The following is a 71,375-nucleotide window of genomic DNA, read 5'->3' as shown; positions in this document are numbered from 1 at the left end:
TTCAAGTTAAACTTGAACCCTCTTTAACTAGTCCTAATTACCCTGTCGGGTAGGTTGGTTAGGGTTACCCTGTCGGGTAGGTTAGTTTTGGAGGTGCCAGCTATTCTGGAACCTCCCCCTGAATTATTGGCCATTAATTTAGTTTTTTGTTCTGGGTTTATTATAGTTAAGTTTTGGTTAAAATCTAATGTTTAATTTGTAATTTAGATTCAAGTTTTTAATTTTGAATTAATTAAATTAGTCAAATTATCTTTCTTTAAGAGAATGTATTTAATATTTAAATTTTCTTTCAATTTCACTTTTATTAGGTTAATTGAATTATCTTTCTTTAATAGCTTATTTTTAAAGTTTAAGTTTTTATTCATTTTTAACTTTGAATTAATTAAATTGTTTGAATTATGTTTCCTTAAAGGTTTATCTTTTAACCTTTTATTAATTGTTAATTTTGAAATTTCTAGATTATTTTTGTTTAATATGTTATCTTTAACATTTAATTTTAAGTTTGTTAAATTCCGTTTTGATTTTATCAAAGTGTTTGATTTTATCCTTATATTTTCTTTATTTTTTAAGTTGATATAATTAGTGGAATTTATTAGATTATTCTTATCGTTAAAATTTAATTTTTTATTAATTAAATTATCTTGGGTTTGGATAGGATTTTCTAGATTAATATTGTCTAGATTATTAAATAATTTATTAATTTTATCTAGATCAATATTGACCTTGTCATCTCTATCATTTGAGTTTTCAGATTTGTTTGGGTTCAAGTTTGAATTTTTTAAATTAATTGGATTTGTTTTATCAGATAATATCCTAGGGGTATTTTTGTAATTATTGTCAACTACATTATTTTCACATATATTTTCATAAATAACCATATCAATGCTCATATTTTTTAAACTACTATTAGCAGGGGTATTTTGGTAAATATCACTAACCTTGAGCGCAACCCCTAATTCAGTAGGCTTTTCGATTGGATCTAACCCGAGTACGGATTCAATTTTTACTTGATCCTCGAGCTCCATCGGCTCCTTGTGAAGTTTGATCAATTGGGTCCAAAGCTCATGTGCATCTTTGTACTTTTCTAGTCTGCATAAAACATTGTTAGGTAAAACATTACAAATAATGTTACTTACCTTTTTGTTCAGTTCTGAGTTTTGAGAAGGTTTCCTCAAAATTAGCATATAATCGATGTCTACGCTTCCTAAGAAGCATTCCATTAATCGCTTCCAGTAGTTGAAGTCTTCATGATCGTATGGTGGTGGTTCGCAGGGGTTCCGTCCTTCTAGAAGAGTCATAATTTCTTGCACACAGAGAAACAAACAAAAGATCCCAAGACTTGGTCTTGGATTAGCAGTGCTAAAAAAAATAATATTTCACTATTTTCAGAAAAAATAATAAAATATTATTAAAATATTAATAAAATATTTGAAAAAAATATTTTTTCAAAATTTTGAAAATGTAATATTTTTTAAATACTAAACAATGGTGAAAAGATGACGATGTATTTTTCAAAAACCGTTTTGGAGGGAAAAAACGAAAGACAAACGATATCTAATTTTTCTTTCAAAAAGTCCCCCCTTTGCCTGATTGGTGGTTGCACCAAATCATAGCGGTACCTGCTCTGATACCACTTGTAGGACCGTTAGATTCGATAGAGGGGGGGGTGAATATCGATTCGAAAAAGACGAGTAAAAATACGCAGCGGAAAAGTAAATGAACACAGTTGTTTTTACTTCGTTCGGAGCCTGTGACGACTCCTACTCGAAGGCCCGTGGTTCTTGACCACTTTCGTTGGGCAATCACTATCAATTCGAATATTACAAAGTTAAGTACAAGAATTGACAGATAAAGAAAATACCGACAATAGAATTAAAACAAAATCAGCACTGAGTCGGAGAGCTTTTCGTGGCGTCGCAAGAGCACAGAGCAGCAGATCTTGGATTCTAAGTTCCTATTGAAGCTCCACCCTTGCCCCTTCTTTTATATGAAGCTCAGGGCGCCCCGGATCCCTTCCAGGCGCCCTGGTGGGACGTGGCAGGTCCAACCAGTGAGCTCCACGTGGCGACGCGCAATCGGGATAAAACTTGCCTCCCGGGCGCCCGGATCCCTTCCGGGCGCCCGGATCCCCTCCGGGCGCCTGGACCCCTCTTCTCCAGAAAGTCCTTCTCCTGCAAGAAAAGGTTAGTCCGAGGCAAATGTACCCTGCAGCAAAGATTGTTAGCACAGTTTTATAGATAAGCAAAGTATGACTTAGATTCCGTCTTTCCGAGACCGGAATCTAGTCACGATCTCGACTTAGATATCCGAAATGGATCTAAGCCGGATTGACGCCTAATGTTCCCTTCCCGAACGCCCTCGCACTCCCTCCGGACTTACCTTACTTACCGCCAGACGTCCGGCCGCCCTTCGACCTGGACTTCTCGCCACTATCCGGCCACCGACCTAGCGGACTTCTCGCCCGTCCGGTCGACCCGCTTGGACTCTCGCCACTATCCGGCCCCGACCTAGTGGACTTCTCGCCAGCGTCCGGTCACCGTCGACCCGCTTGACTTCTCGCCAGCCGTCGACCTAGCTGGACTTCTCGCCAAGCGTCCGGTCAGCCCGTCGACCCGCTTGGAATTCTTGCCAGCTATCCGGTCAGCCCGTCGACCTAGCTGGACTTCTCCTGCACACTCGATCAAAGTGTCAGACAACAACAAAACTAACTTAACCTATTTGTCATTCATCAAAATATGGGTTAAATCGTTAGTGCTAACCGCACCAACACATGATTGTATTAAAATACAGCAGGAGCTGTATTTAGTTTTATTAGGATTTTATTTTTGATCTAGATACATGTACATTCCTTTTATGGAATATAGGATCAAAATGTAAAATTCTATTTATGTCGCGGATCGAATCTTGCAAAGCGTGGAACCTTCTAAGGACCAGAGGCGCAGCGGAACTAGGAGCAAGATGGATGCGACAGCTAGACCCGGTGGCGGTGGCCAAATATGGCAGCAGCTTGGGATGACAACACACGGAGGACGACTAGAGATAAAAGCCATAATAGTTGAAAATTAGATTTTCTATTTATTGCTTTTATATTGTGCTGTGTGTGCATGTTAGTATACATGACTAGTAGGCTAGCATAGTTAAAATTCCTCGTTTATAAATAACTAAGTGGGAGAGGGATTTTTAAATAAATCCCATGGTCTCCATTACTGGTTTGTAAGTGATGCAAACAAGCTTGCGCGTTGGCTCTGAGTGCCTTCCTCCATAACGGATGAGCTTGTTTGTGGATCACTAGAACAGACTTCCATTTTTGGATGACTATAGGAAGTTAATTAAGAGCGTGTGATCTTCCCCAACGGAAGGGGCATAATCTTATTAATGGACTTAGTGTCAAGTAATGGTATACACTTAGACACATCTAATAGTATCCTCCCCATCGGAGTCACTGCTATTATTTGTGTGACCAAAAGACACCAACTATTAATTTTACTTGTCAAAAAGTTAGGTTGACAAGATAATAAAATTAATGGGTTAAGACCCTCCTTTTACAAATGTTGAATTTGTATACGTCCACACTAACGTGGCATACAAAATTCACGGTGTTTTGAGGTGTTGGTTAATTTAAAATAGTATTGTTTGAGGAATCAATATTATTCTAAATTTAGAGTTCTGACCAAAAATTATTTGTGATTCTTAGGATGACTTTCAACCCACTGTCCATCATACTTCAACAAAATAGACTTACTGGACCTAATTACATAGATCGGAAAAGGAACCTGGACATTGTTCTGACTGCTGAAAGTTGTAAATTTGTACTGACTGAGCAGTGCCCTGAAGCACCTACTGGTGAATCTACCCAAGAGGAGATTGAATATCATAGGAAATGGGTAAAAGCAGATGAGATGGCACGGTGTTACATTTTGGCTTCAATGTCAAATGTGTTGCAACATCAGCATCAAGATTTACCAACAACCTATGATATTATGAACAATCTCAAGGAACTCTTTGGTCATCAGGATAGGGCTTCTAGGCAAGAAGCCATGAGAAAGATAATGACAGCCACCATGCAAGAGGGTACTCCTGTAAGGGATCATATCCTAAAGATGATGGCTTATCTGAACGAGATACAGATCCTTGGAGGAGAAATTGATGGGGAAACCCAGATCGATATGATCCTCCAAGCGCTACCTAGAAGTTTTGAGCCCGAACTATAATATGAATAAGAGGATTTATTCATTAGCGGAACTACTATGTCAAGCAGCAGAAGGATTATTTCGTCACAATGCTCAAATTCACTATGCTGAAAATGATTCTACTTCTAAACCGAGAGGAAAGAAGAAGAAGAAACAAGTTGGTTCAGCAAAGAAAGTGAATAAATCTCAGAGTACAAGATTTAAAGCTGGAGTGAAGAAGCCGAAGGGCAAGTGCTTCATCTGCAAGCAGGCAGGACATTGGAAGGCGGATTGTCCTCGTAGGAACCAAAACAAAGGTATATCTCATGCTCTAGTTGTTGAAACATGTTTAGCGGTGTTATCTACCAGCACCTGGTGTGTAGATACGGGAGCCACTGATCATGTCTGCAATTCCTTGCAGGGGTTCCAGGAAACCCGACGACTATCTGAAGGAGAAATTACCGTCTACATGGGCAATGCTACTAAGGTGGCAACTGTTGCAGTGGGAGACGTCTACTTATCTTTTAGTAGAAATAGAAATTTGGTTTTAAGAAATTGTCTTTATGTACCCAGTTTTAGAAAGAATTTAATTTCAGTTTCTAAACTGTTTTTAGATGGATATTCTGTTTCTTTCAGTAACGATGTAGTTATTAAAAGAAATAATGTGATTATCTGTTCTGGTGCATTGGTTGGCAATTTGTATACTTTAAATCCAATTTCTTCCACAAAGTAAAACATGGAAATTTATAACTCATCTTCTAATTCTAATAAGAGAAAAGAACCTTCGGAAATGAACCAAGCATATCTTTGGCATCTAAGGCTTGGTCATATTAACTTAAGTAGGACTCAGAGGCTTATAGCCGATGGACTTTTGGGTTCATTAGAGTTGGAAAATTTTCCAACTTGTGAATCCTGCTTGGAAGGTAAAATGACCAAGAGGCCGTTCAAGGCCAAGGGGTATAGAGCCAAAGAAGTGTTAGAGTTGGTTCACTCTGATTTGTGTGGTCCTATGTCTGTCCAGGCAAGAGGAGGTTTTGAATATTTTGTCTCTTTCATAGACGATTATTCAAGATATGGATACATTTACCTAATGCGCCGCAAGTCCGAGTACTTTGATAAGTTCAAAGAGTACAAGGCTGATGTGGAGAAAAGACTAGGTAAAAGTATCAAGACACTACGATCTGATCGTGGTGGCGAATACCTCTTAGGAGAGTTTAGGAATTACTTATCAGAGGCTGGGATTCAATCCCAATTGTCTAACACCCCAACAGAATGGTGTGGCGAACGAAGGAATAGGACTCTTATGGAAATGGTTAGATCGATGATGAGTTATTCAGAATTACCAAATTGTTTTGGGGATATCAGCAGTGTATGTTCTGAACTTAGTACCTTCTAAATCAGTTTCTTCTACTCCCATAGAATTGTGGAATGGGCGAAAACCCAGTCTAAGACATATTCGGATTTGGGGTAGTCCAGAACATGTGCTGAAACCATATGCTGATAAGTTAGAATCTTGTACAGAAGTTCGAGTGTTTGTGGGATATCCCAAAGGAACGAAAGGAGGTTTATTTTATAGTCCTAAAGACCAGAAGGTCATTGTTAGCACCAATGCCCAGTTTTTAGAAGAAGACTATATAATGGATCACAAGCCCAGTAGTAAAGTTGTTTTAGAAGAACTAAGAGAGGACACGTCTACTTCAGTACCAACAGTACAAGATGAAGTACCACAAGAGACTGTAACACGTGTCACACATGATACACAACCACAGACAGTGCCTCGTCGTAGTGGGAGGGTTGTAAGTGTTGGTTGCTACTCGGAAAACCTATAGGTTCCACTGTACAAAAATTTTGTACAAAGGTCTGAACCTTTTCCTAGCTACCATGTGTTCTTTTAAATTAAATTTTGGATCGCCTGCGGAACTTAACACGTTTGATCCAAAACTTAATCTATTTGTTCTTTTAGGTTTTGACTTGGATCTCCTGTGAAACTTAACACGTTCGACCCAAGTCTCCTTAAGTTATTAATTCCATTAAATATTAATTTCCATAATTGGTTTCCAGTACTGACGTGGCGAGACACATGACCTTCTTGGATATGGGAGCAACCACCACCGACTAGACAAAACCTTTTATAGAAATCTAATATTTAATTTCCTAAAATAACTTTAGGTTAACCGAAGAGAACAATCAAATCACAAGGAAAAGAAAAAACAAAAGAACACAACATCGAAAAACATATTCGAAATTCTAGAACGTAAGCCTCTTGTATTTGGTATTATTTCCATAAATAACTAGTATGATGCGGAAAGAAAAATTACTAGTTATACCTTGTAGAAAAACCTCTTGATCTTCTACCGTATTCCTCTTCTAACCTCGAACGTTGTGTGGGCAACGATCTTCCGAGATGAGAAACCACCAACCACCTTCTCCTCCTTGCTAGGTTCGGCCACAAAGGAAAAACTTCACCAAGGAAGAAAATCAAAACACTAACCAAGCTCCAAGAGATACTAGCTTTCTCTCCTTCTTCTTCTTCTTCTTCGAGTAGTATCCGGCCGCCACAAGAACTCCAATAGAAGAGGGAGATTCGGCCACCACAAGAGAAAGAGAAGGAGATGATGGCCGGTCACACCAAGGAACAAAAGAGGGAGAGAAAATAATAGAGGTAGTCTCTCATGAAGGCACCCTCACCCCTTCTTTTATATTCCTTGGCCTAGGTAAATTAGGAAATTTAATTACAATAAAATTTCCTTAATTTCCTTGACATGATTTAATTGAGAAAAATAAAATAAAATTTCCCAATTAAATCTACATTGGTCGGCCACATCATTGGAGAACAAATTGGACAAGTTTCAATCAACAATTAAAACTTCCTAATTTGTTTCCAGAAATTTTAAAAATTAAAATTTCTCTTTAAAAATCTCTACATGGTTAATAAAAGAAATTTCTATAATTTTAATTTTATCAACATGTGAATAATTTTTAAAGAGAAAATAAAATATCTCACCAATCTACAAATAAGGAAAGAGATCTAATCTCTTCCTTTAATCTTTTGTAAATCTTACAAGAGAGATAATTTAATTTTAATTTTCTTTAAAAAATTATTTCTTCCACATAATAAAAATTAAAATTAAAATTTTTTTTAATTTATTTTGGCCGGCCCCACTAGCTTGGGTTCAAGCTAGGGCCGACCACCCAATCTTATACCTAGGCCGGCCCTAGCTTGTTTCCCAAGCTAGCTTGGTCGGCCCCTATTGGGTGGGTATAGAAGGTGGGTATAGAACTCTACAAATAAGAGGCTACGATAGGGACCGAGAGGAGGAATTGGTTTTGGTCTCCCGATAAAATTAAGCATCCCGTGTTCGCCCCGAACACACAACTTAATTTTATCAATGATAATTCATTCCACTAGAGAACTATCATTGAACTACCGCACCAATCCCAAATTATATTTTTGGGCTCCTTCTTATTATGAGTGTGTTAGTCTCCCTGTGTTTAAGATATCGAATGTACACTAATTAAGTGAGTTACTGAGCACATTCCCGGGCCACCTCCTGCTCCTCCTGGTTCTGCCGCCGGCCCTTCTCAACCTTCCTCCTCCGCCCGCTATCGTTACAAAACCACTATCCCTTCTGAAGCTGGTTTAGTTCGGCGACATGACGTCCCCATGAGCCTTCTGATGATGAAAGGCTGTCTTGGCAGCTTGTGGGCAGAGAGCATGAGTAAAATGGATAGTGCGCCGCCATTAGTCCAGATGGATAAGTTCTCGAAGTCCTGGGCTAAAGTAAGTACCCCTTACTTTACACTTGCTATTAGTTTATCTTAACTGAAGGTTATATCTTCCATCCAGACTCATGCTGAATCTTTAGTTCTGAACCAATCTTTCCACAACCTCCATCATGAAAGCAAAGAACTCCGAGAGAGAGTCTCCGAATTAGAGCTGCAACTGAATGACCCAGCCCAAGCTAGTTATGCATTGCGGGCCGAAATCCAAGCCTTAACCAATCAGACCAACCGGCAGAAAAGGTCCCTGGTACAGGTCAGAGATGAGCTCCAAGCTTTGATGGAGGAGAGAGCTGCATCTGAGGCAGGGTATCAGCAACAACTAGCCCACCAGGCTCAGGAAATACAGTCCCAAGATACCCTTCTGCAGGAGAGGAACAAGAAATTGGAGGTTCAGGCAGCTCAACTGGAAACTCAAGTAGCTGAACTAAGGGCTCTGAAAGCAGAATTATCCCAGTCTCGAGCGGCTTTGACGGGAGTATCCACTGCCTTGGCGATTTATCGGGAAGGAGAGAGTGATCGTTGTCTTCAAAGTCGACTGTCATATCTGAGCTCTCCTGAATTTTTATCCCAGGCCGGGGCACACTTTTCTGCAACCGTACCCTACACGGCGGCTGGAGTTATCCGACAACTTTACACACAGAGCTTCTTGAACTCCATCCCTCCCGCAGACTTCTTGGATCAAGACAAGATCATTCAAGGCTTTCCGGATGAGATTTTTGCTCCTTTTAAATGATCTGTACCAACTGCTCGAACTGATGAGATTTTTACATGTACATTCGTATCTTTGAGTTTTTACTTGACTATCCTACTGTATCCAGGCCCTTCGCCTGACCTGGCTCCCTCCAACAGAGTTAGCACCTCTCAAACTCGATAGGGCCGTAGGTAGGTAGCACTCCAAGGTCGGTCTAGCTTCCTTCCTTGAGCATCCTGCAAATAATAGGCCCCCGATGCCAATTTCTTGATAAGTTTGTATGGTCCGTCCCATTGAGGCGCCAACTTTGTCACTTCCCCTAAGGGCTTCACCTGCTTCCATACTAGGTCTCCTTCTTCGAAGAATCAGGGGATCACCCTTCTATTATAGTTCTGTCTCATCCTTTGTCTATAGGCTTCCAGCCTGGCAGTTGTTTGTTCGCGAATTTCGCTGATGAAATCTAGTTCGGCCAACCATCGCTCTGTGTTTCCTTCGTCGTACATCGTTCTTCTGACGGATGGTATCCCGACCTCCAGAGGCACTACTGCTTCATTGCCATATACCAAATGGAAAGGTGTCAGACTTGTACTTTCTCGGGGTATCGTACGGTAAGCCCACAACATGCTCGGCAGCTCGTCCACCCAATTGCCTCCCGTGTGATCCAGCTTGACTTTGAGCCCTCGTACTATTTCTCGATTGACCACCTCTGTCTGACCATTGCTATGAGGATGAGCCACCGAAGTAAAGGCCTGAGTTATGCCGAACCCCTTGCACCAATTTTGTATCTTTCGTCCCTGGAATTGTCTGTCATTGTCCGACACCAACTTATGAGGTAAGCCGAACTTGCAAAAGATATCCTTCCACAAGAACTGGATCATCGCATCTTCGGTGATTCTGGCCAGAGCTTCCGCCTCTACCCACTTAGAGAAGTAATCTACTGCTACCAACAAAAAACGTCTCTGCCCTGTAGCCATCGGGAAAGGTCCCACAATATCCATACCCCATTGGTCAAAGGGACAAGACACTATAGAAGTTCTCAGCAGTTCTGTGGGTTGGTGCGTCAAGTTCTGATACTTCTGACTTGGCAAACAAGTATTCACCAGCTTCTGTGCATCCTTTTGCAGGGTAGGCCAGAAATACCCGGCCAGTAGTACTTTCCGAGCCAGCGTTCTTCCGCCTGCATGATTGCCACAGCACCCCAAATGTATCTCTCGCAAGGCCTGATATGCTTCTTCCATACTCAAGCACTTGAGCAGAAGTCTGGAGAAAGACCTTTTGTACAGTTGATCTCCAATCATGACATAAGAATGTGCTTATCTCCTGAGCATATGCGCCTCTTCTAAGTTGGTTGGTACAACTCCTTGCTGGAGGAAATTTATGAGGGGCGCCCTCCAATCAATTACTCCTCCCAGGTTATTCTGTAGATCTATTTGAGCTATAAGGAAGGTCTGTGCTATAGATCTGTCGAGTACCCAAGTGGTCAGGGAGCTGGCCATTTTAGCTAATTCATCCGCTCTTTCATTTTCATCCTTGAAAATCTTAGTGGTTGTGACCTCTTTAAAATCTTTCCTCATCTTCTCATAGGCTTCCTTGTAAACTTGCATCTTTTTGTTGTTTGCCTCAAAATGTCCAGTCACCTGTTGAGTTACTAGCTGTGAATCTGAATATAATATGACTCGGCTCGCCCCCACATGTCGGGCTGCTTGTAGACCTGCCAATAGGGCTTCATATTCTACCTCATTGTTGGTAGCTTTGAAATTTAGCCGTACAGCCAGCTGCATAATGTCTCCTTGCGGAGATATCAGAAGTGCACCTACACCACTTCCACGATGGGTAGCCGATCCGTCTACATAAACTTTCCAAACCTCCTCCGAATCCGCTTGATAAACCTCTGTCAAGAAATTCGCCAGAGCCTGTGCCTTGATTGCGGTTCGGGGCTGATACTGTATATCATATTCCCCTAGCTCGGTTGCCCATTTGATAAGCCGACCTGCCACCTCCACCTTGGTGAGAGCTCGCCCCATCGTACTGTTTGTCAGGACGGTAATAGGATGCGCCAAAAAATACGGTCGGAGGCGCCGAGCCATGAGAACAAGTCCGTAAACCAACTTCTCCAGGGCTGTGTATCGAGACTCAGCCCCCTTCAATAGATGACTGAAAAAATACACCGGCCGTTGTACATTGTCCTGCTCTTTAACTAGCACGACCCCCACGGCCTCGGGGGTGGCTGATAAATAGACCCAAAGGGGTTCTCCAACAACAGGTTTGAACAGCGATGGTAAAGATTCCAAGTATTGCTTCAGCTCCTCAAAGGCCCGTGTGCACTCTTCCGTCCACTGAAACTTAGCTGCTTTCCTGAGCACTTTAAAGAAAGGCGCGGCTCGATCTGCAGATCTGGAGATGAATCTGGACAGCGCCGTTATCCTGCCTACTAACTTCTGCGTTTCCTTCAGATTCTGAGGGATCTGCATGTTTCAGAATGCTTGAACCTTCTCAGGATTGACTTCTATCCCTCGTTCAGTCACCATATATCCCAGAAACTTCTCTCCTTTGGTCCCGAACAGACATTTCAGAGGATTAAGCTTTACACCATATTGTCTCAGAGTCCCACAGGTTTCTTCTACATCTTTTATTAGATTGGACGCCAGGGGGGACTTGATTAGGATGCCATCAACATAGACTTCAACGTTCCTCCCGATCTGACTCCGAAAGATTTTGTCCATCATCCTTTGATAGGTGGCCCCCGCATTCCTAAGTCCAAATGGCATGACCGTATAGCAGAAAGTACCATCAGCCGTTATGAAGCTAACCTTCTCCTGATCCTCCCTAGCTAAGGGTATCTGATGATATCCTTGATAAGCGTCCATCATGCATATCCTCTCACAGCCAGCAGTTGAATCCACCATCTAATCGATCCGCGAGAGAGGGTAACAATCTTTGGGGGTGGCTCTATTGAGGTCGCGGAAGTCTATGCATACCCTCCACTTGTTGTTAGACTTCTTTACCAATACGACATTAGATAGCCAGGACGGGAATTGTACCTCCCGAATATGTCCTGCTTTCTTGAGCTGATCCACTTCGGCTCGGATAATTTTATTTTGGTCAGCAGAGAAATTTCTCTTCTTCTGGCTTCAGGTATCAGATGCAGCTTGTGCTCAGCTATCTCTGGTTTGATTCCGGGCAGTTCTTCCGGGGACCAAGCGGTGGTAAGTCACTGGCTATGCGAGTGATGCTCTCTGCTCTGTCAGTGTGCAGCTGAATCTCTTCCCAAGGGATAGGCTCCTCGGTAATAGGCAGAGGCTCCTCTTGGATAGCGTGCACACCACCATCCTGAGTCTTCCTGCTCTTACGTGCCTCCACCCGGACCATATCGATGTAGCAGCTTCAGGACACCTTCTGCTCTCCCTTGACTTCTCCGACCCGCTCGCTGACCGGGAACTTAATCTTCTGGTGGAAAGTGGAGACAGCATCCCTGAACTCATGCAGAGCCGGCCTTCCCAGGATGACATTATAGGAGGAAGGAGAATCTACCACTATAAAGGTGCTCCTCCTGGTGCGCACCAGTGGCTCAGTGCCCATGGATATGGCCAGCTTAATCTGACCCATGGGTTTGACTTCGTTACCTGTGAACCCGCATAAAGAAGTGGTTACAGGTTGGAGCTCAGCAGCATCAATCTGCATCTCCTCGAACGCAGCTCTAAACAAAATATTGACCGAGCTCCCGGTATCCACAAAGACCCGAGCCACTCGGCTGTTAGCAATAACGGCCTTGATTATGAGGGCATCGTCGTGGGGTAGTTCCAGGCCCTCCAAGTCTTGTGGCCCAAAGCTAATAACAGGGCCAGACGTCTGCTCGTGGCTGCACCCCAAGCTCCCCACATATAACCGCCGACCGTGTGACTTACGGGCTCGGCCTGAGTCCCCATCAGTGGGCCCTCCTGAAATCATGTCGATCTCTCGTACAGCAGCGTTACCCCGGTTTTCCAGCTCCCCGATATCTCTTCGGTCTTCCACGGGACCATCTTGGTTAGAAGGACCGGCTAGGTCGGGCCAGGTCTGACGAGCATGTCTCGCTGCGGCCCGTTCTTCCTCCATTCTCTGTATTTGGGGCGCTAACTTCAGGGGAGGCAATCCCTGCTCTGCAGCTCGCCTGGAGTCACGGGCGAATTGGAAGCAGTTACTGAGATCGTGCGTCCTGGACCGATGATATGTGCAATATGGTGCTCCCCTTGGTCCAGGCCTGGGTGCGTGTGTGGCAGCAACTCGCGGAGCTGGTCTGACTCCCTGAGCGGGCTGAGGGGCAGGCCTGGGTTGAATGCGTTGGAGAGGCTGAGCTGGTTGTGGTGCTCTCCTCTCAGGTCGGTTGCCAGGAACCACTGTCTTTTCGGCCTTCCTCCTAGCTGCCTGAGCTTCCTCCACTTTGATGTAGCAAGAAGCTTTCTCCACCATGTCATCAAAACTTCGGGCGGGGTTTTTGATGAAATCCCGGAAGAATTCCCCTTCTAGCAATCCGTGGGAGAAAGCGCTCATCAATATTTCTGAGGTGGCGGAGGGGACGTCATTGGCCACCTGACTGAACCGATTGATATATCTTCGCAGAGGCTCGGTCGGACCCTGTTTAAGAGCGAAAAGACAGTGGTCGGTTTTTTGATACTTACGACTGCTGGCGAAACGACGCAAGAAGACCGTTTTGAAATCCAAGAAGCGATTGATGGACTCTGGGGACAGTCCATCGAACCACTTCTACGCCGAACCCGACAGGGTGTGTAGGAATACTCGGCACTTGACAGCATCGCTGTATTGATACAACATAGCCGCGTTCTTGAACTTTCGCAGATGCTCTTCTGGATCCTTGCTTCCATCGTATTCTCCGATGTTCGGGGCTCAATAACCTCTTGGTAGGTTTTCCCTCAAGATTTGAGTCGAGAAGGGTACCTTGTCATCCGGATCTTCGGGCAGATCTTTGGCAGAGATTATAGCTTTTCCCTTTCCTGACTCCCGGGGCGGATGCAGAGAGCTTTCCGCCACCGACGCCTGCGGCTCTTCTTTCTTCGGACTATGCTCGCGAGGTCCAGGTTGATGATAGTTGCGGCGAGGCTCTCGGAATGAAGTACGAGGGGGTTCTTCCTGCTGCTTCCTCTTTGAGCCCCTGTCGGAGACAGGAGCTGGTTCTTTGGACGCTTCAGGCGCTATGCGAGGTCATGAAACTGTTCCTTGTTTTTCAGAGGCGGCTTGCTTTCTGACCTCCTTGAAGAGCTCGTACTCCCCCGCAGTCATGGTAACATTAATCCTCCTGCTGGAACTTCGACCAGAGTCCTCCATCTTCAAGCTTCGGATCAGGCTGTTGTGCTTCCCACAGACGACGCCAAATTTGATCCTGTCCGAAAGCTGAGTCGGACGAAGGCTGGACGCGACGGCCTGGTTGTTAACGGAAAGTCGTGGGTGATCTGGCTCCCACGGGCGGCTGACGATGCTGCACGCCCCTGCACACACTCAAACGATCTCCCCCCCTCACGTTAGAGACCAGAACTCAGGGAAAAAGTCCCCGGATCAGGCCCTCCGACGCTCAAGTCAGGTACTTTTTCCCCAGAAAACGCAAAGAGAAGGAAAAAAACTGACTGAAAGTGAAAAGTTGTGGAGAAAAAGTGACGAGAGAGCGTACCCGCGTCCGAAGAAGCCTCTCCTTTTTATGCCCCCGCCTCGCTTCTAGAACCTGCAACTATGTCAGAAAGCGTTAGACGTCGGGCTTTGTCGTGTAGTCCCGGACACCTGTCGTGCTGCTATTGGTTGTGAAGGCATCTTCTTGTTTAGGAACCTCCGCCTTTACACATGAGTTTTGTCTTGTAATGAAGGCCATCTGTCAGGCTGCTATTGGCTGTGAAAGCATCTTCTCGTTTAGAAGCCTCCGCCTTCGCCCATATCGCTGGTATGTAATGATTACCCCTTGACGGACGATTGTGATTCTTCGACTTCCGCACGGCTTAGCTTATCCGATCTATTGTGGCCTGCATCTGCCTTGCGTCCTCCAATCAGATCCAACCTCTAAGCATCGCCTGCCATTCGAGCTGACTCTGAACGGCTCAGTCGGTCCCGGCCTGTACCCTGCGCTTTGTGTTTCCTGGCCCTCGACCGTAGGCCTGTAGATCGAGCTGTCTCTAAACAGCTCTGTCGATCCCGACCTGAACCCTGCGTTTTGTATTTCCTGGCCCTCGACCGTAGGCCTGTAGATCGAGCTGTCTCTAAACAACTCTGCCGATCCTGACCTGAACCCTGCGTTTTGTATTTCCTGGCCCTCGACCATAGGCCTGTAGATCGAGCTGTCTCTAAACAGCTCTGCCGATCTCGACCTGAACCCTGCGTTTTGTCTGTCGCCTCCTTTTGTCTTTCAACTATTTGCCCCCTTGATTGACAAGTCTGCCTGACCTCTGACTTCCACATGTGCTTGACTTTGACTGCCCAGTCAGCTTGACTATTGACTGCCAAGTCACCTTGACTTTTGACCGCTGTAGGGCCTTGACCCTTCGCACTCTTTCCTTTTGGGCCCCTCCATTGCCAGCCGTATCAATTTAGATGTGTTGTTACATCAATTCTCTACTCCTCCATTCTGCCTAAATAGAAACTTATAACTTGTATAACAGAGAATGCCTAATAGCTAAGAATTAGATAGTCCAATTCCTTGAAAAATTGTGTATCTGGAATCTAGTAGGTTCACATACAAAACATAGAGTAAAATGAGTTTACTAATATCTTAATGTGATTGGCAAGGTTAGCTTTGTTAGCTAGGCGATTTGGCCATTGGAATTTGATTTGTCTAAGTAGAAGAAGACCAGAAGCTGTTTGATTTGAAACTTCATAAGTTGTTTGACTTGAAACTTCTTGGAGTTTGTAAGATTTCTATGCCAACCTTGATTTTATGTCGACTTTTCGTAATGCAATGGTTTTTAAAAGAATGATCTTCTGATATGTTGGACAATATTTTTTGTTAGCTAGATGGATGCAATAGGAAAGATGTTTCTCATAGTATAATTGATCCATTCATGTATTCAAATGAAATTCCTAAACAACCTTGTTCCTTCATTATTTATTTATCACAAAATTACTTGATTTACCTTGTCCCTTCATTTTTTGTTAGTAAAATTATCTTATGGTTATATTACTTGACACAATTTGTTTGTAAATTTAGATTGCTAGTGGTGATATTGATAGCAGTATTGGGAATGATGTTGGTAGCGATAGTCGTGGAAGCTACTTCATTAATACATTGATGGAGTTGTTGCAGAAGGTCAAATTGCATTCATATATCCAAAAGTAAAAGTGCATCACGTTCTTCTTGGTAGATCTTGTTGAAAAGTTTGGGTTGATAGAGTTTTTGTGGAGAAGGTGGACCTAATTTGACTAAATAATGAAATACTTTTTCTCGATGATGCAATAGGAAGTACAGTTGCTTCGTTATCTAAGTTTATAGTTTTATATGACTGATATAGATTTTACTAATTTTAAAGTCATATACTCATTCAGGAAAGAAATTATGTTACTAAATAATTTTTTTGTTGCTAGTTTGTATTGTTTTACTTAAATGATGTTTATGGTTGAATGTGATATTATAATTGTTTAAAATTTGATTTTATAATTGTATGTATGTTGTATTATAATTTATGTGTGGTATTATAATTGTATGTGGTATATGTATATAGTATTATAATTTGTGTGGTATCTAAATGTGATATTTAAATGATCGTAATCGCAATGCGCGTCACATGCTGCAATTAAAAGCATTCACAACGTGCAGGATGCGCTATGAATGCTGTCGATTGCTCTTAACCGCAGTGTGTGTCGTGTGCTGCGAATGCTCTTAATCATGACATGCAACGTGCGCTGCGAATGTTCTTAATCACAACGCAAGATGCGTGCTACGAATACTCTTAATCGCAGTGTGTGTCGCGAGTTGTGATTGCTCTTAACCGTAGCGTGTGACGTGCGTTGTCGATGTTTTATGACTTTTAATAGTTTGTAGTTGTGCAACGTGCAATGCACGCTGCAGAAAGTCATATTTGTTATAATATTAGGTGAAGAAGTTTTTGATGAAATTGACAGTTATGGATTTCTACTAGTATATCAGGATGGTTCTGATGATGTAAATAAATACATTGTTAGAGTGAACAAGTGTGTTTGGAAGAAAAGAAACATATTTTGAGAACTGCCATATTAGAAATATTTACTCATTCAACATAATTTAAATGTGATGCATGTTGAGAAAAATTTATTCGATAATATCTTTAATATTGTAATGAATATTCATAGGAAAAGTAAAGATATAGCACAATTATATGAGGAATTAAAATAAATAGTAAACAGACTTAAGTTGTATCAGGACGAAACAACTTGTAAATATCCGAAAGCTCTATTTGAGGACGATGAGATATTATCAACGAGAGTGATGTCAAAAGGGATGCCTAAGTCTAGTCAAACAAGTGGGAGTGATATGTCAAGTCATGAGCTGACTTCTTAATAGCCCATCTTACGAAGAAGTGTTCGTAAAATTAAACATAAGAAGAGGTTGATTTTGAGAATGAGGCATTGATAATACTTCCAGTTAACAATAATGAACCTTAATCCATTGAGGAAGCATTGGGATGTAGAGTTAGAGAAAAGTGGAAAGTTGCAATGGATGAAGAGATGGAGTCAAGGAATCAGAATCATGTTTGGGACTTAGTTGATCTTTCTCAGGGCCAAAAGGCTATTGGGAATTAGTGGATTCTCAAAATAAAGAGGAAAGTTGATGGATCAATTAACAGATACAAAATTTATTTAGTTGCAAAAGGATATACCCAAATAGAGGGTATTGACTTTGAAGAGATATTTTCTCCCGTAGTAAAATTTATATCAATACGAGTTATTTTGGCCTTTGTGACACATTTTGACTTTGAATTACATCAAATGAATGTATAAATTACTTTCCTTAATGGTGAGCTTGACGAGAAAATCTATATGGTTCAGCCAGAAGGTTTTATTGTTGAAGGCCAACAGGAGAAAGTATATAGACTTAAAAAGTTTATATATGAGCTAAAGCAAGCGTCAAAACAATGTAACATAAGATTTAACGAAGTCGTTTTATCTTATGGTTTCGAAATGATCAATGAGGATCATTGCGTTTTCTTAAAAAGAGAAAAAAAGAAAATATGACATTTTATCATTATATGTTGTTGATATGCCGATAGCTGGAAATGACATTAGGTATGTGAATAAAGTCAAGAAGTGACTGTCATCATAATTTGATACAACAAATATGGGAGAAGCTGAGAACATCTTAAGAGCAAAGATCATTAGAGATCGTCCTAAAAGACTTTTGGGTTTGTCACAAGAGTCTTATATAAATAAGATGTTACATCATTTCAGCATGTCTAATTGCAACATAGAACATATACTTATTGCGAAAGGTATTATTTTGAGAAGAGTATGTGTCCCAAAACTCCAGAGGAAATAGCTGAAATGAATAAAAAAAATCATATGCTAGTGCTATGGTAGTTTGATGTATACTATGTTGTGTACTCGTCTTGATATCAGCTATGCTGTTGACTTAGTCAGTCGCTTTCAGTCAAACTCAGGACCGAGATACTAAAAGGTAGTAAAAATGATATTCAGATATTTGAAGATGGCAACAGATTATTTTCTTTGTTTTCAAGGATCAGATATGAGTCTGAAAGGTTATTCAGATGCAGATTGGGCTGGGGACCTGGACGATAGAAAATCCACATCAGGCTATGCATTCTTGCTGAATGGTGGCGTCATCTCTAGAATAACAAGAAACAAGCTTGTGTAGCTTTGTCGACTATGGAAGCTGAATATGTGGCATGTTCAGTGGTCGTGCAAGAAGCAGTTTGGTTGAGAAGGCTCCTAAAGCATCTGAAGATTGCTGAGGACAGTGGGAGTCCAGTAACTATCTACTATGATAGTCAAGCTGCAATAGTTTTTTCCAAGGATCCCAAATATCACAGCAAAGATAAACATATAACTATAAAATATAACTTTATGAGGGATATTGTGGCTAAAAGAAAAGTAATTCTTGCGCATGTCCCTACCCGTGCTATGCTTATAGATCCTTTTACTAAGCCAATGACAAAAGAGTCATTTAAAGAATATGTAAAGTCTTTGGGACTTTGTAGAATGTAATAATATTGAAATAATAATCGGACTTTGTGATTTGATTATGTGACTTGCCATAATTTATTCAGTGTATATATTGTTTTTGTTATATTCATATAAAATCTCGGTGAGTATGTGACAAGTAGCGATTGATCCACTCACATGGACAATCATCTATATTTGTTGAGTACAAATCGAGGTAAGACCGTTACTTATGAGACAACTTACATAGTTGAGAACAGAGACAGATCCATAAGTTAAGGTCACCTTGATAATTGTATCAAGTTGAGATCATTTATGTGTTAATAATGATCAAAGTAAATGAACTCACCACTTACTGAACCTGTTGAAAGCCAGATTATAATTCATATGATGAATTCAGGGTTATACATTAGGTATGTCTAGATTGAAATTTGAACGATGTTAAATTTGAAGACAACATGCGCTCTTTTTAATAAAGAGAATAACATCGTAGCATGTGATTCATACCACATATGCTATTGCGACAATAAAGGTAGTAGGAGAATGAATCTCAGTTTCTCTACTATGTGAGACATTTGAGATTATAAGTTAATCTCAGTTTTTGCCCTTAGTAACTATTTAACTGTTTACTTGAAGTTTTAATTGGTGTCTGCTACTTTACCATGTATCCTATGACTATGTATGATTCGATCTATAGAACATAACTAGGAAAGCGATTGATTAAAATGAATAGATTCTAGCTAAAAAGGAAAATTAAATATATTTATATTTTTTGATGTTATTCACTAGTCGACTCATTTATGTTATGTATAGAAATGATAGTGAATATTTGAATGTGGGACATGCTCTTGACATAATCTGGGTGAATAGCAAGACATGAATATCTCCAAGATAATGACTATGTGCCATAGGGAGATTGGATGAATCCTGGATAAAGGTTATGTGCCACCAAGAGAGAGAGGCTACGTGCCATGAAGAGTGTGTCTCTAATGTATTTGGAAGAGTAGCTAAGTAAAGTATAACAACTTTATTAGCATTGATCGCTCAAAGAGCAACTATATAAGGCGTAATAATCTTCTTAGCAACTATCGTTCAGTATGCTTGCTGTCGCACGAACCGTTTTCTCTAAGTATGGATTGGATGTTCTAATATGATCTTTGTGACTAAACTCTCAAATAGTCAATGTGACTTATTAGGTCTTTGTGACTAATTGATTTTAGTGACTAACCTAGATGAACTGGTCTTAGTGACTTACCTTGGACGAGTGGGAGATGTAGGAAATGAGAATGTGGGAGAAACCCACGCTGCCCACTTTTTAGGGGTAAATTGTCCTTTATACCCTTGAGTAATTTTCTTTTTATAAGGGGTGTGTCCAAGAATCATTCATGGAGGAGAAAGAGACAACGAGAGAGGAAAAAGAACATCTGAGGCGGTGAGATTTGGTTCATAGAATTATGAAGAGCTTTTCGATTTTGTGATCGTTCTTCCGATAGTAAATCCTGCCGTCGTCGATTGTAAATATGTGGGAGATCGCTATAAGTATTTAATTATTTTGTATAATTAATAGATAATTCCTACAATATTTTCATGGAGTAAATCATCGCACAGCTAAGAGATGTATCAACCCTGCCCTCCCAAATCTAAAATTTTAGATCCGCTCTTGCTTATATTTAAATTTGATAGTATAAATTGATAATAGTGAATCTGAATTAGCTGAATAAAAATTTAAGGATGTGCTCTTAATTTACACAATCTAATTTAAATTCGATGGTATAAATATATTAAAAAGATTTTTAAAAATATAAATAATTGAGAGTTTTTTTTTGTCAATCTGTCAGTCAATTTCGAAATTGGTTGATAGATTTAGATGGAAAAAGTTGAGGTATTTTGGAAAAGATCCTACATAATTTGAATATGACGAACGCTGGATGAAATAGGGAAACGTCCCGCGCTATTTAGTAAAATATAGTATTTTTTTTTCTAAAAATACTCTTGTCTTTAGCGTTGTTGTACCTAAACCCTATCACACGTCAATTCAACTTGATTTATAGAATATTTTTAATATGAATAACTCTTTATTAAATTGATTAAAAATATTTAAATTTAATTAAAATCATTTTAATACGTTGAAAATGATCATAATATTATTATTAAAACGTATAAAAACTAAGGACCAATAATTGATTGCGTAGCATCATTTAAACACTTAAATAACTGCTACAATAATATTATAATAATTTTGATTATGCTAAAATAATTTTTATTAAGTTTAAATAATTTTAACTGAATTAATACTTTTTTATATAAAAATATTATATATATTTAAATTAAATTAAATTAAATTAATGTTTTTTTACATATTATAGTAATTATTTTCGTAGATGTTCTAATAATATTGAAATAAAGTTATATTTGATAGAAAAATATAATAGAGCTTGACTTTTTTTTTCTTTTTTTTAAAAGCGCCTTTTGAAGATTCTCATAATTAAAGCACCTTTTGATTTTTCTTTTATGTTTTATATTATTCATCTTCGAATAAATCTAAAAGGTGTCAGGGAAAAATATATTTTTATTTTTAAAGGTAAATTTTAAAATGACTAAAGTAAACAAATATTTTAATATATAATTTTTAAAAAAAAATTAATCGCTATTTTTTATACTTTAACATTTTTAATAGATTTATCATATTCTTTTAAAAATAAAAAAATATTGACGGCCGAGATTGATTACCAGAGCAATTATTGATGGCGAAATGGGAGGAGTAGATTTTGTGTCCTGATCAGCTCTTGGCCCGAGACAGGAGACAGTATTATAATTGAGAGAAGTGGAACGTCAGTCCGCCGATTGTTCGTTCGCTCGACTCCTCGGAGCTAGCGAGGGTGCGACGGCTCTGCTATCGACTATGGAAGCCGGGAGCTGTAGCGCTCGGGGAGCAGCACAACTAGCAGAGTCGAACGGCACCGACCCGCCGCCTGACCCCGAGACTTTCGCCCGCAGGTTCCCGTTTCTCCTGCCTTCTCCATCTTCCTCTGTTTTGTTGTGTCCTGGAGTCATCCGTCTGTTCCTGTGATCACCGCAGCTATCAGCTGGAGGCGCTGGAGAAAGCGAAGAAGGAGAACACGATCGTCTTCCTGGAGACCGGTTCCGGGAAGACGCTCATCGCCGTCATGTTACTTCGTTCCTACGCCTTCGCGATTCGGAAACCCTCGCGGCACATCGCCGTCTTCCTCGTCCCGACGGTCGTTTTGGTCACCCAAGTACGTGCTCCTCGTATTCTTTCCTTGGCTATCTTTGTTCTCTTTTGCTTGGTTATATTAGTTGCGTTTTCAAATTTTTTTTTGCTACGGCAGCAAGCCAAAGTCATTGAGATGCACACTGCTCTTAAAGTTGGTAAATTCTGGGGTGAGATGGGTGTCGATTTTTGGGACGCAGACACATGGAAGGAGAACCTGGAGATGTTTGAGGTTCACTTTCCTTTTGCTGTTATGACGCTATCCGGTCTTGCTGTCCTATGTTTCTTATTCTTTCGTGTTAGTATGTATGTATGTCTGATGGATTAATCTCAACTCAACGACATTAGAAAGAACATGAAATTTTGGGTTCAATTGATTCTTCCTTTTTCCCAGAGTACTTTACTATTTATAAAATGGATTTTTTTACTACATTCCCCTCAAGATTGTGCAGAAGTAATCTTTAATACCGTCTTGCTAACGAGAGAAGAAAATTTTCATTATCCAGCCCCTTAGTAAGTATTTCAACTTATTATTTAGACAGTTAGAAGAAATAAAATTTACTTTTTTGCTAGCTTCTCTTTTGTGGAATTTTGATCTATCCTAAGTTCTTCACCTGGTCAGGTTGAATTATGTTATTAGCAATCTATGCCATAGCTATATTAGCACTTAGGACAGAAAGGTTTCCTGGCTACAAATATAATAAGGACAAGAAGAACTTCATCCATAAAGATTCACAAAATTCTGGATCCACTACTCTTATTCAGCTTGTATACTAGGTCAAGCGATAATATTTTTTCTTTCCTTTTTTACTCCTTCAATGACTATATTAACACCGATACACGTGCAATAGCCGATAGCAAATCAACACCCGCCAAAGAACTAACCCAATTTGCATTGGTGTGACATTCTACTTTTGGTCATAATATTCAGTGGCAAGTAAACCTCGACTATGTGATCATTGTCTAATGCGGCTTCTGGATATCATCCATGCTATTGGATGCTACATACAAAATAATTGCATATTTGATGTACCAAATTATTTCCAATTAGCTCACACTTCAAATGTTGTAGTTTTATGGGATATTGCATTTTTTAACTGATTTGATGACTGTGTTCTTTCCCACACACAAATTGTTGCCTTCATGGTTTTTCTCTGATGAACTTGTTTCCCAGGTATTTGTGATGACACCTCAAATTTTGCTTGATAACTTGCGACATACCTTCTTCAAATTGTCTGATATTAAGCTAATAATTTTTGATGAATGTCATCATGCCCGAGGACGACATCCTTATGCTTGCATAATGATGGTAATCTTTTTACCCTTTTTTTAAAATTTTATTTTACATCTAGTGCATAACTAGCATTTTGTGTGAAAATATCTTATTAGTTCTGCTCAGTGTTAGAATGTGTTATGGTAGCATTTTCATGGTCATAACTTTAGAAGAAAGGCCTCCAATATGTGACTTTGCATTTGGCCTTACAGTGTTTGTTGGATAAGTTTTATGATATTGCCAAGCTTAAAGTATCGTGCTTTGATTTGAATATGCCACTGGGCTAAATTGAACTCAATGAAGAACCATTTGATTCATATGTTTGAGATCGTTGCAAAATGCCAAATGGCTGTGGATATTATGTAATTTCAAGTCCATCTATGCCAGTTGCTAATTGCCAATAACATGCTGCACAAATAAGACAACAGTAGTGCAGGGCGATCAACCTAACATGTCATGACATTTTCTTTGGAAAATGGTAGTGTTAGTTGCTTATTCTTAATATAAACTGCCTGGAATTCAGATTGTTTCATGAGGAAATTGGCATGATAACCTCAATAGATCTCTCTCTTCGACCCATTTGGAAAGTTAACTGAGAGAACTATTCTTGCTGAATTATTGGATCATGCTGGGAATGGCTCTCTAAATTACTTTTGGAAGGATTGCTGGCTAAATTATCAATTATTTTATTTTTTTTTCAGCATAGTTTGTTATGTTATGAACTAGAATCAACTGGCATCCTAACTTACCAGCTAGTGATTGGAGCATGCATTTACTGGATACATTATTTCTCATTCATGTCTGTAGGAACTACTAATGGCCTTTAACCTTTAGCTAACAGATGAAGCATAGAAAAATGTGATGGAATTCTCCTGGCATACACAGGGTCACCACTGCTAGTTAAATTATCAAATCCTATGGTATTAAGAGATAGAAGCATCATGTCTATCTATGCACATCATTCCCAAATTGACTGTCTAGAAACTTGACTCTGATTGTAATGGTATTGCTTTTGCTAGGACATTGGCCCACCATCCAATTTGGGTCTTGTTATTGATGTGGGTGAGCATCACCTGATTCGCCTGCAGGATTAGAAATATATGATTTCTTAGGGAGAATAATTTTGTGGGCACCTGCTTTAATCTTTTATTTCTTCCTATGTAAATGACAAAGAGTTAAAATGAGTCTTTAAGTTTGGTGGTTTGTTCTTTTTCCATTGGTCCTATTTTGGCTTTCAGTGGTCTTTCTTGGACTCCCAATCTAGAAATTATTTTGCAAATATGAGCAACCACATGTTTATGTGCCCACTGTGCAAAGCATTATAATCTTGATAACTTCCTGTGTTCTTTGATTGGTATGCTACGTGCTCATCATTTCTATACAGAATTAACTGTTTTGTTTGTAGGAGTTCTACCATCGACATTTAGAAAGTTTATCTTGTGAGCTTCCTAGAATATTTGGCATGACTGCATCACTTGTGTATTCCAATGGTAGGCCATGCTGGTTGACCTGGAGCGGCTAGGATTCTAACATTAACATCTATGATTGACTGTTATGTTTTCTGTAGGTTCAAATTCACATGTCGTCTATAGACGTCAGATTCAGGAACTTGAGAATCTTATGAAATCCAAGGTAGGTAATAAGAATTATTCTCACAAATACAATCAGAAAACTATATATAACACAAGATTATACAATTTTGGATCACTCTTCTTTTAACAATCTAGTTGTCCTTTGAAACAATAATTATTTTTTTAGGAAAGCTGACCTTGTGCAATCATTGTATTGAAGGTGTACACTGTTGAGAGTGAATCAATATTATCTGCGTACATCTCATTTCCTACTCCAAAGATCAAGCAATATGAACATATAGACTCAGCACATCAACAATTTATTCCTGTGGTGGAGCGTTTGAAAATTTTGAAGGCCAAGGTACTTGATTCCTCCTTACACTATCATCTTCATGTGTTCATAAAATGTTTGTCCTAGAGCTTGTAAAATTTTAGTTGGATTGGAATTTACATGGATCAAATGCCTTGTGCTAATAACTATCAGAGCAAGAGTACTCCAATTGTAAAAAAGGGTTATATATATATATATATATTAAAATTTGCATACAACTATTAAGTTGCAAGCGATCTAGTTGGTCATCTTGTCAGTGTGGCTACATTTGAAATGTAGCTCAAATAGAGTTCAAAAACATTCCTAAAATTGGCCTTAAATATGATGCATTACTCTCATGAATGTTTTCTGGGGATATATGCTAGCTCAATTAACATGACCAGCCATTCCCATTATCCTTTGTATAAATCAATTACATTATCAGAGCTTCTAAACCTAATCTAATCATGCCTTTACCAAATCCTACCATCAGGTTTAAGACACCATTAAGTTTAGGTTTGAAAAGACTATTATTAACGGACATATTTCTTCATGCATGTTTCACAAACTACATTTTTCATGCACCATCTTCCTTAGGAGTCAATAAGATCAATAACATTAAGATTTGATTCTTGGATGATGCCCTTTTTAAGAGCCCTTCAACTTGTCATTTTAATTCAATCCATATGTTTAAGCATGCAATTCAATGTTTGAAAATGAATGTCTTTTTTTTCTCCTATCATAATACCATAAAGATGGCAAAACTGGTCTCCTCGGGGCGGTGCGATGGTTAAGGCATGGGGTGTTGCCACATGAGGTCTTGGGGTTGAAACTCGGCGTGACCGAGCATAACCTCCCCCATGTCTTGGCCATTTGCACTAATGGCTAGTAGCCACCCGTGATTTACCTCCTCCGTGTTGGCCTAGGGACGGGTTGGCGGGGGCGCTGGGGGCGAGCGAATCGCCTTTTGCCACATAAAGATGGCAAAACTGAATCTTATTGAAGATGAAATATTCAAAGTCAGAAGAATGATGGGAAATAGCACACTCACAATGGAAAAAAGATGTCACAAATTTACCTTCAGTTGGTTTTAAGGCGATTCCTCTTTATCATTCTGAAGAAGAAACAGAATTCCCTGTGTCAAAGTGCATATCTTTTCATACACTGATGACATTTCCATTCAGTGTTCAGATGGCAAGTGACTTGCTGCATGTGAACATTTCATTAGTTATCATCATATATATTAATTAAACATTAAGAGCCGTATTGGGTTTTTCTTGTTACTACAATGGAGATACATGTATTGAGATTCAGTTATTTATAAACATTTTTGTATGTTCAAGGCGTGATTTCATCTTCTTGGAGGTAGCAGATAGCAATCCCTGGTTACTGGTGATAAACCAGTTAGTTTGATGCAGACACACGTGTTTAACAAATTGTGTAAAAAAGATAATACAAAACCCAAGCATGACAAGTCTAACATGCAGGTGTCAACTTTTTGTTTAGATAATATATAATGAAAACCCACAAACCCTTAAGTCTAATATGCAAGTGACAAGACTTGACTAATCTGTTTAATACACCAGTCAGTTCATGTTAAATAATCATATTTTTTTAATTGAACTTTGAGTATAGACCTAGGTCTTATGAGAAAGTATGGTAAAGATAAAAGATACACAAGTCATGCGGGTCAACCTAAATAACAAAATTCAGCCTGCTTATTTATTATGATCATAAAGCAGATGTCACACCTGTATCTTCAAATACAATGGTTCTCTTGAATAACTAATTTTACTATTAATTTTTTCCCTACATGCTTCTGTTAGCACATAGGAGCTATCATCGATAAGCAAGATTCAGTAACAAAGACAAGCATGGCTAAAAAGATTTCAAAGTTGCATGCAACTTTTGTATATTGCTTAAAGGAGCTTGGAGCATGGCTAGCATTGAAGGTACAGGCTTCCATATTATTTTTTCTTGTTCATAGCATTCTTTTAAAGATCATGGCTATTTGGTACAGGCAGCAAAATCATTAACATGCAGTCAAAACTATCTATTCTTTTGGGGTCAAAATGTAGATGAGGCTGGTGAGAATGCAATAAAAGCCTTTATTCAAGAGGTGTTTCAGGTCCTTTCATCCTACCTACCACAAGGTTTAAATTTTAATGTAATATTCCTAGTTGCATCTTTGATATTTTTACAATAAACCACCCTCATCAGTCATTTCTCATTTTCTCTTGACCTGGAATCTCCACTTCGTTTTTTCTTTTTAATCATTTAATCAACACTAAATTCTAGGGATGAAGATAGGGTGGAGGATCACAATTTATCCCTTCCTCACTCATGCTTTTTCTTGCCCGCATGCCTTACCCTATCTTGCTACTAGCTTTTGCAAATAAAATTTTTTGATTGGAAAAAGTTTTTAGCTATTAATTTTATCAATCTAATCCAACCGAGTGAATTAGATTCGTCAAACCATTCATATGTAAAATTGACTTGATCTAGGTTTTCTTTGAGTTTATATCTTTTAAATAATGATTAGGAGATAATCTTTGATTTTTTGAAATTGTATTTGGTAGGTTCAATTTCTCAATCCCATGCTAAGGTTTGATTGCTTGTTTGGAATGAGATGGTGTTGGTGTTGCATTGGTGTGCCAATTGGTGGTTCAAATAAGACTGTAGGTGGACAAAGAAATTGAGAAGAAGAGTAGGAGATGGTGGTAGGTTACCTGCAGGTGCTGGAGGAAACTCATTAGATGAGCTAGCTTGTATCTCTGTGGAGCTGGAACATTAAGAAAAGCTGGAGAAGCTCAAGAAGGAATCCCTCGTCTTCTTCCCCTAACACATATCAATGAAGTTCTTGAGGAAGATGTTAAAGATTGTTTTGTGTTTCACCACGTTCCGTGGGCCAGTCATCTTGAGGATGTGCTTTGACCATGCTGAGCACATGATATTTTAAACTGTGATCTAATAGCACCTATGACTAAAATTTAACTACTAAAGTAATTTAGATAATTAAATTTATCTATGCATAAAACTGTTTCTTAAAAGTGTGGGGCAGAGCTGGATGGAGCAACCGTCATTCTTAGGTTAATGCCAGTTTGCTTGCTGGGTATTATTTATATATCCATCTTTATGAGATAGAGGCTGGTATAAACCACTACATGATGGCCAGGTGTCTGTGGGTTTAGGTAGAGTAACATATTTCTTTTTCATCTGTAGTGAAAATGACATCTAGTGCTGCCTTAATTAAATATAACATAATGTGTATTATATGCTGATCTGATGCATATTCGCCAATTCAAATCATGCATTCTTCCAGGTTTGACATAAGGAAACAGTTGGTTTATTTAGTCTTGTTTGATACTTTTGGTGGAATTTCTAGTTTTCTATTTTTTTTTTGTTCCAAAACACATTAATCTACATGGAATATTGTAATAACATAGATAGAACTAATTCCAGCATGTTCACTATTTATCCTTGCAGAAATATATATTGGTGATGACTTAAAAGAAAATGTTGATTCTGGTCTTTTGTCTTCAAAGGTGGAATGTCTTGTCAAATCTCTTTTGGAATATAGGTAACATGACATGAATGTTGAAACTTTCATCTGAAGTTATTAGATTTCCTTCTTATTTATTAACTTTTCCTTCAGGGATTTGCAAGAATTGAGATGTATCATATTTGTTGAAAGAATTATTACAGCAATTGTGATTCATTCTCTTTTAGGAGATATTAAAGGATTTTCTGGAAGAACTGAATACATGGCAGGGTCCAAAAAGCTCTTGCATTCACAGAGTAGGAAAGAACAAACAAAAATTGTTGATTCATTCCATGATGGAAAAGTCTGTAAATATTTTTTTGGTATGATGTTTTCAAGTGAAGGATCTGTTATATTGTGCAGAGTTGTAACTGTCTCATGTTTACAGGTAAATGTAATTGTTGCCACTCAGATTCTTGAGGAGGGTTTGGATGTTCATGGTTGCAACTTGGTTATACGCTTTGATCCAGCTGCTTCTTCATGCAGTTTTATACAGTCTCGTGGGCGTGCGAGGATGAAGGGATCAGATTATGTAATACTTATTAGGCGGTAATCTGTTTATCCTGATTATACCTTGATGTTGAACGTCCAGTGTCCTTAAGTGGGCTAGTTAAATTTATTTCTTTTAGGTTTAGAATAATGTTGATTTGGTGCACAGAAGGTACAATGACATTTATACATCTTTGATAATTAAAAAGTTCAACATTTGAATGAGGTGCCACTTTTGTGTATGGAGAGCACACTAACTTTTATCCAATATACATGTTGGTATATGGAGAGCATAGTAACTTCAATTCCAACGTATATGTTGGAATATGGAGAGCACACTAACTTTTATTCCATTCCAACACATATGTTATAGTATCTGTACAACCCTAATAGGACAAAGCTTGATTGGCAGACACTGGATGGTATGTATCTGTTCTATGGTTTGGTTGTTTAAGACTAGCCAAGATTGTTAGATCTTGAGCATTGGTTGTAGTTAAGTCACAACAAAAGTTTATTGTGAAATTCCAACGTACTAAACCAATGGGGTCAAAACATGGAAGCTAACAATGACTAAAGAATAATAACAAATCTTGACTATCTCACGTGTCATGTCATTGCGTACACCAGTCGATGCTTTCACAGTTCCTAAATGTTACTGTTTATTAGATTAAACTTTTCTGTTTTTCTTAAAGCATTGGGATTTACAATTTATCTTTACTGTGATTTCATTTCTGAACGGTGATTTATAGTTATAGGACAACCACTCTTAATCATTATTTTTTTTCCCACACCAGTTGTTACTTTCAAAATTCCTAAATGTTACTGTTTATTACATGAAACTTTTCTATTTTTCTTAAAGTATTAGGATTTACAATTTATCTTTTCTGAACAGTCATAGATATAGGACAGTCATTCTTGATTATTATCTTTTATCGCTTGTTGGTGAACATCTCTGATATATTATTTTGTTACAGTGGTGATACAGCTACAATGTCAAAAGTGGTTAACTTTCTTGAAAGTGGTGATGTGATGAGAGAGGAATCAAGAAAACAAGCTTCCATTCCATGTAAATCCCTACAAACTAACATGTTTCTGGATGAAATATACTGTGTTGAATCTACTGGAGCTATTGTGACTATGAATTCTAGTGTAGCTTTAATACATTTCTACTGCTCCAGGCTTCCTTCTGATGAGTAAGTTCCTTTCTTTTTCCAAGTTTAGTCTTGATTCTTCCTTTAATATCTTGAAGATATATATTATGATAACAAGCAAGAAGCCGCGGTGACCAAATTGTTCTTTTCTTTCCCAGGTACTTTAGACCTCATCCGAGATTTGAATTTGAAAAAGATTCTGACAAGTGCACTTTGTGTCTTCCCAAAAGCAGCCCCATACAGGTTGTCCATGCAGAGTGTAGTAGCAGCATGCTGAAGCAGCTTTTGTGCCTTGAAGCATGCAAAAAATTGCATGCAGTAGGTGCTTTAAATGATTATCTATTGCCAGCATCTGATGTTGAAATTGAGGACACCCAACTCAGTGGTAGTAACTAAAAATGATTATCTATTGCGCTTTAAATGATTAGTATTTGACTTCCCGTTCTACCTCAAACCCTAAACAATTTTTGTTTTGTTCCTTTGTTCTTTAACGTTTCCTGTATCTTACTCTTATATTTGCGTGTTGTTAATTTGACACGTTAAGTCTAAAGCTTCTATTGAGTGATTTTGTCCTCTTTCCTTCAATTTATCATCTGCTTTTGATGCATCGTTAGGAGAAGCTCACTCGAGATTTTGTCACTTAGGATCTCATCTTATTCTATTGTGCGTTGCATATGGGTCATCTAAAAATCAATGGGCACTAAAAGAGAAAATGTCTTGTTTTTATGTTGGTAAATTTAGCAAATTATCTTTTTATCTATAAATTTTCTTTCTTGAGACCTCTCTTCATCCTTGTCTTTCTCCTCTCCCTTTGTCAATGTTCTGATTTGAGGTTGAATATAAAGTTGACAATGTTTGTGTTGTCAAGGTCGAAGGATCATCGTCTATGTGCTCCAACAACTATCTCCATGATTTTGCCTATCAAGGTCGAAAGTATCATTGTTTGCATGCTTCAATGACACCTTTAGTTTTGTTTTTTGGGTGTGAATGTTATGTTTTTCTTTCATCAATGTTGTGTCTTTTTGAGAGCTTTTCTAGTTCATGTAGCAAGATGGTATCTAGCAAGTTCGGGGAGCATTTAGTATATAGTGGTGAGTTTTGATACCATGTTAGAATTTTAGGTTTAGGGTCCTATATACACATGTAATGATCATCCCAATGTTAAAGAAAATAGAATACTTCCTTTTCCAAATTCTACGATTTCTTTATTTGACATCGTATTCATAATTCATACTCAATGTATTTCTAACTTGACTGTTTTATTTTTCTACAGAGGTTGAACCTTATAATAAAGAGCAAGCTGATTATTTTCCTAGTGACTTCGTGGATTCATGGTCGTCATTTTGTTGTCTTGGTTTGTACCATTGCTACAAGATAACTATTGACCAGCATTACAACTATGATTTTGCCTTCAATGATATGATGCTCATTGTCAAAACTGATTTGGGATCTAATTTTCTTTCTTATTCTTTTGGTTTGAAAAATTCAAGGGGTCCTGTATCAGTTCAATTAAACTATTATGGAATTGTGCACCTTAGTCGCGAGCAGGTACTATGCAAGGCATATTATTTGGAGGAAAAAACTAATGTTTTTATTATTAAATTTGCTAGGCTTGTGTTTTAAAGCATTTGTAGCTTATCTTTGAATTTTTCAGGTTATGATGGCTAAATCATTCCAGATTAGTATATTTAATATTCTACTTCATTGTGATTATAGTAAGCTAATGGATTCTCTGCATAAGAATCAGATCTCTACAGCTATTGCTTATCTACTTGTTCCATTAGTTGGTGGAAGAGTTGATTGGCAATGTGTTAAATCATCTTTTTTCCACATGGGGATTGTCAAGGATACTGCACATTCTTGTGTTTCAAAAGGATCATATTCTTTAGTACAAACTATGAGTGGGCACACTTGCAGTTGTATGCTTCAGCACTGTATCGTTTATACACCTCATAGTGGTAAATTTTATTGTGTTAATGGGTTTCTTTCTGACTTAAATATAAATTCCACATTTATGCTGAAAGATGGAAGAGTTCTTTCATATAAAGAATATTTTCAGTCAAGGTAGATTTATTATCCTTGAATTGTAATGTAATTCTTTATTCATGTTTTATTTTAGTTTGCTACTTTTTGTAAAATTGCAGGCATGATGTTGTGTTGACTTGTGAAAATCAACCTCTACTTTCGGGTAGACATCTTTTTAAAGCTGAAAACTACCTTCAGAAACGTTCTTTTCGGACGGAGAAGGGTATTGTGGTTTTTCAAATTTAGCATTCTGTCATTTATGTGCAAATAATTATTTACTTATCTTCAGTTTTCAGTTTGTATTTGCACATGCAAACACCAAAATTCATGTATCTTTGCTAGCAATATTTATGTTTTAACTTTGAGTTAACTGAGGCGGTCAAGGAAGAACTAAGAATTGCTATAAAAAAAGTTGAAAGAAATTTACTATTGTTAAATCATAACTTAGTTTGGTAGATTATCCTACTCAGTCAATGATGGAAAATGATTTATATAGCTCGTGTCATTGAGTTTATGATATATATTTTTTCTCCTTAATTTGTCTCTGATATTACCGCTGTTATTTTCTCCAGTGAATAGTGATGCAGCTGTTGAATTGCCTCCTGAACTTTGTACCATCATTATGTCTCCTATCTCAGCCAATACTGTATACACTTTCTCCTTTGCTCCATCAATCATGCATCGTATCCAGTGTTTGCTACTTGCTTCCAGACTAAAGAAAAACATCCTCACTGATTCCATGCAAAACATTGATGTTCCACTTTCCGAGGTAAATTTTGATGTCTCTTATATTTGGATTTTGACTTGTAGGATATTTAATTTTGAAACATTAATTAGTTTCCTGCATAAAACCGCTTGAGCAAAATCGGCTAAAAGGGAATTCTGTAGGTTCTGGAAGCAATCACCACGGATAAATGTCAAGAAGAATTTTCCCTAGAGTCCCTGGAAACACTTGGAGATTCTTTTCTGAAGTATGCCGTGAATCAAAATCTTTTCAGGGCTTATAAGCATCATCATGAAGGCATATTAAGTGCTAAGAAGGATAAATTAGTGTCAAATGTTGCGCTTTGCAGGTTTGGATGTGATCGCCACTTCCCAGTAAGCTTTATTTTTTTCCTTTCACTACAATTGATTCTTCTGATTTGAATTGCTTTTGGAGTGATAGTGTCAAATTACAGTAATCCTTTCTGGTTATGTTCTTGATATTTGGGCACTGTGTAGCGGTTGTGTTTTAGACGTAGAGGTTTTCGTATGCTTATGTTTAAATTATAACCCAAATGATCACCTTTGTGATTTATTGTATTGGCAGGGGTTTATTCGTAACAGGCAATTTGATCCTCAAGAATGGTTTATCCCTGGTAGTTGTGCGGATCATTTTGAAGAGACCACCTTGTTCCCAGATTCAGGTTGTGCGTACACTAGTCGTACAAGAATCATCAAGGGCAAGGTCATTGCTGATACCGTAGAAGCACTGATAGGAGTATTCCTTACTGCTGCCGGAGAAAAGGCAGCATTGAAATTTATTGAGTGGCTGGGTATAAAGATGGAATTCCATCAGGAAACTGCCCCTGAAAGGAAAGATTTGCTGAAGTATGAAATGTACATAAATACAAAAGACCTTCAGTCGGTACTAAATTATTCATTCCGAAATCCCACACTTTTACTTGAAGCATTAACTCATGCTTCGTATCAGATTCCTGATGTTCCTGGATGCTATCAGGTTTGTATTATTCGTATCACGCTTCCTGATGTCCAATCATCACCGGGTTGTTCCCGGAAACCCTGTGAGAGAGAACATTTTAACTCTTTTCTATTTCTAATTCTTGCACATTAGCTGTACATATTTAGTTCATGTCGACGTCTCACTTGTCTGTTGGAACTCTAAGTGTTCTCCCTTCTACTTAATGCAGAGGCTCGAGTTTCTCGGTGATGCGGTTTTGGACTTTCTCATGACTTGGTACCTTTACAACAAATATCCTGGATTGTCTCCTCAAATGTTGACTGATCTTAGATCGGCAAATGTCAGTAACGACTGCTATGCTCGAGCAGCTATTAGAGCGGGACTGAACAAGCACATTCTTCATGCTTCACCGGAGTTGCATAAAAGGACGACATGTTACCTTGAATTTTGTGCAAACAATCTTGCAGCTTCATCGGATGTATCAGATGCTGGTGCAGATCCACCTAAGGTACAAAATCATTTTTGTTTCCTTTCATTCAAGTTACGCAAGTTCACTAGTGTTGTGCGAGTAATTCAGATGTATCGTGCTTCAATGCTTAATTAATTTTATAAAGGTGTTGGGAGATGTCATAGAATCCATCGCCGGAGCTATCTTTGTCGACTCCGGATATAACAAAGAAGTTGTATGGGACAGCATGAAGCCGCTGCTAGAACCGATGGTCAGCCCAGAAACAGTCGAGCCGAATCCTGTAAACGAATTACAGCACTTTTGTTCTACTAAGCACTACCAATTGACATACAAAATGACCATTCAAAACCGCACAATCAACATGACTGCAGAAGTAAAAACTGAAGGGGCAACTCATACCGCAACGATCACAGCGCCTAATAAGAAGACTGCACAGAGAATGGCAGCCAAGACTCTGCTGAGGGATCTTAAATCTCGAGCAGCATCTGAATTGTGAATTCGTGTAAATTGTTCATTCCTAAGCATACGATCCCGAATCTATTTGTTACTTGGGGGGCGATCTCATGATCCTTGATAAGGCTAGCCTAAATTTTTACCTCAGTTTGCATTACACGTTCTTATGCACCACTTTGTATTGGGTGCAAGCAAGAAACTATAGAGGAGAAGCTTCTTAGCTTATCGGCAAGTTATACATTTCCTCATTGCTTCTCTAGCTTATGATTTTGTAATATTGATTTCGGTAGGAATAGCATCAATGCACGGGAAAGGGAGAGTTGAATCACGTGTATTTAAAACTCTCTGTTTCTTTTTAATACAAGTGCACAATTGAAAAATAATTATGTAAGAAAAAGTAAAAAGAAAATAACATACGGTATTTATTTGGTTCGGATCGACGAGTTTTACTTTAAGACTCATGTCCTTTAGATATTTCCTAATGAGTAATTTATTAAAATCCCCTACTAGTAAATTTCAAATATAACTTAAAAGCGTTACCCAACATAAGATGAAAAATGAAGTAATTTGCTTCTCCCACCTCCTCTGATACATTCACCTTCTTGGCCTCACCAAAAATTTAATGATATTCACATTTATACCCTTTTATACTTTATTTGTTATTTGTTATTTTTTTAATTGGTTTTATTTTTTTTTGTTAATAATAAAAAAGCAAACAATTTTTTTATTTTCGCACTCCCAATGCACAATTTTTTTTTTGACCGGCCCTAATATTTTTTTTATTAGTTTTGTTTTTTTTTGTTAAAAAAACAAAACTAATAAAAAAATAAACAAAACTAAAATAAATTTTTTATGTTAACAATATTATTTTTTTAATTGGTTTTATTATTTTTGTTAACAATAAAAAAACAATTTTTTTTTATTTTCACACCCCCAATATACAATTTTTTTTGCCGCCCCCAATATTTTTTTTATTAGTTTTGTTTTTTTTTTGTTAAAAAATTAAAATTAATAAAAAAATAAACAAAGCTAAAATAAATTTTTACCGCCCCAACATTTTTTTTTATTAATTTTGTTTTTTTTAAATCAATAAAAAAATAAATAAAACTAAAAAAAATTGGCCGGGCCCAGCATTTTTTTTTTATTAATTTTGTTTATTTTTTTGTTAATAAACAAACAAAAAAAAAATGACAAAGGGTATAAATGTAACTTTTGGAGTGGAGGCTGGGAAGGGATGTGTCAGAAGGGGTGGGAAAAGCAGCTCTCAAAATGAATGAGCTTGAGGGTTGGTGTTGATTCGTCTCTAGTAGTTGGGTATATTAGAGTTGCAATACAGTAATACAAAGACGGTCAACAAAATAATCGTTGAATCTTACAGAAAAGATATATACAAAAAGTTGGTCAATTTTTTTTTTTATAGGACTTTGGAGGCACCTTCAATGTTACGGAGGCACCTCCATCAATTTGATCTTGTCTAAACGTTTCATTGCTTATCCATTTAAGACGCCTCCAACGCTTCAACCTGAGGCATCTCCAAAAACCCAAGGCACCTCTAGCGTTAAAATTTTATCCTTGCAGCTTATCCACTCTGGAGCACCTCTATCCATCCGAGACGCTTCCAATGCTTTAGCTGCGATGTCTCCAATTATCCGAGGCATTGCTAGCACTGTTCATCCAAGACTTATTTTTTATATTTAACTTCTACAAGACACGTTAGTTCAATAATAAAAATATAATCTATAAAATAAAGTTAGCATATAATAAAATAAGATTTATAAATTAGATCATGTCTTACAAAAATTAGGATTTAATCCTGGTATCAATTTAGATTTTCAAAATGGATTTAAATTAGATCAGCACCTACAATCTCATTAGGACTCGTCCTATCACTATCCTTTAGTTGTTTATCTGACCTTATCTGTCAACATTTGGTCCTCTAGATATATTTGGACTTTCTCTAGTTCTGCTTAGTGTTTGATTAGCTTGATCGACTGACTTACTTGCAATACTGAGTTAGTACAATAAATATAAAATGGTAAGGTAAAGTAGTGTTTAGGGTTAGTTTGATTAACTTATCTTTGATCAAACTAACCAACTTAATTATATTATTAAATATTAAAACTTTGGTTGCTAATTACACTAATAATTCCTTTCATTGATATAGCAATTTTACGATACCATTTCTTCTTCTTGTGCTTGTTACTTCTTTTGTTTCTGTTGCGACGAATGCAACTCTAATAAAGGCACCTTCGATAGGATTTTCTATAGTCTTTAACTTTAGTTCAGATCCTCTGTCCCCACTTTTTCTGTTCCCGTGTCCCACTGTCGATCAGACGGATTAGATTAAATCTCAAAAATGATTTACACATCACGAGAATACTGCACATATTTTAAAGATGCAAATCATCCTTTAGATTTAATCTGATCCATCCGATCGACAGTGAAATACGGGGACCGAGAAAAATAGGGACAGAGGATCTGAACTACTTTAACTTCAAGATGTTCCTATATTAAAGATGAGCTAATTCTAATCCGGCGACAGCAAACATATCGATATCACTACAGGGCCGGACCTTCTATAAGGCCCGTGAGGCAGCCGCCTCAGGGCCCAACTGCTGAAGGGGCCCATTTTTTTATTAAAAAAATTATACTTATCAAAATATAACCCTACATATCCATATGAAGTGTACCGCCGCTGCTGCTCAAGGCGTTAAAGGATCGCTAAAATTATCGCTCTATCTTCCTTTATCTCTTTCGCTAGAAGAAAGTCACGTTGATCTCTTGATTCTCTTTAACAATCAAAGTTTTGTTGATCTCTTCCTCTCTTAGAGGAACAGAATCCTTTAAAAAAGGTAAGTAGGTCACTTTCTTTCTATTTTTTTATGTCACGCAACTGTTGTTTCTTTTTTTTTTTTCTGTCTCTCACATTTCTTGTCATTAATCTTATGAATTCTTATTTAATTCAGTAACCTTTCGTCTCTTGTTAAAGATAACGCTATTGAAATGTTAATGCGGCTTGATATTAAATATGCCAATGATAGTTGAACTTAAAGGAAAACTATATTAATTAACATCCAATTTCTCTGATTTTTATTATTTTTGACTTTTTTGTTGAATGTTTTTGGTGTTCAAGCCCTTAATGAACATTTCGTTTAAGCCAGCAATAGTTTTAAGTAGATAAAAATATGATATGATTTAGCATGATGATATTTACATGTATTATGATTTATTAGTGAATTTTTCCTGCATTTAGATGTTGAAATTATTTTAATCTATGAACTATCGGTGCAGATTAATATTTAGGCTTCTAGCAAATATGCCTCCTATAAGAAAACAATTGTCTGGAGCAGAAAAAAGGAAGAAAAAATAAAAGGAAGAAACTTTAATTCAAAGCCAAGCAGGAAGTCTTAATAAGTATTTCACTAGCAGCCAAAAAGCAGAGCAAATAGAATTAGTAGAACAAATGAATCAGGATGACACTGATAATAAGTTGAATGATCAAGAACATAGTGAATTGAATGAACTTCACAATAAAGATCCAAAAGAATCTGAAAATGATAAAGGTGAAGCCAGTATGCCTAAAAATGACAGTGATGTAAACATAAATCAAGAGATCTTGTTTCCTTTAAATGTTGATGATCCAGGAAATTGGGACAAAATTCCAAATATTAGGGACTTTCTAGTTGAAAGAGGTCCTAAAAGAGATGATGGTATTTTGTTTCCTCTTGATAATACCGGAAGACACTTCAATCCATCACATTATAAGAGGCAGTTGTCAAATGGTGAGAAAAGTGATAGAAGATGGTTAGTGTATTCTATTTCAATGGACAAGGTCTTCTGTTTCTGTTGCAAATTATTCAAGACTCAAAGAACCACAATGAAACTTGGTCATCTAGTTGATGAAGGATACAAAGATTGGAAGAATATCAGTCGATGTCTCAGTCTTCATGAAACTAGTAGAGATCATATTGATTGCATGACTAGTTGGATCGAATTAGAAACAAGACTTCGAAAGAAAAAAACAATTGATGAAAATATGCAAGTAGCAATTAACAAAGAGAGAGAACATTGGAAACAAGTATTGAAAAGAATAATTGCAGTTGTGCAAAGAATTGCAAAAAATAATTTGGCACTCCGGGGAGATAATGAGAAGCTTTATGTTGAGAATAATGGAATCTTTTTGCAGCTAATTGAAATGATTGCTGAATTTGATCCAATAATGGAGGAACACCTTCGGCGTGTTCAAGAAAAACAGATTCATTACACTTATCTTGGGCCCAAAATCCAAAATGAATTGATACAGATGTTGGCGGCTGAAGTAAGAAATTCAATTGTTGCAAAAATTAAACATGCAAAGTATTTCACTGTCATACTTGATTGTACTCCAGATGCAAGTCACGAGGAGCAGATGTCCCTTGTAATTAGATGTGTGGATGATTCAGAAAATGCAATAGCGATTGAAGAATTTTGGATAGGATTTTTAAAAGTTAATGAAACTTCAGGGCTTGGGCTTTTTACAGAGCTTAAAAATATTTTGAGCAATCTCGAACTTGACATTGATAATATAAGAGGTCAAGGATATGACAACGGATCTAATATGAAAGGAAAGCACAAGGGTGTACAAAGTAGATTACTTGAAATTAATCCTAGAGCTTTCTACACTCTATGTGGATGTCATAGTCTTAATCTCACATTATGTGATATGGTGAAATGTTGTCCTAAAGCAATGTCTTTTTTCGGTGTTATACAACGCATATATTCGTTATTCTCTTCTTCTACCAAGCGGTGGCAAATCTTCAAAGATCATGTGCAAGGTCTTACAGTCAAGCCATTATCACAAACACGATGGGAAAGCCATGTTGAAAGTGTGAAGCCCATAAAAGATCAAACTTCAAAAATACGAGATGCTTTAATTGATTTAGCAAACATTTCTGATGACTCAAAAATAAAGAGCGAAGCTGAGGGTTTGGCATCATTCGAACTTGAGAATTTTGAATTTGTGTCTGGAATGGTAATTTGGTACAAGTTGTTATATGAGATTAACATTGTTAGTAAGTTTCTCCAAGCAAAGAATATGGATATTGTTATGGCTATTAGACAATTAAAGGGACTTATTTCTTCTCTCTAAGAATTTAGAGAATCTGGATTTGATCAAGCATTGATCGAAGCTGAACATATTGCAAGTGAAATGGGAATTGAACCTATTTTTCGTGAAAAACGCATCATTCGAAGAAAGAGACAATTTGATGAAATCAACAGGGAAGAGGTAGCCCAGACTCCTAAAGAATCTTTTCGAGTTAATTACTTCTTATTTATAATTGATCAAGCACTTTCTTCACTTCAAACTCGGTTTGAACAATTTCAAAAATATGAAGAAACATTTGGATTTTTATTTAGTTTGGAGAAATTGAAGTCTATTGATGATGATGGTCTCTTGCACTCATGTGTCAATCTTCAAGATTCTTTAACACATGATGGTCACTCCGATGTTGATGGATCAGATTTATATCTAGAACTAAAGTTGTTAAGACACTCTTTACCAAGAGATTCAAAAAGAGCGATTGATGTGCTAAATTATTTGAAGAAAATGGATGGTTGTTATCCAAATGCTTATATCGCTTATCGAATTTTGCTGACTATACCAGTTACAGTTGCATCTGCCGAAAGGAGTTTTTCCAAGTTGAAATTGATCAAAACTTATCTCCGATCACCTATGTCACAAGAAAGACTAAATGGCTTGGCTATGTTATCTATCGAGAAAAAAGTGGTTGAGAAAGTTGATTATGCAAACTTAATTAATACTTTTGCTTCTAGAACTGCGAGGCGAGCAATTTTCAAGTGATTATATACTTGTTCCTAATATGAATTTTATATTTTGTTTGGATCATCTTGACTTTATCTTCATTTGTTTATGACAAATTATTTTGGATGATATATTTTGTTTATCTTTAATTTTTAGAATTCATGTTACAAATATAGTTATATTTACGTTGAATTGAAAAATCTATGAATATCAAGGTTTGAGGGCACCATTTTTGGTGCTCGCCTCGGGCCCCAAAATTACAGGTCCGACCCTGTATCACTAAACTAAGCAACTATTGGGTCTTAAATACTTCATTTAAGTGTTTAAAGAATCTAGTTTTGAGCTTAAATGAATCATAAGTTTTTGTTTTTCCAAAAATGCTATCATTTAAATCTTAAACAAAAAATATATGATTTTAGACCATCTAAATAATCGAGAAAGAGAGGAATTTAATTCAGGTATACTTGATTTTATAAATATAAGAAAAGGAAAAAAAAAGTAATTAAGAAATTATTTATAAATACCATTGTGTAGCCCGCATATTCTTTTTTTATGGAGTGGTCGGACAACAAAAGTCAAAAGGTCAATTCTGGAACTAAATTTTATGTATTTTTATTTTTTTATTTATTTTTCTTATAACTTGAAGAGGTCGCTAACCCTAATTCCCAATTTCTACGCTCTCCGATCGGAAAAAGCGCATTTCTTTCGTAGGATCTTGTGTGTGATGACCGATCGGAACGTCAAGGATATAGTATTGCGATTGGGCGGGAGCTTGAGTGCGGAATGGCTGTGAGGTTGACGGTAAACGCGATCGCGAAAGTTAATCGCGGTAATCTCGACCTGAAACCGGTCGTCCAGTTGCTGGATTTGAAGCAGGTGGTGGGGGCGAAGGAGCGGTACCGGGCGGTGGTTTCCGATGGTTCGGCGGCGCAGCAAGCTCTGTTGGCTGCTCAACTCAACGAGGTCGCTGAGAGCGGCGCGGTGGGGGTTGGCTCCGTCGTCAGGCTCTTGGAGTATGTCTGCAGCACCGTGAAGAACCGGAGGTTTGTCCAATAATCACTTCTTCGATCTCATACTCTAAAAAAATGCTTCTTTTATTTTGGATGAAATCGATGTCCTTCTGCATGATTTTATCATTTCCATGGTGGATTTTTAGAGATTCGACGCAGTTACTAATTCATGAAACCCTCATTCTTGATTCTTTGAGAACTTTATGAAAAATTTAGGCCTAAATTCTTTTTCTGATGATTGAATCAACCTCTAATCAAAAGGGTAGATTTTGATTCTATTTCATCTCATCGACATTGCAGAAGCACAACGATCCTATTGTTCCAATGAAGAAAACAACTTGTAATTAGCTTTTCGGTAACTTTCCAACTGAAGAATTTGAAAGAACAACGTATCATTAGCTTTTCAAGAAATTTGTGAACGAGTAGTTTCAAAGAAATTTTTCGATTTTATTTTACTATGTTCAACTCTATCTATTCCTCTATCCATAGATTACATTAGTAGTATGCAAAACCCTATTGTCATATACATCTGTACTGAAGATTTCATGATTCTGCATCTTACTTCTATTGTACAGAAGTGTGTATACATATGAGATTTTTCATATCTAAAAACATAAGTGTGTTATTGTACAGAATTATTGTTATCGCGGACATGAAGATTTTAATTAGAGACTCTGAGACAATTGGGAATCCTAAGCTGCCTCCGGAGATCGTATCAGACAATCCCGAGTTTTCGAATAGTCTCAGTATAGGGTATTCCGGGGATCAGTCTTTCAATCAGGCTACAAATTCTTCCTCACCTGCAAAGCTTGTTTCCAGCTCTGTTATGAAGTCTTGCAACAAAAGCTCGAGTTCAAATGCACAACTCCAATCCTCATACCAGCCACCTCCCAACTACAAGAGCCATGGGGCAATTATGAAAAATGAAGCGCCTGCTAGGATAATTCCGATAGCTGCTTTGAATCCTTATCAAGGTCGATGGGCGATCAAAGCACGGGTGACAGCAAAAGGAGAGGTCCGCCGATATAATAATGCTAAGGGAGATGGTAAAGTATTCTCCTTTGACCTTCTTGATTCAGATGGAGGAGAGATTCGTGCAACTTGTTTCAATGCTGTGGTCGATCGATTCTACGAATCTATAGAGGTTGGAAAGGTTTACCTACTATCCAAAGGAAGTCTAAAACCCGCACAGAAAAATTTTAACCACCTCAATAATCATTGGGAAATATTTTTAGAGGCAACAACTACTTTGCAGCTCTGTCCAGACGAAGATGGTTCAATTCCAACACAACAATTTAATTTCAGAAAAATAAGTGATATAGAGAATGCAGAGAACAATTCGATTGCTGATGTTATTGGTATTGTTACATCTATTAACCCTTCAGTAGCTATACTAAGGAAGAATGGTATGGAAACACAACGAAGAATTTTGAACTTGAAGGATCTATCTTCTCTTAGTGTTGAGATAACTCTATGGGGGGAGTTTTGCAACCGAGAAGGTAGACAAATAGAAGAGAAACTTGATTCTGGTTTATTTCCTGTATTAGCTGTTAAGGCGGGAAAAGTAAGCGACTTCAGTGGTAAGTCAGTTGGCACGATTTCTTCCACCCAACTCTTTATCGATCCTATTCTTCCTGAGACTCGTGTCTTGAGAGAATGGTTTGATGGAGGGGGAAAAGATGCTTCCAGCAACTCAATTTCGAGAGATATGATGCCCGGCCTCCCTTCGAATGATTGCCGAAAGACTGTATCACAGATCAAAGGTGAGGGTTTGGGAAGAGGAAATAAACCTGATTGGGTGACAGTTAAAGCCAGCATCTCGTTCATAAAGACGGATAATTTCTGTTACACAGCTTGCCCTTTAATGATCGGTGACAGACTGTGCAATAAGAAAGTGATGAAGGTTCCTAGCGGAAGGTGGTCTTGCGATCGATGTGCTAAAGAATTCGATGAATGTGATTACCGTTATCTTCTTCAGTTACAAATGCAGGACCATACGGGAGTAACTTGGGTAACAGCCTTCCAGGAGTCTGGAGTAGAGATCATTGGTTGCTCAGCGAGGGAGCTTTATGAGCTGAAGCACCAAGAACACAACGATCAGAGGTTTGGGGATGTCATTCAACAGTGCCTCTTTAAGCAGTACGTCTTCAGGCTCAAAATCAAGGAAGAGCATTATGGGGATGAGCAGCAAGTGAAAGTAACAGTGGTGAAGGCAGACAAAGTTAATCCTTCCGCGGAGTGCAAATACCTACTTGATTTGATAGGAAAACTCAGCACATAGAGATCATTGGATCTTAGTCCGATCGAACATTAATCATACGATTCTTTATTGGCAGTTGAAAGGTATTCTTTACATCATTGAGTTTTCTAGAGGATCCTCAGCAGAAACTGCTCTTCATTGTGGTCTTGTATATGTAAAATTTTATTCAATAATCCAAAGTGAATGTTTTAGGGGCATTTATACTCAAAATCTGTCTTTTATTATGACATTTTTTCAGAGTTCACCTGCAATTAAGTTAATGTCGAACGTGACCTTCTGTTGTACTCGTATTTGTCAATAAATTTTTAAGAAATTTTAGAGTAGAATGTAAGATTGATTTAGTAGTTTGCCTCAATTTAACAATTTGAGATCACAGGTATCAACTCTTCCTACCACGCATAACAAACCTCAAATCTTATCGGCCTCACTCACTAGTAGTCAAATTTATTTTCCATTTTTGAAGTGATTTCGAATTGTTTAAGAAATTTCGTTGCCTTTTCTCAATTTTATAACCATAACTGTTGGCTCGTCTACTGCCAAGGAGGGACAAAAAAACAAAGGAGCCTGGTAAGCAAACACTATAACAAAAGCTCAAGTAATAAAAAAAATGGTTAATCAGGGAACGTTGAGATTGGGATGACCGGTCCGATCCATGGAAGTTTCCACCGATCATCAAGTTAAATCAAAAAGCACTCGCAATGAATAGTTCAAGAGCCCAACATCCTTTAATTACGTGAACAAAAATTGAAATAACCTTCGGTCAACGTGTCTGATTCTTTGCAATGGCACAACACAGTTTAAGATTAAAAAATTTAATTATTCCTCAATTTAATCACTCTGACAACACAATATAAAGTTATAAAGAGAGTATGAAGATACCTCGCTGGATTGATACAATTGGTAATTATAATATTTAATAAGTGTAAAGAGTTGTTATCTTAGGATAAAATATTTCTCGTGATTTGTTTATCTATATTCAACCGGAGGACCGATGATACGGCTAACTGAGATGAGAATTATCACCTCCCCCGATTAGATATAGGTCATTATCACTTTTTTGCTCCAAAAGATAATATCCCTAAAGAATTTTCAATCATGTTTCAACCATATTCCAATTATATCCCTAAGAATGTGTCCCTTATCTTTTTAAATGTCCCTTATCTTTTTAAGGGGCTGAATGTGTCCTTTATCTTTTTAAATGTGTCTCAAATATATTCTTTCCATTAACTTCATCGCTTATAATTAATAGAATGATGCTTCTCACGTGAGTTTACAAACTCAATTAGAAGTCTATCGCCACATGTAAATTATCTATGTGAACCCTAATTCTCAATCCCTTCTTGATTTCTCTACAAGTCTCCGACTTTCCTCGATGATGCCGAGAGCTGCAATGATGTCATTCAACCGCGGTAAATAAACTATTTATTTATTTTTTTGTTGATTCCCCAAATTGGAGTGAACAAGTTGTAAAATTTACTCAACTCTTTGTGCTCATCTTTCTCTTCTTTTAGTATGAATCTTGAATTTTCTGTGCTCATCTGCTAGATTGAGAGCTGTTTTTTTTGTTCAAGTTAGAAAATTTTTGTCGAACAATGAATAATTTGATTATTAAATTTGAGGGAATTGAATTCATTTTAATTTGGATTCAAATCCTAACATTTTGTATTGTTAAAGGTAGTAAATTATTTATTATTTATTCCTAAATTCTAACATTGTGTATTGTACAGGTAGCAAATTATTTGTTGTTTGTTCCTGAAATCTTATTTTTTAAATTTTTTTTTGTTGTTATACATTTTTTGGAGTTGTGATGACTAGATAAGTAAATGTATTTTGGAATTCACCCAGACTGATATTTTCTATCATTTTCAGTATTTTAGTTATATATTTGTTATGTAATTACTTGGTAGATGATGCTCATAAATTTTGTGTGTATTTATTTTCTATTTACATATTATCTCGGATAAACTGTATTATAATGGAACGGCGAAGGGGACAACGAAACACATACTCATTTGAGATATATTTAACAAGATAGCCCCGAAAACTTTTTAAGATTAAGACAATTGATTGAAACATTAGAGATATTTTAATGAATTATCTTAAAATATCATGATACAATGGACACAAGAATAATGTATACACAGGCAATGTCATCTCTGATACAAAGCAACTAGTTTCTTGTTCACGATGACAATGTGATCAATCACAAATCAACTATCAAGATCAACAACATACTTCTAAAGTATGAGCTACAGCACTTTACGTCCTCCTAAAGTCAATCACATTTCTATTGAACCCCTAAAAGATCTCCTGAAGTTTGGGAGCAAAAAAGAAACTTAATAATATCACTAAAGAAACCGTAACATACAAATAATGTACTATTCAAAATTTTACTGATTATAATTAATCCGATATAATCAAACTTTGTGAATATCAATAAATTTATCTTAACAACGTATAAAAGGGTGGCATTTATAGATAGAGAGCTTATCCACCCTTACAAGATTTGCATTCATTTAAAGTTAGCCACATGTTTAGAGATAATGAATGGACTATTAGGAACACATTCTGTCGGCTTCAAAACACTTCTGTTGTAGAGGAGTGAATGCCTCTCTACTTATCACAATAATTCTAATTGGTTATCTAGGCATCTCAAAATACAAACTGGAAATCATAATTCACAAGAGGAACATGATTTCGTACCAAATTCAAACATGGAATTATCATAAACAAGATCACTTGCAAGAATTAGGCTACAAAAGCAATAGAATACTTAAACCACAAATCAAAATGCAGTGGAAGTTTAACATGTTACAGTGTAGAATATGTTTCTCATATCATACCGAGGGTACATTGACGCTGAGCAACAAGTAAAAAGATTGTCTCATGTTTAGATACCATCTCCGAGTGAAATAACAACTAATCATATTAAGACCATGCATCAATTTGTGATAAAATGAGAATGCGCCAAGAAATAACAACATTGCAACTTGCTAGCAGAAGGAAAAGTGCTATTTCTACATTCCGAAACCAAATACACCACGTATCTTGTGAAAGATGAGATCCCTCCATCCTCTTTCTGTGTTCTCCACAACTGTTGCGTTCCCGTATCTTCAAACAAGATCAAATATGCAATGTCAAAGATAGAAAAGATTGTGTAGAAAACAAAAAATGGTGGTTGATTTGAGAAAATAAGCTTACTTATCTTCCTCCGGAATGTCTGTCTGAGTCAATTTCACAATGGTAACACCCTGTTCAGGTTCTTCAAAAGTCAGCCTCACCTGCAAGAACGAAATGTATACAATCAGCTACAGAAATCAAACGCAAGCAAACAGATACATCGAAGAAAGGGAGTATCAAGGATTCACTAACTGTGGAATAAAGTCCATCTGGCCAACTTCCAAATCTCCACTTCTGAACGATCAGCTTAGATTCCTGCAACTCCTCATTGACACCAGTGATCGATCCATCGAATAGGCTGAATTGCCCACCAACTTCCTTACTGATCCTTGCGTTGCTCTGTGCAAATCCCTTCCACCGATTCTCATCCATCAGGATCTCATAAATATTCCTCGCCCTACAATAGAATTTCTCCGTCAAAGATATGTTTTTGAAACCTTCCTTATTCTTCTTCTTTTCCTTGGGCGGTGCAACCACTGCATTATTCACAGCGGCGGCCGCCGGAGTTTTTGCTGCAGCTGCTGAAGCTGTCGATGGGATGTTCTTGGCAGTCACCGAGAGAGGTTTCTTCGCCTCAAGCTCGTCCTTTGCAGGGCCACCCTTGCTCATCGTCTCCACAAAAATCCTAAGTTTCTCCAAGATCACCGGCTTGCCCTTAGCCAAGAAGGCGTCCTTGATCCGGCGCCCAATCGGACCATCATCGTCCCGGAGCGTGATTCTAACCTCAGGGTCCTCCCCAGCGTTCTCATCCGCGAGGTAGGGAACTTCAACGGTGCCGGATACCTTGAGGAGCGGAGGTGCGCTGCCATCGGCGGCGTCGCAGGCCTCACCCTCCCAGCCGAGGGAAAGGGAGAGCTCGTACCCGGGGATGATCTTGCCCTTGCGGATATTGACGTAGGCATCACCGTCTAGTTTGTCGAGGGCCTTGGTGCGGATGGTGAGCCCACCCTCCCCGTCAAGGATTGTGAGGCCGGAGAGGTGGGAGGAGAGGAAGGATCGGGACCACTCGAGGCAGTTGCGCTCCGTCCAGTGCCAGTTGTGGACGTTGGTGCCGTCGGCGCGCTCCTCGACGATCCACCGCTTGTCGCCCTCGCCGTATTTCGCCATGGGTCGTAGAATTAGGGTTGAAGGAAAGTCCACCAATCGCTCGATGGAGATCTGGAGAAGGATCTCGAGACCGGGTATATTTATGCGGAGGATTGGTGTTTCTAGAGCCCTCCGATTGGAACGTTCTAGAACAGTGTAGCGCAAATTCATTGGCAAGCTACGTCATAAATTAACTCATTTATTATATAAATTAAACTAATTTCTAAAAGTAATTTAATTTAAAATAATTATTTTTTAATTATATATAATTTACTTTAAAAGATATATAATTGCTTTTATATTTTTATATATAATTTTTTAGTGACACAAATATAATTTACCTATCATGATCAATTTGGGATCAGATCGGTGGCAACGGATCGGCTAGAATGAATAGGTAGGATCGAATATATTTCGTCGATACGAATAGTCTTTTGAACCATTGATTGAGTAGAATATTAACAAATAGATTTTCAAAACTCGTAATTTTAAAGAAAGGAACGAGAAAAAGCCTAATAGATAAAAAAAATGAACAATGATATAATAAAAAAAAAATTTAAAGAAAAGATAGACATGTAAAGTCATGACCTATCATTTCAATTTTTATGGATCCTATGATTTCATATGTCTATCTTTAAGCATATCATTTTTCTAAAAAAAAAATTAAACTTCCACAAAAAAAAAACTTTAAAAAATACATTTTAAACTAAGACGGACAGTTACAAATTATATCTGACAATAAATGTAGAGATATAATGAACTTTAATTTATAAATTATAGATTTTGTGATTCAACTTGAATTATAAATTTATCAAATCATTGAATCTAATTCCAATATAATTATATGATCCCAATAGATTTAGTGCTTCTGGATCGTCTTCTTCTACCATCTGAATCACGATTTTATATGACAATGTCAATCATTGTTTTTTCTTTTGCTTGCTCTATAGAAGCATTTTAAATTATTTTATCAACAACAACCAACGACAAAAACTAAATCTTCAAATTTTAGATCATTTTATTATTCCTTCAAAATAAGGCAGGCATAAATGATGTGGAAGGAAAGTGGAAAGGATACCGACAAGTTATAGTTTCTGATGTTTTTTTTTGTGACAATCTAGAGATTCTAGACAAGGAAACAAACAAGGCAAGTTTGTTTGCGAGCTTGTAAACACAGATTCACAACCATACAGGGAGAATATAAGCTTATAAATGAGTTTACAACTTGGATGAATTCAATAACTAAATAGCAAAAAAAACATTATTAGGCAGATTACAGTAATGATTGTATCAGAAATTACTGCGAACGTCTTCTTCTTTGGCCTCTGCGTCATTAAGATACAACACGAGCGTACATATTCCAAATATTGAAGTTTCCAGTACTTGTTTGTTGATGAAGTAAAGAAGACTGCATCGTACAGGTAATCAGGGTGAGAACTGAAAATTAATTCACAGAAAATATAGATAAATCACTGTGGTAAAATGCAGACTTATCAAAAATTGTGTATTTACACATGAGATTAATAGTAGTTTAGGAAATAAGAAGGCGAAAGGAACATACAACACATGTGAATTACTTATCATATATAAATTCTTGCTGCTATCCCTATCCAGTCTCCTTTCATTCATGCAACCATGAAAGAAGTTGAAAAAGATTAACAAGCACATTAAGTGACATGTGAAATGATTGCATTAAATTCCAAATTGCCTATTACTTTTTCTGATGCATATGTGAATGATCCATCTAGCATTCCCACATCATCAGATGTAGCAGATTTACAGATGAGATGAGGACATGGTTCGATCAAAAGGTACAAAAAATAGGATCAGTGATTTCAATAAAGAATCCAGCTCTCAAATGTATAGCATTTTAACTTTGTTCTGGCTCTTTAACTGGCCTAACCACCTGATGAGAGCAAAATGATTTGTGTAGGATCACATTCATCAGTTTGTTTGTATATATAACATAAACTTGTCCGGTGAAAACACAAGGCATTACCATTGTGAATGCTCATATGCAAGAGCTTCTTTTCCAAATGGAAGATTCAACCATTTGGAAGGAAGATTGCTACAGTCCTGTGGCTTCATGCAGATTGTGCAAAAATCCATAATCGTGGAGATCTTTTGGCAAGTGAAGAGGAAGCAGAACAATTCTCAAAGGTAAATAAAGAAAACCACCATTGGGAAATGTAGTGAACATTTTGAATCTAGAAAATTTTGAAATAATTGAAATAGGTTTTATGGATGCTCAGGAAGCAGGGATGATAGTGGTCAGAACACTGTATAGCTCTAGTTTGTTCTTTAACAGGTTTCAATGGTGCTTGGAGAGAAGATAGCAATCATATGAATAATTCGCAAGCAGAACATCTAGAGATGTGTAGAATTAGGACAGGCAACAGAAGTTGATGGTCTACAATAGGAAAAAAAAAGACAAAAGTGGACACCCCACCAACTCAAAGGCTAACAAGAGTTAACATGAGTTAACAAGATTGAAACCATCAATGGCCTTGAGATGATAATATTCCATGTGAGACCCTGCCAAAAATATTATGATGCATCACTGCTAGTAGATCTGACCACGATTCGATACCGACTGTTCGACGTTCGAAACCACCGATTCGATGGTTCCTGGCAGGTCGACCCTTAACCTCAACCACCCAAGACGGTTACGGGTCACGATCGAAACTGTCGGTTTGATGGTTCCTGACAAGTCAACCCTTAACCTTAACCACCCAAGACGATTACGGATCACGGAATTATCGGTTCACGGTTCATCACAGTTCGCCACGGTTCAAGATTATTATATAAAAAATTTAAAATTTATTTAAAAAAAAAAGATTTGCACTCATTTAAGTTGTCTATGTATCCCTTTAGGGTATAGAGGAATCAAAACCCACATAGTTCTTTTATATTTTCATTCTTTTACATTTGAAAGTGACATTGTCACTCACTTCCATTTCTCGTTCCTGTTGTATTCATTCCTTCGATATCAAAATCTTCAACTTCGTCATCTGAAAATTATATTCTTTGGATGCTTTTCTTGACTCTGGTCCAATCATCAGGCAATGCTTGGGCTTCCAATGAGTCGGGAGATAAAGTTGATCGTCGTTCATCTAATATGTTGCCATCGGCACTGAACGTATACTCCACAACAATATGACATTGGACAAGCTAAAATTTCTTTAGCGATTACGGAGAGGACGGGAAAGCTTTGGGCCTTATGTGACCACCACTTTAAGATATCAAAATTTTCACTATCTACTTCATTAAAATCAAAAAAAAAAAAAAAGCCCGGTGCACGAAGCTCCCGCCATGCGGGGTCCCGGGAAGGATCCATTGTACGCAGCCTTACCCTGCTTTTTTGCAAGAGGTTGTTTCCAGGATTCGAACCCGTGACCTTTTGGTCACATGGCAACAACTTTACCGTTGCGCCAAGGCTCCCCTTTTCATTAAAATCAAAAGAAGTTGTAAAATAATTTTCAAATTCCTGTGTGGAACTTGAGGATCCTCGTGGATATTTTATCCGTTCTTTTAATAAAAAAAGTTATGTTTTTATAAGTTTTAAATTACTACTAGTAGTTTGTTGTATTTCAAAAATATTAGTTTGTGTTCATATTTTGCAAAATATTGATTATAAATATCATATAAATAAATTTTAACATTATATATAATATTAACTGGATCAAGAGAAGAAAACGTCAAATTTAAATCTAGGAATAAAAACAAATATAATTAAATAAATTTTAAGAATAAAATAAAAATATTTTTCCCATTTAGTTTTCATTGCTAATACGCAAGAAGATAAAAATTCATTATTAATATATTCATTTAAAACTAATATTATATTAGAACAATCTTCTAAAACTAATTGAGTAGTGGGATAATAAACACCGGAAAGTTGTTTTGTTGCATCATTAAATACTTTTAAAATTTCACAAATACTAATACAAATATTCCATTGTTGTGAAAATAAATATATAATAGTATTAGTATTTTGTGCAAAAAATGAACATAATAATTCTTTATATTGAAATGAATTTTGTAATAATTGGTATGTTGAATTCCAACGTGTCGATAGATCACGTGAAAATTTTTTAAGTTTCATTCCATTAGTTTTACAAAACCTGCCCCATTGTTTCATTATAGATGAGTGCGACCATAAATAAGAAATTACAATTCTAATGAGTTTAATATAATTTTCTAAAATTTTTAATCAATCTTGAAGACATAAATTTAAAACATGGCATACACAACGAATGTAAAAAAATAAACCACCAATAATAGGTTGATAAACAAATTTTAGAAGATCTATACAAACGGTATTGGAACTAGCATTATCTAATAATATTGAAAATATTTTATGAATTAATCCATATTCTTCTAAAATTAAGCATAATAATTGTGCAATGTTATATGCACTATGTGATTCATCAAAAATTCTATAAGCTAGCAATCTTTTTTTCAAGGTTTCAAGAGTTATCGATCCAATGAAAAGTCACACCCATATACGAATATGTCACTCCAAATATCAGAATATAAAGAAACTTTATTATCTAATTTCCTAAATTCATCAATTAAATTCTTTTTCCTTATTTTACTAATTTTTTAATTGTACAAGTGTAATCAAATCTATATAATTGTGTTTAAGAATGGTCGAGTCCATATTCCGTTATGTGCTTCGTTTCTACATGTTTCAACTACCTATAGCCGCTGCCAGCTTAGAATTTGTAAGAAGCGTTGCATTGCTTACATTTTGCACGCAATTCTCCCAACGGAAGAGTGACCCTCTAAAAATGTTTAGTGAAAATAGAAGACTTTAGGAGGAATTTTCCGAACCTTAGAAGTAATTGTATCGGTACTTGTGTTTCAGATGTCGGATTCGGAAGGTACTCGATCTCATCGTAGGTGGATTGAACATTGGGGTCCTTGCGCGGATTCACTATTTTCTTTTGCTTCCAAGCTCAAGATAATGCAGCTCCATGGCCTCCTTCCATTATAATTGAAAATTGGAAACGAAAATGCGTAAAAATGGAGACGAAAACGTATAGAAAATGCAAAATTGAGATTAAGAGTAGAAAAGATGTGCGTAAAAATGATGAAATAAACTCTCTATTTATAGAGTTTGGATAGTAACGAACACTAAATCATAGTCATTGATAAAAAAACGGTCAAATGATCTTAACCGTTAAAAAAAAATACCTAAAAAAGCCCCCTACCCCCTCCTCAACGGCTAGGACGGCTAGGAACCGCTGGTTTTCAATGGGCAAAAAATAAATTGGGGGTGAACCGGCAAGCCGAACCGGCGATCAGTCAATTTTTAACCCCTTGGAACCAGAACCGGCCCGGCATCCTGCTGAGCTGGTTCCGATTTGGCCAAGCAAACCGAGTCACGTTGACTCGGTTACAGGCCCGGGCCAGGTTCAAGCCGGATCCAGCCCGGGGTTGGGTCTAACTGCTAGTAGCAAGCAAACAAATATTGGTAGGGTGATTCACTAAATATGGACGAGTGAAAAAGCCAGATATATAGGGGACCAATAAACTTAGTCCAGAAACATTTTTCGCTCTATACTAAAATATTACGCACAAAGTGATCTTATTGTATTCAAATTGAATTCTAACACAGCATAATATACAAATGATCAACCATGACAATCAGACGCCCGCCTCTTAAGTCATTTGATTCTTCAGTTCTAAAGACCACAATTTGAAGAATTCTTTCTTAAAACAAGCATTCAAGTAATGCTTACTTGTTTTAGGCAGATGAGCCTTCACTCATGAAATTAATGCCATTAGCACAAGCATTGGCTATTATAGTTATTCTCTACAAAGTTTTGATTCCTAAACTTATGTTAAGTAGGGTTGTAAATGAACCAAACGTTCGTGAACAAGCTTGGTGTTTGGCTTGGTAAGAGGTTATTTATGTTCGTTCAATATACATAAGATTAATTAAACAAACAAGCTTGAAAACTCGTTAAGCTAAATAAACAAGTTTGAACACATGTGTTCAACTCGTTAACATTCGTGAACAACGTTCGTGAACAATGTTCGTGAACAATGTTCAAGAACCATATTCATTAACAAAACTCTTTTCAATATGCTAAATAAAAAATAAAATAAATAAATAAATTTAAATTATCAAGCTCAATAACCAATCAAACAACTAAAAATTTCAAACAATCAAACAAGCTTGAATTGAGAGCTTGATAACATCTAAACGAACCAAGCTCGAACCAAGCTTAAGCCAAGCTTGATTAAGAGCTTGATAACATCTAAACGAACCAAGCTCAAGCCAAGCTTCAAACAAGCTCAAGCTCATAAAAAATAAACCAAGCCAAGCTTGAACACTCATTTCAAAAGCTTGGTTCATTTTAAGCTCGGCTCGGCTTGGTTACCTTATCAAACAAGCTTGAACACCCCAAAACTCGGCTCGGCTCGGCTCGACTTGTTTACAACCCTAATATTAAGGCAATATTTTGAACACAACTTGTGGATCATCTAATTAATGAAGTAACTACTTGATCATTTCAATATGATGCTGGGTTGCATTAGAATTTTACACTAACAAATAAGGTGCAAGCATAAGATGCAGTCATCAAGCATCATATATAGAAACTTGTCAAACACTGAGTCAATTTTTACTCAATGTTCAAAAAGTGAGAGAATTAAAACTGAATCGCTAACCATTTAAAATTTTGAGTACTATAAACATAATCTAAAATACTAAAAATCTTCAACTTCACAATGGATTCACCAACACTTATCTAAAAGTGCTATATCAATATTCTGTGAGGACAAGTGAAGCTTGTTGTACATTTACTACAGGACTAGACTAAGCATGTACCTAAACAATCCAACAAGAATTTGTAAAATAATCATTGGATGTAGTAAATGAATCATGGCATACCAAGATATTATTCTCAGTTTAACAAGCCCTGTGATCATCTTGAACTGAGACAACAACAATATTGCACAAAATCAAAATAACAGATAGTAAGCATGCAAAATTGAGCTGCACTGCATAGAAACACTTTCCTTTGTGAGAAAAATATGATCATAACAATGAGAATGTAACAAAACAATCATACCTCAAGGATTTATGCAACAATAATCGCTGTCAGGATACGTGCTAAAGACAATTCTCCCTAATCTCAGGCAAGATGATAGTGTTGTCACCATCCGTCCCACTTCCTATGGATGTTCCACGCCCTTCCAATGACGTCGTCTCCACACTATCAACTAGCGCATCATCCACCTCTTCCATCTGAAAGAGGACAGCGTTCATGGCTGCTGATGCAGCAGGCTGAACCGGAAACGAAAGCCGGTGCTGCCTCCTCACTTGCCACAGCGCAGCAGTCAGCACCGTCGTGTCATCATCGGCCCCACTGAGCGCCGCTGAAAGCGCGTCATCGTCTCCATAAATGGCGCCACCAGAAGATTGAGAGGGGAGCGGCGCGCGGCAGATGGGGCAGGAATTGTGAAGGGAAAGCCAAGGGACGATGCAATCGGAGTGGTAGAGGTGCGAGCAGGGGAGGCGACGGGCGGAAGAGTGGAGGACGAAATCTTCCTTACAAACCGCGCAAGAGGGAAAGGAGGTCGCATGAGCACCGGAGATGCAGACGATAGGGAGAGCTTCGATTGATGCGACGGAGGCAGGATAGGGTCCGGAGCGAGCAGGAGCGGGAGGCGGGAAAAGAGGGAGAGAGTCGTCGCCATCGCCGCTGCCTTCAGAGAGTCGGCCGATGAGGAGGCGAACGCGATCGGCACGAGAGGAGGGAAGGCGGTGGCGGTCGTCTGGATCGGAGGCGGATCCGGCGTCGTCGTCGTCATCGTCATCGTCGGAGTCGGTGAGGGATTGGGGAGGGGGAGAAGGGGCCGAGGAGGAAGAGGGGAGATGGGTGGGTGTAGACTCCATTTCCTCGAGGAAATCGGAGCGGGAGCAGTCGGGACAGATGAGTGGGGATTGGGAGGGGAGGAGGGTGACGCTCATGTCGCACTCGTGGCACCAATATATGACGGAGGAGCAGAGAGGAGCGTCGCTGTCGATGGTAGCCGGAGAGACAGTGGCGAAAGACATGGCGGCGGTTCCGCTCTCCGTCCCAATTTCTTCTTCTTTCGTCGTCGCCTTTGTTATTTTGTTCTCGTGGATTTGGTAAAAAGAAGACGGAAACAGAGTGGAAGAGCTACAAATCACTACACTTGTATTATTTTGATGCAAAAGAAACAACAGCGTCGCTTTGGCCGAGTGGTTAAGGCGTGTGCCTGCTAAGTACATGGGGTTTCCCCGCGAGAGTTCGAATCTCTCAGGCGACGAAGTTTTTTATTCTTTTTTCCACAACTTTTCAACTCAATGAAAAACGTCGGAAAAAGTATGATTGAAAAATTAAAGAATTTAAAATATATAAAGATTTAAAGGACAATAGAATTAAAATAAATCTTTTAATATTAATAATTTAGATAATTAGATTTTATGTAAATTTACTTATATACTTAATTTTCAATTTGATGTAGTTAAATTTGAGTATAGATTTTATGTTAAAATTAATAGATTGTAAAATTTTAAAACTAATTATAATCAAAACAAGTATTACTCATAGGTACTTGTACATGTGGAATGTGTTTAAGCCGGCACTAGGGGGGCCGCTAAGGTAGCGGATCTACCTTTGTGTGGAATGTGTTTAAAATCATGCAAAGATCCAAATGATTGGAGATTAATTTAAATAATTATGCTAATTTAAGATTAATAATCTTAAATTTAAAATATATCATAGTAGGTAACTACGTAGGATCCTGTGCCCCTCACGGTTAAGTACTTAACGAAATCTATAGTGCATGCATTTATAATTACGATAAATTGTCTTTAAATTCCTAACTGCAATTTTAGCACATTCGTCAATCTTCAGGTCCGACAAAATACATCTCACTCCCCGACTAAATCTTTTTATATTCTTTAACTCCCTAATCTGCTTCAATTTATCAAATTGCCCTCTTTTTTCATTTTATACTCCTTTGACTCATTTTATATTCCCTCGACTTCCAGCGTATACTCCCTCCCTGACTTCCACCTCGACCGTCCAAAATAATTCCTTCGACGTTGATGGCAAAAATCAGAGAGATTGCAGAACCCGACTTTTACTTTTAAGTGTAGAATCCGACTTTCACCTTCAACCCAAGGATCATTGACGAATGCTAGGTTTGAAGAAGTAAGAAGATGGTAATTGGAGCAACCAAAGTGTTGGGACCAAAATATAGCTAGAGGGGGGGAGGTGAATAGCTCGGCGCGTTCTTGTGCTCGTCGTTGCTTGTTTCTTCAATGATGTGGAGCGGAAATACAAGAAACAAAACATACAACGCTAACACAAAGGATTTACTTGGTATCCACCTCAAGATGAGGTGACTAATCCAAGGATCCACACACACGAGCACTCTCCACTATGAAAACACTCCTTTACGGTAACTACCGAAGGCGGAGAAGTCTTTACAAACTCACACAACAAACAAGAAGAGAAGAAGAAGCAAATACAAGTAAATCTTACAAGATTGTGTACAATAAACCCTAGCTAGGTTCTTCCTCTTGCTTGGGATGCCTCTTGACCTTGGAAACGCTGCTCCAAGAAACTTCAAGAACTGGCGGTGAGCTCTGAAGAAGAACCCTCGAAGATCGCTGTGTAGATTGGGGGTGAACAGTGCGAGTTATAATGAAGGAATCGCATGCCAACGGCTTTATCCAGCGCCAACGGTCGGATCCTGATCGATTGGATTGCTCCCAATCGATCGGGGAGGCTTTGGATCGATGTGTCGATCGATCCAGAACGCCTCTGTGCTCTCGTGAAACGCCTAGATCGATTCACCGATCGATCCAGGGCTTATTGCGCAGAATCGCACCTCCCAATCGATCGCCCGATCGATTGGGAGCTCTGGATCGATCGGCTGATCGATCCAGGGCTATTCTGTGCGATTGCGAGCCTCTCCCAATCGATCCACCAATCGATTGGGAGGAAGCTTGTCGCGGGGACTCACCCAATCGATCGGCCGATCGATTGGGCATGAGCCAATCGATCGGCTGATCGATCCAGCTCCTTGATTTTGCCCAAAATCAAGTCCAAAGCCCCCTAAACCAACATCCGGTCACCTATGACCTGTTAGTACATCGTGCCTAGCATCCGGTCACCCTTGACCTGCTAGAACTCGCTCACCAAGTGTCCAGTCAATCCCTTTGACCCACTTGGACTTTTCTTCGTACCAAGTATCTGGTCAATCCCTTTGACCTACTTGGACTTTTCCTCCTCATGCCAAGTATCCAGTCAATCCCTTTGACCTACTTGAACTTTCACCACCAGGTGTCCGATCAACCTTGATCCACCTGGATTTCCTCGTGCCAAGTATCCGGTCAAAACTTTGACCTACTTGGACTTTTCTTAATTGCCTGGCTTCACTCACCAGGACTTCCAATCTGCCTGGCTTCACTTACCAGGACTTTCCTTCTGCCTGGCTTCACTCACCAGGACTTTCCTTCTACCTGGTTTCACTCACCAAGACTTTCCTTCTACCTGGTATCACCCACCAGGACTTCCCTTCTGCCTGGCTTCACTCACCAGAACTTTCCAGTCAAGTATCCAGTCAGCCTTGACCTACTTGACTCTTCTTCACAATCTCCACCACATGAACAATTACACCTGCAATCTCCATGTGTTGTTTACATGTATTGTCAAATATCGAAATCCAAACATCAAGACTCGAGCTTGACTCAGTCCAAGCTTAGTCGACTTGGTCAACCTTGACCTGGGGAATATTGCACCAACAATCTTCCCCTTTTTGATGTTTGACAATACCACATTTAAGTTAGGCTAATCTCATAGCCTCAACTCCCTTCATAACACTAGGTAATGAAGACGTAAGTTAAACCCTACGTTCTCCCCCTAAGAGGGCAAACTCCCTCTTAGATAATGAAAGCCTAACTTAAACCCTTTCATTCTCCCCCTATTGGCACACATCGGAAAAAAAAACAAACTCTCCTCCTGAAGAGTTACCCAACGTTGTTCACAACTTCACTCGTTGCTCACAACTCGATAACGAAGGTCCCATACCCTTCATTATCATAAAATGCTCATCCTTGAGCAGACACCACTTGAATAATGAAGTTATCCACTCTCTATTATATTCAAATGTCCAACCTTGAGCATTTTCACAAAAAAAAAGTTAGCCACCTTCCAAGGTGTATGAAAAATATTTTTCATGTCCTTAAAGAGTAACTCCCCCTAAAGACATGCACGAAACTTCTGTCATTGCACCAACAATAACTTGAAATCCCTAAACCTTTAGGAAACCCAAAATTAGAAGTTTTGAGGTTCATAAATTCAATAATGAAACCAAACCTCAACCTAAACTTCGACTTAGTCTTCCTTAACCAATCCATCATTGTTTTCATCATGAAAACTCCCCTTAAATGTGTATAAATATGTTTTTAGGGGTTAGGAATGGTTACCTAGACGATGGTCCAAAATACTGAAATCAGGCTTTACCAGCTAAAATCAGCATTCCCAATCGATTGGAGTTGGGTCCCAATCGATTGAACCTGCTTGAATCGATCCACTGATCGATTCAGGAGGGTTGGATTGATCGGTGGATCGATCCAAGAAGCTTCTATTCGTGAGAAGCTTGCTCTCAATCGATCGCCCGATCGATTGAGACCCTTCAATCGATCGGGTGATCGATTGAAGCTCTGAAAAAGCTGAAATTCCATTTCAGTCAATTTCAGAAACCCCTAGAAAAATCTACAAAATTCCAAAAATCATAAAAATCGTTGTAGACATTATTTAGGGCATATAGTATCATGGAAAAATAGTTTTCTAAGAAAATACTTCATATTTTCAAATATTGACATAAACTTGCAAAAACTTTAGTGTTTTCTTCAAGTTTGTGCCTAACTCTTCAATGATGATTACTATCAACAGATAGTCTTCATCAAGGTTTTCCAAAAGTATTTTAAAATCATTTTCAAAACCAATATCCAACCATGTTCCTTGGGCTTAATGCACATGACTTGTACATTAGCTTTCCCAATGATTGGAAAACACATAACTATGTGTTTTGATGAACTTAAAACTCAAAAGAATGCACTAAACCAACATCTTGAGTTTTGTTCATCATCCTAGCATCTCACTTGTATTTAATGTGTACGAAACCACATACAAGTCACCTTATAATTCTTTAGTGAGATGTAATATCTTGGTTTTGCCCTAATCTAGGGATCATGCATATGTATCTAGGCATTTTGAATAATGAACATCCACCAAGGATGTTATTTGTAAGTAAATGTCATTTGTCCTTAAGTTGCAAGGAATTAAAATAATGCATGATATGTTATGGCATACATCAAAAAGAAATAATTTTCAAAAGAAAATTTCCTATGACTATATGACGTATGTATGACATGACATGGTATTTTTGTATTTTTCATAATAAGGTATGAATGCCAAAGCAAATAAATATGATGTCATGACATATAAAAGACAAACAATCATGGCAAGTTTTAGCATAAATAAAATACCTAGATTACCTATCTAAGTATCCTAAAACCTTGGCTAACTTAAAATTTAAGTCTTAGATTGCCCTTAAGTCCCTAATAAAATGCCAAACTCCCAACTTGACATTTCTTTTACTCTTAATTTGTTGTTCCAATTGAAATTAACTATTAAAACTTCTCAACTCATAGCACATATTACTCCAATTAAGAGTAAATGATAATCCTTTTCATTTTCAAAGGTTAATAATAACCTTAAAAATGCTCCTTGAGTGTCAACTTCATCATGATTAGGTTAACTACCCTTTCAATTTGAGTTGACACTCTCTAGCCCATCTATGGGGTAGAGAAAATGCTCCTAGGAACCCAAAACCTATTGGTGCTCCTTGGATGTTCTAGGTACTCGCTAGGGATAACCTCCCTAGATACCTTTCTAGTGACTTTGTTTGGCTTCTTAGAAGCCTTGGTCACCTTTTCTAGGTCAACCCTAGGGATTTCTTCCCTTGTGACCTTTTTAGTGACTTTGTTAGACTTCTTAGAATTCTTAGTCACCTTAGTTGTAAAAATACTCGTAGGAATAACTTCCCTTGTACTTTTGACTTGATCCTTAGACCTAGACTCGGTTCCATAGCTATATGGAACCCTATGGTAAGAAATTACTGTTGGAGCAATCCCAATGATCCGCGGGACCATGTGTTTTGGTGTTTGGGCAAAGAGTTTAAGTTAGGTTTACCCTCGTTATTTGATATGTGTACTTGAGTTGTGCAGGACTGCAGGATACACGTGTGATTCAGCTTGATGGCTTCGGGTCCGGTGAAGGATGGAGCATCCGAGGGACCATGGACAAGGCAGTAAGGACAAGGGCCGAGGGAAGCAACTTCGAGGCATACGTGAAGGATGGCATTGTGGACGAGCCGCGGGCTTGGATGCATCCGAGGGACGAGAGCCAAAGGAAGTAGGCTTGAAGGCAAGAGGTCAAAGCTGCAAAGAAGAGTCAAGTGAGTCGTGAGGGTCCGAGTGCTGAGAGAAATGTACTCAGGATGGGAACCCTATGTTGGTTGCTACTCGGAAAACCTAGAGGTTCCACTGTACAAAAATTTTGTACAAAGGTCTGAACCTTTTCCTAGCTACCATGTGTTCTTTTAAATTAAATTTTGGATCGCCTGCGGAACTTAACACGTTTGATCCAAAACTTAATCTATTTGTTCTTTTAGGTTTTGACTTGGATCTCCTGCGGAACTTAACACGTTCGACCCAAGTCTCCTTAAGTTATTAATTCCATTAAATATTAATTTCCATAAAAGGTTCCCAGTACTGACGTGGCGAGGCACATGGCCTTCTTGGATATGGGAGCAACCACCACCGACTAGACAAAACCTTTAATAGAAAGCTAATATTTAATTTCCTAAAATAACTTTAGGTTAACCAAAGAGAACAATCAAATCACAAGGAAAAGAAAGAAAACAAAAGAACACAACTTCGAAAAACATATTCGAAATACTAGAACGTAAGCCTCTTGTATTTGGTATTATTTCCAAAAATAACTAGTATGATGCGGAAAGAAAAAATACTAGTTATACCTTCTAGAAAGACCTCTTGATCTTCTACCGTATTCCTCTTCTAACCTCGGATGTTGTGTGGGCAACGATCTTCCGAGATGAGAACCACCAAGCACCTTCTTCTTCCTTCTAGGTTTCGGCCACCAAAATTCTCCAAGAGAAGTAGAGGTCCGACCACCACCACCAAGCTCCAAGGGATGCAAGAAACAAAACCTCCTTTCTCTCTTTCTTCTTCTAGCTAGAACCGGCCACCATCAAGAGCTCCAAGAGGGATTGCCACCGGCCACAAGAAGAAGAGAAGAGAAAGAATCTAGGGCCGGCCACCAAGGAGGAAAAGAGAGGAAGAATAAAATAGAGTTGATCTCCCATGAAGGCACCTCTACCCCCTCTTTTATAATCCTTGGTCTTGGCAAATAAGGAAATTTAATTAAAAACTTCCTTAATTCTTTTGCCATTAAAAAGGAAATTTTATTTAATTAAAAATAAATTTTCTTTTCTATTTGTAATGGCCGGCCACCTTAATCCCTTTAATCAAGGAAATTTTAATTCACACAAGAATTAAAACTTCCTTATTTGCTTTCGGAAATTTATAAAAATTTCTCAAATAATTTTTCCCTTCATGGTGGTTAATAAAAAAGAAATTTAATAAATTAAAATCTTTCTTTTAAACATGTGGATAAAAAGAAAGTTATCTCTAAAAAATTAAAATCTCTCTTAATCTACAAATAAGGAAAGATATCAAATCTTTTCTTAATCTTTTGTAGAAACTAATAAAAGAGAATATTTAATTTTTAAACTTCTCTTTTAAATTATTATCATGGTTAAAAGGAAAGTTTTTCTTAAAAATAAAATCTCCTTTCAATCTACAAATAAGGAAAGATTTCAAATCTTTTCTTAATCTTTTGTAGAAAGCTTTAAAAGGAAAGATTTAATTTTTAAACTCTCTTTTAAAACTATGATATCCACATAAGAAATAATTTTAATAAAAAATCCTTTTTAATATGATGTGGCCGGCCACCTAAGCTTGGGCTCCAAGCTATTGGCCAGCCACCTTAAGGCCAACCTTTAGGCTTGGCCGGCCCTAAGCTTGAGCTTCAAGCTTAGCTTGGCCGGCCCCTATTGGTTGGGTAAGAAGGTGGGTATGTGGTGGGTATAAATCTCTATATACAAGAGGCTACGATAGGGACTGAGAGGAGGAATTGGTTTTGGTCTCCCGATAAAATTAAGCATCCCGTGCTCGCCCCGAACACACAACTTAATTTTATCAATAATAATTCATTCTACTAGAGAACTATTATTGAACTATCGCACCAATCCCAAATTACATTTGGGCTCCTTCTTATCATGAGTGTGTTAGTCTCCTGTGTTTAAGATATCGAATGTCCACTAATTAAGTGAGTTCCGACAACTCATTTAATTAATATCTTAGTCCAAGAGTAGTACCACTCAACCTTATCATCATGTCGGACTAGGTCCACCGCAGGTTTAACATGACAATCCTTATGAGCTCCTCTTGAGGACATTATCAACCTAGTATCTCTAGGACACAGTTTCCTTCTATAATCAACAACACACACTATAAGTGATACCATTTCCCAACTTATCGGGCTTATTGATTCATCGAACTAAATCTCACCCATTGATAAATTAAAGAAATAAATATCAAATATATGTGCTTGTTATTATATTAGGATTAAGAGCACACACTTCCATAATAACCGAGGTCTTTGTTTCTTTATAAAATCAGTATAAAAGAAACGACCTCAAATGGTCCTACTCAATACACTCTAAGTGTACTAGTGTAATTATACAGTCAAAATAAACTGATACCTAATTACACTACGACCTTCTAATGGTTTGTTCCTTTCCATTTTGGTCGTGAGCTACTGTTTATAATTTATAAGGTACTGATAACATGATCCTCTGTGTGTGACACCACACACCATGTTATCTACAATATAAATTAATTGAACAACTACATTTATCATAAATGTAGACATTTGACCAATGTGATTCTTATTACTTAAATAAATGTTTATACCAAAAGCTAGGCATTTAGTATACACCCTAACAATCTCCCACTTATACTAAAAGACTAAGCTGCCATATTTGCTGTCATACATCTGATTCCTAACCCTTCAACATGTCCATCAAAAGCTCTTACCTTAAGGACCTCGGTGGAAGGATCTATAGGTCATCACCTGATGCAATCTAGGCAGCAACAACTTCTCCTCGTTTATACGATTTCTCGTATTGGGTGGTACTTGCGCTCTTTTGTGTTTACTTGCCTTTATAGACTTATGGTTTCTTTGAGTTTGCTACTGCACCAATATTATTACAATAAATTGTAATAATCTTTGGACAAATAAGAAATCATATCTAAGTCTATCTTGAGATTATTGAGTCATTCAGCTTTTATAGCTACCTCAGAGGCTTGCCATATACTAAGCTTCTATGGTGGAGTCCAGAAAAACACCTATGCTTATCACTCTTCCATAGTTATGACTTTACCTCCTAAAGTAAACACAAAACCCCGAGGTTGACTTATTATTGTCCCTATCCGATTGGAAGTCAAAATCCATGCAACCCACAAGGACCAAATTAACTGTCTTGTAAGCTAGCATATAATCTCTAGTGCCTCTAAGGTACTACAATATATGCTTTCTGCAGTCCACTATCCTTGTCCAGGTTACTTTGATATCTGCTAACTATGATTTCTGATCTCGTGCATAGCATACATTAGGCTTTCAACAGCCGTAGCATAAAGAACTGCCTATATTTCCTTTATCTCCTTTGATGTCTACAGAGACATATCTTTAGATAAAGTTACTCCATCCTGAAAAGGTAAGAAACCTTTCTTGGAGTTTTGTATGCTTAAAACGAACAAGGATTTTTCCGATGTATGAAGCTTGGGATAAGTAAAATATTCTTTTCTTGCGATCCCTTATTACTTTGATCTCAAGAATATATACATTCTCCCAAGTCCTTTATATCGAATTGTTTGGACAACCATACCCTTACTTCTGACAACATTTTGATATTGTTTCCAACTACCAAATATGTTATCTAAGTATAGTACAAAAAATACCACCACGTTTCCATCACATCTTTTGTATACACAAGACTTATCCGGTTACTAAATCCATAGATCTGGATTACTTTGATAAACCGGATATTCCAAGACCTTGAAGCTTTGCCTCAGTCCATAGACTGATTGAGCTTACACACAAGATGCTCTTAGCCCTTTGCAATGAACCCTTCTGGTTGCTTTATATGGATGTTTTCTTCAAGACTTCCATTAAGGAATGCTGTCTTGACATCCACTTGCCAAATAGATAAAAGAATCCGGATAGACTTAAGCATGACTACCAGTGAAAAAGTTTCCTTTTTCATCAAGCCTTGCTTTGAAAGTTACTACCTTCCTGTCTATCCCTCTTTTCCTATTATAGACCTTTTTACACCCAACGGCTTTTACACCATTTGGTGATTCTACAAGCTTCCAGATTTTATTAGAATACATATATTCTAATTCTTTTATTCATTACTCTTTGCCAAGATGCTGCATCTTTATCTTGGAGTGCTTCATCATATGACCGGAGATCAGGTTCATGTCCTCCAGGGATCGAGTCCAAAAACTCTCCCAAAACATGAACCTATTTAGGTTGCATAACAACCCTCCCACTACAACAAGACACTTTCTGTAATTGTGTATCAATTTGTGATACGTGTTGCAGTTTTCTTGTGGTATCTCATCTTGTACAGTTGGTACTAGGTTAGACATGTCCTTTATTATTTCCTTAAGAACAAATTTACTTATGAGCACGTGGTTCATTATATAGTCTTTTTCTAAAAAAATCAGTCATTGATGCTAACAATGACCTTCTGATTTTTAAGACTATAAACCTACTTTTGTTTATCTAGGATAACTTACAAACAAGTGAACTCCTATCCAACTTATCATTGTCTCTCTTTAACATATGTGATGGATTACCCGAATCCGAATATGCTTCAAAATAGGTTTTCACCTATTCAGCAATTCTATATGAGTAGAGAGTTCTAACTTGGAAGGTACTATGTTCACTTTCGTTATCAGAGTTTATCCTTAAAACAAATTTGGTAATTTTCTGAATAACTCATCATCTATCTAATTATTTCATAAGAGTCTTTTACCTTCTTTCTACTACACCATCCTTGTTGGGGTGTACCAGGTGCAGTTAGTTGGGGTTGAAATCCAACTACTGATAAGTGACTCCTAAAATCTCTCAAGAGGTACTTGCCACTATGATCTTACCATAGTGACATTTACTTTAACATTTCTCCGCATCAGCCTTGTACTCTTTGAACTAATCAAAGTACTTAGTCTTATGTACATTAAGTAAATTTATTTGTATCTTGAATAGTTGTCTATAAAATAGATGAAATATTCAATACTACCTCTTGTCCGGATAGTCATAGGATCACATAAATCAGAATGAACCGATTTCAACATATCTTTGACTCCATACCCCTTGGACTTAAAAGCTTCTTGGTTATTTTCCTTCCAAGTAAGACTCGCAGTTGGAAAGATTTCCACTACTAATGAACCCAAAAGTTCATCGACTACCAATGAATCCTACTTAAGTTAATATAACCTAGCCTTAGATGTCAAAGATATAATTGGTTCATTTTCAAGGTTGCTTTCTCTTAAGTTAGAAGATGTGTTATTAATTTCCATTTGTTGCATCATGGGAGTTATTGGATTATAAATTGTCAACCAACATACCGTAATAGATAACTTGCCTATTTTTCTTGATAACAACTTTGTTATCAAAATAGACACAATATCTATTCTATAATAGTTTAGAAACCGAAATCAGGTTCTTTCTAAACTTAGTATGTAAAGACAATTCCTAATAATCCAAATTTTATTCCTATTAGAGAATAAACCTCTCCCACTGCAACACTGCTACTTTTGCAGTAGTGCCCATGTGGACGGTGTTTTTATTTTCATTTAGTTGTCGGTTTCCTGGAACCCTGCAATGAATTACAGACATGATATCTACACACAGGTACCGGTAGATAACTCCACTAAACATGTATCAACTAATGAATAAAATACACCTATATTGTTCTTAGTTCTAAGAGGACATCTACCTTAATGTCCAAATTCTATTTCCAATCAATTATAATTGGGACCACTAAGTCTATCCTAAAGTATATCAGCTAGGGATTGACCATCTTCCTAAGAATCACAAAAATATTTGGTTAAGACCAACTCCTTAAAAATCCCCATGAATTTTGTATGCCACGTTAGTGTGGACATATACAAATTCAAAGAGGAAATTTTATCATTTAATTTTATTATCTCGTCAACCTTACTTTATGACGAATAAAATTAATAGTTGGTTTATCTTTAATCAAATATTTGGTCAAGACTCTAAATTTAAAATAATATTGATTCCTCTAACAATACTATTTAAATTTACCAACACCTCAAAACACCGTGAATTTTGCATGCCACGTTAGTGTGGACGTATACAAAATCAACATTTGTAAGAGGAGGGTTTTACCCATTAACTATCTTGTCAACGTAACTTTATGACAAATAAAATTATCTCAAACACCGTTAATTTTGTATGCCACGTTAGTGTGGACGATACAAAATCAATCATTTGTAAGAGGGGTTTTAACCCTTTAATTTTATTATCTTGTCAACCTTGTTTTATGACAAATTAATAGTTGGTTTCATTTGGTCACACAAATAATAGCAGTGACTTCGATGGGGAGGATACTATTAGATGTGTCTAAGTGTATACCATTACTTGACACTAAGTCCATTAATAAGATTATGCCCCTTCCGTTGGGGAAGATCACACGCTCTTAATTAACTTCCTATAGTCATCCAAAAATGGAAGTCTGTTCTAGTGATCCGCAAACAAGCTCATCCGTTATGGAGGAAGGCACTCAGAGCTAACGCGCAAGCTTGTTTGCATCACTTACAAACCAGTAATGGAGACCATGGGATTTACTTAAAAATCCTTCTCCCACTTAGTTATTTATTAATGAGGAATTTTAACTATGCTAGCCTACTAAACTTGTAAACTAACATGCACATGACAATATAAAAGCAATAAATAGAAAATCTAATTTTCAACTATTATGGCTTTTATCTCTAGTTGTCCTCCGTGTGTTGTCATCCCAAGTTGCTGCCATATTTGGCCACCGCCACCAGCTGTCGCATCCATCTTGCTCCTTGTTCCGCTGCGCCTCTGGTCCTTAGAAGGTTCCACGCTTTGCAAGATTCGATCCATGACATAAATAGAATTTTACAATTTTGATCCTATATTCCATAAAAGGAATGTACATGTATCTAGATCAAAATAAAATCCTAATAAAACTAAATACGCCGTATTTTATAATACAATCATGCACACACATATAAATGCCCTTGACATGTCCAAGGGTCCAATCACACACATAATAACTATAAGCCATAATAGTTGGATCCTGCATCCACAAAGTTAGCACATCCTACTATTATCCGGCCTAAATTATGTATGACATGTGCATAATTAAACTAATACCAAATACACAGAGGCAAAACCCTAGCTCTGATACCAATTGTTGGTTGCTACTCGGAAAACCTAGAGGTTCCACTGTACAAAAATTTTGTACAAAGGTCTGAACCTTTTCCTAGCTACCATGTGTTCTTTTAAATTAAATTTTGGATCGCCTGCGGAACTTAACACGTTTGATCCAAAACTTAATCTATTTGTTCTTTTAGGTTTTGACTTGGATCTCCTGCGGAACTTAACACGTTCGACCCAAGTCTCCTTAAGTTATTAATTCCATTAAATATTAATTTCCATAAAAGGTTCCCAGTACTGACGTGGCGAGGCACATGGCCTTCTTGGATATGGGAGCAACCACCACCGACTAGACAAAACCTTTAATAGAAAGCTAATATTTAATTTCCTAAAATAACTTTAGGTTAACCAAAGAGAACAATCAAATCACAAGGAAAAGAAAGAAAACAAAAGAACACAACTTCGAAAAACATATTCGAAATACTAGAACGTAAGCCTCTTGTATTTGGTATTATTTCCAAAAATAACTAGTATGATGCGGAAAGAAAAAATACTAGTTATACCTTCTAGAAAGACCTCTTGATCTTCTACCGTATTCCTCTTCTAACCTCGGATGTTGTGTGGGCAACGATCTTCCGAGATGAGAACCACCAAGCACCTTCTTCTTCCTTCTAGGTTTCGGCCACCAAAATTCTCCAAGAGAAGTAGAGGTCCCACCACCACCAAGCTCCAAGGGATGCAAGAAACAAAACCTCCTTTTCTCTTTCTTCTTCTAGCTAGAACCGCCACCATCAAGAGCTCCAAGAGGGATTGCCACCGGCCACAAGAAGAAGAGAAGAGAAAGAATCTAGGGCCGGCCACCAAGGAGGAAAAGAGAGGAAGAATAAAATAGAGTTGATCTCCCATGAAGGCACCTCTACCCCCTCTTTTATAATCCTTGGTCTTGGCAAATAAGGAAATTTAATTAAAACTTCCTTAATTCTTTTGCCATTAAAAGGAAATTTTATTTAATTAAAAAAAATTTTCTTTTCTATTTGTAATGGCCGGCCACCTTAATCCCTTTAATCAAGGAAATTTTAATTCACACAAGAATTAAAACTTCCTTATTTGCTTTCGGAAATTTATAAAAATTTCTCAAATAATTTTTCCCTTCATGGTGGTTAATAAAAAGGAAATTTAATAAATTAAAATCTTTCTTTAAACATGTGGATAAAAATAAAGTTATCTCTAAAAATTAAAATCTCTTAATCTACAAATAAGGAAAGATATCAAATCTTTTCTTAATCTTTTGTAGAAACTAATAAAAGAGAATATTTAATTTTTAAACTTCTCTTTTAAATTATTATCATGGTCAAAAAGGAAAGTTTTTCTTAAAAATAAAATCTCCTTTCAATCTACAAATAAGGAAAGATTTCAAATCTTTTCTTAATCTTTTGTAGAAAGCTTTAAAAGGAAAGATTTAATTTTTAAACTCTCTTTTAAAACTATGATATCCACATAAGAAATAATTTTAATAAAAAATCCTTTTTAATATGATGTGGCCGGCCACCTAAACTTGGGCTCCAAGCTATTGGCCGGCCACCTTAAGGCCAACCTTTAGGCTTGGCTGGCCCTAAGCTTGAGCTTCAAGCTTAGCTTGGCCGGCCCTTATTGGTTGGGTAAGAAGGTAGGTATATGGTGGGTATAAATCTCTATATACAAGAGGCTACGATAGGGACCGAGAGGAGGAATTGGTTTTGGTCTCCCGATGAAATTAAGCTTCCCGTGTTCGCCACGAACACACAACTTAATTCCATCAATAATAATTCATTCCACTAAAGAACTATTATTGAACTACCGCACCAATCCCAAATTACATTTTTGGGCTCCTTCTTATCATGAGTGTGTTAGTCTCCCTGTGTTTAAGATATCGAATGTCCACTAATTAAGTGAGTTATTGACAACTCATTTAATTAATATCTTAGTCCAAGAGTAGTACCACTCAACCTTATCATCATGTCGGACTAGGTCCACCTGCAGGGTTTAACATGACAATCCTTATGAGCTCCTCTTGAGGACATTATCAACCTAGTATCTCTAGGACACAGTTTCCTTCTATAATCAACAACACACACTATAAGTGATACAATTTCCCAACTTATCGGGCTTATTGATTCATCGAACTAAATCTCACCCATTGATAAATTAAAGAAATAAATATCAAATATATGTGCTTGTTATTATATTAGGATTAAGAGCACACACTTCCATAATAACCGAGGTCTTTGTTTCTTTATAAAATCAGTATAAAAGAAACGACCTCAAATGGTCCTACTCAATACACTCTAAGTGTACTAGTGTAATTATACAATCAAAATAAACTGATACCTAATTACACTACGACCTTCTAATGGTTTGTTCCTTTCCATTTTGGTCGTGAGCTACTGTT

The 71,375-nt window shown here is 37.5% G+C and overlaps 5 protein-coding genes and 1 non-coding gene across 10 annotated transcripts; 4 read left to right on the top strand and 2 right to left on the bottom strand.

Moving 5' to 3' along the window:
* The first annotated feature begins 21,566 nt into the window (after positions 1-21,566).
* On the top strand, positions 21,567-35,222 carry LOC121975734 (endoribonuclease Dicer homolog 2a-like). Its single transcript, XM_042527562.1, has 22 exons — positions 21,567-21,765; positions 21,848-22,025; positions 22,119-22,232; positions 23,175-23,309; positions 24,679-24,763; positions 24,841-24,905; positions 25,065-25,205; positions 26,981-27,106; positions 27,175-27,307; positions 28,641-28,734; positions 28,810-28,999; positions 29,084-29,244; positions 30,159-30,377; positions 30,494-30,720; positions 31,609-31,883; positions 31,990-32,399; positions 32,480-32,583; positions 32,933-33,129; positions 33,249-33,458; positions 33,670-34,080; positions 34,271-34,549; positions 34,656-35,222. The coding sequence occupies exons 1-22, from the start codon at positions 21,671-21,673 to the stop codon at positions 35,004-35,006; spliced, it is 4,200 nt and encodes a 1,399-aa protein (XP_042383496.1). The 5' UTR covers positions 21,567-21,670; the 3' UTR covers positions 35,007-35,222.
* A 3,204-nt stretch (positions 35,223-38,426) lies between these two features.
* Positions 38,427-40,735, top strand: LOC121978457 (zinc finger MYM-type protein 1-like). Its single transcript, XM_042530799.1, has 3 exons — positions 38,427-40,014; positions 40,093-40,335; positions 40,614-40,735. Exons 1-3 carry the CDS (start codon positions 38,427-38,429, stop codon positions 40,733-40,735), a joined length of 1,953 nt encoding a protein of 650 aa, XP_042386733.1.
* A 688-nt stretch (positions 40,736-41,423) lies between these two features.
* Positions 41,424-44,326, top strand: LOC121975733 (replication protein A 70 kDa DNA-binding subunit A-like). Its single transcript, XM_042527561.1, has 2 exons — positions 41,424-41,809; positions 42,410-44,326. The coding sequence occupies exons 1-2, from the start codon at positions 41,550-41,552 to the stop codon at positions 44,055-44,057; spliced, it is 1,908 nt and encodes a 635-aa protein (XP_042383495.1). The 5' UTR covers positions 41,424-41,549; the 3' UTR covers positions 44,058-44,326.
* Positions 44,327-46,784: 2,458 nt separating this feature from the next.
* Positions 46,785-48,377, bottom strand: LOC121975731 (activator of 90 kDa heat shock protein ATPase homolog 1-like). Its single transcript, XM_042527557.1, has 3 exons — positions 47,409-48,377; positions 47,238-47,317; positions 46,785-47,147 (listed from the first exon to the last, which is right to left on the bottom strand). The coding sequence occupies exons 1-3, from the start codon at positions 48,321-48,323 to the stop codon at positions 47,054-47,056; spliced, it is 1,089 nt and encodes a 362-aa protein (XP_042383491.1). The 5' UTR covers positions 48,324-48,377; the 3' UTR covers positions 46,785-47,053.
* Positions 48,378-49,480: 1,103 nt separating this feature from the next.
* LOC121975732 (probable E3 ubiquitin-protein ligase RHC2A) lies at positions 49,481-56,456 on the bottom strand. 5 transcript variants are annotated; one of them, XR_006110409.1, is made up of 3 exons: positions 55,388-56,456; positions 55,207-55,250; positions 49,481-49,710 (listed from the first exon to the last, which is right to left on the bottom strand). XR_006110409.1 is itself a non-coding variant. In XM_042527559.1 (2 exons), the coding sequence occupies exon 1, from the start codon at positions 56,374-56,376 to the stop codon at positions 55,429-55,431; it is 948 nt and encodes a 315-aa protein (XP_042383493.1). In that variant the 5' UTR covers positions 56,377-56,456; the 3' UTR covers positions 49,481-49,739; positions 55,388-55,428. The 5 variants fall into 5 exon arrangements, 2 of the variants coding, with proteins under 2 accessions (XP_042383493.1, XP_042383492.1); XR_006110408.1 differs by lacking the exon at positions 55,207-55,250 and adding an exon at positions 53,139-53,289; XR_006110410.1 differs by lacking the exon at positions 55,207-55,250 and adding an exon at positions 53,139-53,286.
* A 74-nt stretch (positions 56,457-56,530) lies between these two features.
* On the top strand, positions 56,531-56,612 carry TRNAS-GCU. Its single transcript has one exon. It is a non-coding gene; the product is annotated as a tRNA-Ser (tRNA).
* The last annotated feature ends 14,763 nt before the right edge of the window (positions 56,613-71,375 follow it).

The sequence above is a fragment of the Zingiber officinale genome, chromosome 4B (assembly GCF_018446385.1).
Source record: "Zingiber officinale cultivar Zhangliang chromosome 4B, Zo_v1.1, whole genome shotgun sequence".
Taxonomy (NCBI): Eukaryota; Viridiplantae; Streptophyta; class Magnoliopsida; order Zingiberales; family Zingiberaceae; genus Zingiber; species Zingiber officinale.
This window is presented reverse-complemented; position numbering and strand designations above follow the sequence as displayed.

Excerpts from the sequence above, each read along its gene's own strand:
- LOC121975731 (XM_042527557.1), bottom strand. The coding sequence starts at position 48,323 with ATGGCGAAATACGGCGAGGGCGACAAGCGGTGGATCGTCGAGGAGCGC. Across the intron at positions 47,318-47,408 it reads CAGATGGACTTTATTCCACA|GTGAGGCTGACTTTTGAAGA; the intron begins GTTAGTGAATCC and ends TCGTTCTTGCAG. Across the intron at positions 47,148-47,237 it reads GACATTCCGGAGGAAGATAA|ATACGGGAACGCAACAGTTG; the intron begins GTAAGCTTATTT and ends TCTTGTTTGAAG.
- LOC121975733 (XM_042527561.1), top strand. The coding sequence starts at position 41,550 with ATGGCTGTGAGGTTGACGGTAAACGCGATCGCGAAAGTTAATCGCGGT. Across the intron at positions 41,810-42,409 it reads AGCACCGTGAAGAACCGGAG|AATTATTGTTATCGCGGACA; the intron begins GTTTGTCCAATA and ends GTTATTGTACAG.
- LOC121975732 (XM_042527559.1), bottom strand. The coding sequence starts at position 56,376 with ATGTCTTTCGCCACTGTCTCTCCGGCTACCATCGACAGCGACGCTCCT.
- LOC121975734 (XM_042527562.1), top strand. The coding sequence starts at position 21,671 with ATGGAAGCCGGGAGCTGTAGCGCTCGGGGAGCAGCACAACTAGCAGAG. Across the intron at positions 27,308-28,640 it reads TTCATCCTACCTACCACAAG|AAATATATATTGGTGATGAC; the intron begins GTTTAAATTTTA and ends TTATCCTTGCAG. Across the intron at positions 29,000-29,083 it reads ATTCATTCCATGATGGAAAA|GTAAATGTAATTGTTGCCAC; the intron begins GTCTGTAAATAT and ends TCATGTTTACAG.
- LOC121978457 (XM_042530799.1), top strand. The coding sequence starts at position 38,427 with ATGAATCAGGATGACACTGATAATAAGTTGAATGATCAAGAACATAGT. Across the intron at positions 40,015-40,092 it reads ATATGAGATTAACATTGTTA|AATTTAGAGAATCTGGATTT; the intron begins GTAAGTTTCTCC and ends CTTCTCTCTAAG. Across the intron at positions 40,336-40,613 it reads TGAACAATTTCAAAAATATG|GTTGCATCTGCCGAAAGGAG; the intron begins AAGAAACATTTG and ends ATACCAGTTACA.